The sequence below is a fragment of the Barbus barbus genome (genome assembly GCF_936440315.1).
Source record: "Barbus barbus genome assembly, chromosome: 13".
Classification (NCBI taxonomy): domain Eukaryota; kingdom Metazoa; phylum Chordata; class Actinopteri; order Cypriniformes; family Cyprinidae; genus Barbus; species Barbus barbus.
Window position 1 is genome coordinate 32,448,319 of NC_136741.1, and position 71,325 is coordinate 32,519,643.

The 71,325-nt window shown below is 38.7% G+C and overlaps 5 protein-coding genes across 20 annotated transcripts in view; all 5 read left to right on the plus strand.

Moving 5' to 3' along the window:
- Positions 1-3,266: 3,266 nt before the first annotated feature.
- Positions 3,267-10,703, plus strand: mtrf1 (mitochondrial translational release factor 1). Of its 2 annotated transcripts, none has more exons than XM_079431081.1 (9): positions 3,267-3,665; positions 5,393-5,481; positions 6,327-6,408; positions 7,423-7,530; positions 8,614-8,786; positions 8,867-8,984; positions 9,137-9,273; positions 9,420-9,518; positions 10,453-10,703. In XM_079431081.1, the coding sequence occupies exons 1-9, from the start codon at positions 3,365-3,367 to the stop codon at positions 10,552-10,554; spliced, it is 1,209 nt and encodes a 402-aa protein (XP_079287207.1). In that variant the 5' UTR covers positions 3,267-3,364; the 3' UTR covers positions 10,555-10,703. The 2 variants fall into 2 exon arrangements, with proteins under 2 accessions (XP_079287207.1, XP_079287208.1); XM_079431082.1 differs by having other exon boundaries at positions 10,449-10,698.
- A 2,384-nt stretch (positions 10,704-13,087) lies between these two features.
- On the plus strand, positions 13,088-31,871 carry LOC306878634 (uncharacterized protein). Of its 8 annotated transcripts, none has more exons than XM_079431083.1 (23): positions 13,088-13,170; positions 13,358-13,464; positions 14,307-14,363; positions 15,067-15,142; positions 15,235-15,294; positions 19,344-19,409; positions 20,414-20,449; positions 21,966-22,037; positions 22,122-22,199; positions 22,555-22,623; positions 23,510-23,566; positions 25,251-25,286; positions 25,375-25,422; positions 26,870-26,926; positions 26,998-27,087; positions 27,956-28,039; positions 28,115-28,192; positions 28,285-28,368; positions 29,770-29,853; positions 30,952-31,035; positions 31,111-31,219; positions 31,296-31,398; positions 31,524-31,871. In XM_079431083.1, exons 3-23 carry the CDS (start codon positions 14,342-14,344, stop codon positions 31,538-31,540), a joined length of 1,410 nt encoding a protein of 469 aa, XP_079287209.1. In that variant the 5' UTR covers positions 13,088-13,170; positions 13,358-13,464; positions 14,307-14,341; the 3' UTR covers positions 31,541-31,871. The 8 variants fall into 8 exon arrangements, with proteins under 8 accessions (XP_079287209.1, XP_079287211.1, XP_079287215.1 ...); XM_079431085.1 differs by having other exon boundaries at positions 13,120-13,170; positions 14,293-14,363; XM_079431086.1 differs by having other exon boundaries at positions 13,136-13,464; positions 14,293-14,363.
- Positions 31,872-33,274: 1,403 nt separating this feature from the next.
- Positions 33,275-52,183, plus strand: slain1b (SLAIN motif family, member 1b). Of its 4 annotated transcripts, none has more exons than XM_079431654.1 (8): positions 33,300-33,560; positions 35,426-35,562; positions 37,939-38,076; positions 39,676-39,822; positions 41,331-41,651; positions 42,854-42,979; positions 45,753-46,002; positions 51,169-52,183. In XM_079431654.1, the coding sequence occupies exons 1-8, from the start codon at positions 33,310-33,312 to the stop codon at positions 51,242-51,244; spliced, it is 1,446 nt and encodes a 481-aa protein (XP_079287780.1). In that variant the 5' UTR covers positions 33,300-33,309; the 3' UTR covers positions 51,245-52,183. The 4 variants fall into 4 exon arrangements, with proteins under 4 accessions (XP_079287782.1, XP_079287780.1, XP_079287781.1 ...); XM_079431655.1 differs by having other exon boundaries at positions 41,331-41,639; XM_079431656.1 differs by lacking the exon at positions 37,939-38,076 and having other exon boundaries at positions 33,275-33,560.
- Positions 52,184-53,845: 1,662 nt separating this feature from the next.
- LOC306879591 (WW domain-binding protein 4-like) lies at positions 53,846-60,691 on the plus strand. 3 transcript variants are annotated; one of them, XM_079432651.1, is made up of 10 exons: positions 53,846-53,945; positions 54,068-54,140; positions 54,228-54,290; positions 55,320-55,446; positions 55,516-55,680; positions 55,753-55,820; positions 56,845-56,920; positions 58,072-58,283; positions 58,380-58,579; positions 60,234-60,691. In XM_079432651.1, coding segments are annotated over exons 1-10 (1,188 nt in total). In that variant the 5' UTR covers positions 53,846-53,943; the 3' UTR covers positions 60,436-60,691. The 3 variants fall into 3 exon arrangements, with proteins under 3 accessions (XP_079288777.1, XP_079288779.1, XP_079288778.1); XM_079432653.1 differs by having other exon boundaries at positions 55,325-55,446; XM_079432652.1 differs by lacking the exon at positions 60,234-60,691 and adding an exon at positions 58,796-60,221.
- The window catches only part of LOC306879590 (F-box/LRR-repeat protein 3-like), a 12,942-nt gene continuing 1,975 nt past the window's right edge, over positions 60,359-71,325 (plus strand). The window contains exons 1-4 of one of the 3 annotated variants that reach the window (XM_079432650.1): positions 60,359-60,475; positions 64,873-65,245; positions 65,335-65,457; positions 68,173-68,344. In XM_079432650.1, coding sequence (XP_079288776.1) covers positions 64,874-65,245; positions 65,335-65,457; positions 68,173-68,344 — 667 coding nt within the window. In that variant the 5' untranslated portion in view covers positions 60,359-60,475; position 64,873. Of the gene's footprint in view, positions 60,476-60,736; positions 60,980-62,439; positions 62,678-64,872; positions 65,246-65,334; positions 65,458-68,172; positions 68,345-71,325 lie in introns of those variants that run through there. The other 2 variants (XM_079432649.1, XM_079432648.1) reach the window with 2 other exon arrangements.

Genomic DNA, 71,325 nt, shown 5'->3' on the forward strand with positions numbered 1-71,325 from the left:
GCAAGTCAAGGGAGTCGATTCGATTGAACCGAATCATTTAAACGATTGATTCATTCAGGATCGAATCAGCTTCATGTTGTTCAGAGACGCATCAGTGCTGAGGCTGTGCTTGGAATTATTAGTGTTGTAGAAATAGAGCAAAAACAGACAAGTCTCTTAATTAACTTCTTGTTTATTGAACTGTTGTAAAAAAAATAAAAATCAATATTACATTTGTAATCATGGTAATTTTTGGAGACCAAAACTGCGCTCATTGTGTGATATTGATTAACTATATGAAATGATATAAATATATACATTTTCTGTCCCCATGTCTTGAATTTGTGCTCATTCTGCATGTATTTTATTAGACTGAATCATGCAGGGAAAGAAGATGCACTAGTCTAGACGTCACGTGATGGAAGCATGCGCTCTAGGGGTGTTTGAAATCATTTTGCTAAATACTCGTTAATGTCAAATCACACATCGTTAAAACAACAATTCTGATATTATCTGAGACCGCTACTCATAGAGTCACAGGTGCTGAGAGCGAGACCTGCGTCTGCCGGACTGGTTTCTGGAGGTCGGTCTGGAGCTCCTCCAGCGTGAGTCTGAGTCCAGACGCCTCCTGCTGCTTCTGCTGGAGCTCCTGATGGAGGTGCGCTCGGCTCTCCTGCAGACACACGGCCGTCCGGTGCTCCGTCACACGGCTGCGGTACGAGCTGAACTCCGTCTGCTGAGAGCGCCGGTGCTGCTGCTGCTCCTCCGTCCAGCTCCTCAGCTCCAGGTTCTCCAGCAGGAGGCTGTGGATCTGTGCTTCCAGACGGAGTTGTTGTTTTTTGGTGTCTGGATTAGTGTTATGTTAGAGTCATTATTATACTCATACCTTTTGTTCTTTAATATTTTGAATTGCTATTAGCTTTATTTTTAGTTTTTCATTTAAATGTTAAGTTTTGACATTTTGTTGTATGCATTTGCCATTTTGATTTAATTTTAGTTTTGGATCTGTTTTTAGTTGTTTTAATACTACACTTGATTGCTTCTGTTGTCCTCTTTTGTAAATAGCTGTGGATAAAAGCATCTGATAAATGACTTAATAATAATAATAATAATGGGATAAAAAGTAATAATTATGAGATAAAATTACATGTTTAAAAGTAACTTATTACTTATGTCATCTCAGCTTTTTATGTCATAATTTCATCTTTTTACAGAATTACAACTTTTTTTTTGCACACAGTATACATTTATTTGAGAAAAATGCAAGTATTACATTAGGACCATGTGTTATTGTTTTATCTTGCCTAAATGTCTAAATTAATACAATAATAGCTACATCTGGAATATATCTGTCTAGAAAAATCTTAATACTGAACATGTTTTTGCATTATCACGGGTTATGTTTTGTTTTAAGGAAACATAAACAGGGCTTTATGAGGCGTATGTGCGCGCGCACCTGAAGCGTGTCGAGCTCGCGCTGCGCGTCCCCGAGCTGTGTCGCGCGCGCCGCTCCCTGCTGCAGAAGCTCCTGAAGCGCGTCACCGAGAGGAAAGTCCTGCTTTCTGAACAATAACCAGGTCTGTGAGCTCATTATGAGCCGATGCTTCATTATTTTAATGTCTGGAGGAGACATCAGTAAAGCCTCAAACGCTGCTGAGAAGCCAAAAAACGAGCTTAACTATTAGTTATCAAACATTTAATAAACATTTATAAACACAATTTTACACTGTGATCAGATGAGTTTACTCGTTATTTTTAATAAGTCCCAGCTGCTCTGTTTCCAGGGTCCTGGGGTAAAACACACGTTTTTGGGGCAGGTTCTCCTGATAAAATGCATTGCAGAGGCTAAATGCGCGTCAATACTGTTATTTTAGTATGAAATACTGTTATAGTTTTTATTTTAAAGTATATTGACACAGTTTTCCTGTTTAATACTGTATTTTGACACTCTGTATTGTTAAAAGTGCTACTGTATATAAATAAAGGTGACTTGACTTGTATTGATTTTCTTTAATTGTTTAAATGAATGTACAGATATAATATTTACATAGTCAAACCAAGAAATATGCTAATTTTGGATAGTTTTTCTAGTGGGTGCAGGATAGTTCATTTCTGTAAGAGAGGAGAGCTAAATAAAGTCATCTGTTACATATTATACACAATTCTCCATACAGTGAATTACCAGTAAACTTGATGATAAATTGACTTTGAGCTGATCATGTTTTGCTGAAGTGTTTTGTCTTTAATTGCTAATGTGCTGTTTTTCCTCCACAGACTGAACTAAATGAAGCACTGCTTGCTGATTGGTCGAGCTAAACTGGTTTTATCTAATTGTGTTCTTAAATTTAACAGCTGACAGCTATTCAACCCAATTCATTACATTCCTTTCTATCAAAGTTATCTGACATGATCAAGATCAATTATTTCTGACTCGGTTTAACTCATATTTAATAACCTCTGGTGATAATGTGAGTAATGTGCAGTAATCACAGATCAATACAGCAGCATCTCCTGATCAGGTTCATTAGTAGCCCTTTCCAGTAATCAATCATTGTTCTTGGAGAAGTGTGTGCAGGGTGATGTACTGAAGTAACACATTCCTGCAGTCATCAACACTGTTATATATCTGTGTTTGATCACGTTCTAGGGTTACTATTATGCATAAACACCTCATACAGCATTGATAGGAACATTGAGATAAAAGACCGAAAATATAACTATCAACGTATTTCTAAATTGTTCCTTTATAACATATATTATACAATTTTTTATATTAGTGCTACCAGTATTACAACATCAATATTGTAACTTATTTGTAACATTTGAACTTTTAATTAAAGGCAGTATTTTGTCATTGCAACATTTTACTGCAGTTTTCACAAACAACTGCAGCTGTATTTATATCATTATATTATATTATTATAGCCCTAAACTAACTGTTCCAGTCAATCACTGTGCATTCATATATAATACTACACACCTTAATCATCTCAAGGTGCAAACAGGAAATTAATTATTAAAATATTTCCACCAGGGGTCGCTGACCTTTTTTATTTATTAGAAACATTTATACGACACTAATTAATTAATTCAGTCTTCATACTTGTCAAATAAATGAAAACCCGACCCTGAAATCTCTAGAAAATGATCCAATTAAGGTCGTGACCCGGTAAAAATCACAAACGAATGTGATTGGTCCATCCTGAGCAGCGCTGAGTAAAGTAACAGGCGCTAAACATTACATTTGACCAACCAGAGACCACGCCGGTTGCTAAGCCCCGCCCACTACATCATTCTAGTTCCTGTTTTCTATGGCCATGCAGATCCGGTTATCATGAAGGAAATGATTTGTTAATCGATCCCAGTCTAGATTGATTGACAGCTGATGGCGGCTCTGATCCGGATCCTGCTGCGCTTGTCGCCGCGCGTTCACACTGTGAGAGTGCTCAGATCAAACGGACACAAAAGCGAGGATCTCCTGAAGAACGAGGCGGTTCAGAGACACATTAAACGCGTGATGGACGAGCAGAAGGCCCTCTCTAGTCGTTTAGAGAGCGGCCAGATGACTGAGTCTGACAGGAGAGACTTAAACCTGCGACTAGTTGAAGTGATGAAGGTGGTTAAGGCGTTTGAGAGAACTCAACTAGCGCTCGGAGAACTAGCAGAGATACAGACTCTCATCCACAGTGAGTGACTGACCTCTGGCTCCTCACTAACTCCTCACTAACTCCTCACTAACTCATGACTAACTCCTTACTAACTCCTTACTAACTCATGACTAACTCCTCACTAACTCATGACTAACTCCTCACTAACTCATGACTAACTCCTCACTAACTCATGACTAACTCCTCACTAACTCCTCACTAACTCATGACTAACTCCTTACTAACTCATGACTAACTCCTCACTAACTCCTCACTAACTCATGACTAACTCCTCACTAACTCATGACTAACTCCTCACTAACTCCTCACTAACTCATGACTAACTCCTCACTAACTCATGACTAACTCCTCACTAACTCATGACTAACTCCTCACTAACTCATGACTAACTCCTCACTAACTCATGACTAACTCATCACTAACTCATGACTAACTCCTCACTAACTCATGACTAACTCATCACTAACTCATGACTAACTCCTCACTAACTCATGACTAACTCATCACTAACTCATGACTAACTCCTCACTAACTCATGACTAACTCATCACTAACTCATGACTGAGAAAGACGCGAAGGGAAGGTGGATTTGTTGCTGGATGACGTTGTGGTGACGTCATCGCGTAATCGCGACGCAAAATTGTCACAACATCAAATCTCAGCAAAAAAATATATTTTGTGTTAATTTAGATTTGTTTGTAAAATAATATGCATAATATTAAAATATAAATAATTGTATTTTTAAATACATTGAATTATTGAACACAATTTGAATGATTACAATTGAAGTTTTTTTAATAGCTAGTAAACTAGTAAAACTACACATTCTCAACGATTATGCTTTAAGCAGTGTATTAGTAGTTAGTTAGTATGCTACACTCTAAGAAAAGTCTCTAAATATAAGACACAACAATCTATTATGTTAATATAATGTTAGTGTTGTTTTTTTAACTTAATTTTAAATTACGCATTATATTTCGGGTTACAGGGTTATAATGGATAATATCCTGGAAAATTACTAGCATCTTTTCCATTTTTCTTACAGACTGATCAACAATCACAGGTACAAGCTACTAACAAAGTGTATCATAAATGAACAATTATTATTATTAAATTAAACAATTGATGTGTGTGCTGCGAGGCGTCTTTGGTTTCCTCTTTTTGTGTGATTTGGATGGAAAATGTGTCTTTTTATCGTCTGAGTCACTTATCAAAAGCCAAATACATTTTAAAAATGGCTAAATTTGTTGCTTTTGGAAGAAACCGTTGCTAGGGTAGTCTGAAAAGTTGCTACATTTAGCAACAAAATGGCGAAGTTGGCAGCGCTGTTCAACTGTGTTCCTAATGTTTGTTCAGATTCACGGTAATAAACGAAAATAACTGTTAATGTTGCAAAATACTTCAGTTATGAAGCTACTGTAAATCAGCTTCAGCTTGGTGTATCAGAATTTCCAATATAGTTATGTTTTCTTATTTTTCATATTCATCCATACAGTATATTCCCCAGTTTAGTCTATTCTCTTAGAATTTAAGCACAATATATTCAGTTTGGGTTTTGTATTCATTTTCAATCTTTTCTTTGAATCATCTATAATAGGTACCACTTATGATTTATGATCATTGTTTTAATCAAATATAATTTCATATAAAGACATTATCTGTCTGCATCAAGCAGCGCTACAGAAGACGACGGTAAGCTGTAATTGATCCTATAATCGTGTGCAAATGTTCTTGATGTGTTACAGACACCGGAGCTGAAGACCAGCAGATGCTTTTGCTCCTGCGAGAGGAACATGAAGAGCTGAGCAGAAGAATAGAGAAGCAGAACAAGGAGGTTTGGACTGTTCCTCAGATTTACGTCTTAGGAGCTTGACTTGAAGTGTTACAGGAATAGTTCAGCCAGAAATGAAGATATCCTCACTCTCAGTTCATCTGAGATCAGGAGGAGTGTGTGTCTTCATCAGGTTTGTATAAATGTGTCTCTGCATCAGTGTCTCAGCAATGGATGCTCTGCAGTGAATGGGTGCCGTCAGAATGAGAGTCCAAACAGCTGATAAAAACACCACAATAATCCACACCACTCCAGTCCATCAGTTAACATCTGGAGAAGACAAAAGATGAAACTAATCCAGCATTAAGATGTTTTTAACTCAAATACCATAGAGTCCATAATAACTCTTCCTCCAGTGAAAAAGTGTTCCTGTCTGAATCAGGAGAGAAATCTGCAGATCAAGCAGCATTTACAAGACAAAACAGCTCTAAACAAATGTGTCTGGATTTTGATGTGAGAGACAACAGCAGATGCACTTTTTCTCTGGAGGAAGAGTTATGGATTATGAATTATAGTATTTGAGTTAAAACATCTTAATACTGGATGTGTTTCATCTTTTGTCTTCTCCAGATGTTAACTGATGGACTGGAGTGGTGTGGATTATTGTGGTGTTTTTATCAGCTGTTTGGACTCTCATTCTGACGGCACCCATTCACTGCAGAGCATCCATTGCTGAGACACTGATGCAGAGACACATTTCTACAAACCTGATGAAGAAACACACTCATCCTGATCTCGGATGAACTGAGGGTGAGGATATCTTTGGCACATTGTCATTTTTGGATGAACTTTAAGGAATTGTGACTGAAGAAGTGATAGAGTGTCCATGTTTTCTTTACTGTTCTCAGCTGATTGAGACGCTGGTTCCCGCTGATAATCTCGACAGCAGCAGCGTCATCCTGGAGGTGGCAGCAGGACGGACCACCGGAGGTTTGATCATCTTCTGATCAGACGCGAGTCGTTCTCTGACAGCGGTTTGATGCTTGTGTGTGTGTATGTGAGACATACGAGGACTTAAATTTGTATAATGACACGGGTATTACTGTAACGGGGCGAATGAGACGCGAGGATCCAAGTGCAAGCTTTTATTAATAAACAGGCGGGCGGATCAAACAATGGCAAACAGGTATGGTACGGGCAAGACACAGAGCAATCCTAGGGCTAGCGAGAGTCGACGATCAGCGAACAATATCCAACAGAGCAAGGCAGAGAGATGATCCAGGTATATGAGCAGTAGTCCAAGAGAGGTGCAAACAGAGCCCAAACGCCAAGGCAAAGGGTAAATCCAGGAAACACGGGCAAGAATCAAAACACTAGAAAAACACACAAGGCAAGACTAAGACAACAAAGAGGGTTCTGTATCGCAGCTAAAACTAGGAGAGTTATAAATGCAGAACAATACTGGAACTAAACAGAAAAACACAGAATGGCTCGGTAAGACAGCTAACACTACAGGAGTGATAAACGCAGAACAATACTCGGCAGAGAGGAAGAGGAAGTCCATGGTTTATGTAGGGTGTGTGATCAGTGCAATCAGCTGTGTGTCGTCAGTGCAATGGATGATGGGAAATGCAGTCCAGGGTAATGTATAACAGTCTGTGTGGTGTGAGAGACTATGTGAAGGAAGAGTGACCTCTGGTGGCGAGAGAATGAAAGTCCATGGACCTGTTTCATGACAATTAACAAGGAGAAGGTGATATAGGAGGACATTGCCCCATGTCCCCATTTTTCAAAACGCTTATAAATCATACAGAGTGAGCTTTTTGAGAAAGTAAAAATGCAGAAAGTTTCCTGTAAGGGGTAGGTTTAGGTGTAGGGTTGGTGTGGAAAATATGGTTCGTACAGTATAAAAACCATTACGCCTATGGAGAGTCCCTACAATTCAAATGAACGAACGTGTGTGTGTGTGTGTGTGTGTGTGTGTGTGTGTGTGTGTCGATGTAGGCGACATCTGCCAGCAGTTCACCAGAGAGATGTTTGACATGTACCAGGGCTTCGCCTCCTATAAACACTGGGACTTTGAGCTCTTCAATTACACTCCGGCAGATTACGGTAGGCTGCGTTACTAGGATTGGGTATCGTTTGAATTTTATCAATTCATATTCCGATTCTGATTCTGCTTATTGATTCCCAGTCTCGATTCCAATGTGGTTAAACAAAAACATAAGTCAAACATTTAGATATCAATCATATTTATTCTGTGTCTCTTTTTGCAAAACATTTAATTGCTGCTGAACACAATGAACAAAAATCAGCCGGCTGCAGAAAAACTGGACTCCATTAAGAGCTGATTATGTGCAAAATAGACCTGATTCTGGATAAACTGAGACTTTTTATTTATTTATTTTTTTCAAATGGAGGTTGTAGTTCTCTCACAATTCTGAAGAACAAATATTAGACAACTAAAACAAAATTCTGAATGGAATGATTTAGTGATTCTTGAGATTTTCTTTCATTACTGGATGAGTCAGTGTTTTTGAATCAATCTCATGATTCAAAGACAAATGTGACCCTGGAGCACAAAACCAGTCATAAGGGTCAGTTTTTTTAAAAAATTGAGGTTTATGCATCACCTGAAGCTGAATAAATAATATTTCCATTGATGTATGGTTTGTTATGATAGGACAATATTTGTCTGAGATACAACTATTAGAAAATCTGGAATCTGAGGGAGCAAAAAAATCTAAATATTGAGAAAATCTCCTTTAAAGTTGTTCAAATGAAGTTCTTAGCAATGCATATTACTAATCAAAAATGAAGTTTTAATATATTTACGGTAGGAAATGTACTAAATATCTTCATGGAACATGATCTTAATATCCTAATGATTTTTGTCATAAAAGAGAAATGTATAATTTTGATCCATACAATGTATTGTTATCTATTGCTACAGATATACCTGTGTTACTCATGACTGCTTTTGTGCTGCAGGGTCACATTTACATTTTTAACAGCCCCTTTTCGCCACCTAAAAAAAAAAGATGCACACACAGGAATTGAAATCTTAATTTTACACCAATATCCGATTCTGGAATTGGAATTGATTTTCGATTTCCAACCCTATGCGTTACCCATCATGCTCTCTGAGTCTGAGTGTGTGTTGCGCGTGGCTGATGGTGTGCTGTGGGTCATCAGGTGGTCTCCATCACGCGGCCGTGAGGATCTCCGGCGGCTCTGTGTACCGCTGGCTGAGGTTCGAGGGCGGCACGCACCGGGTCCAGAGGATTCCTGAAGTGGGTCTGTCGTCCCGCATGCAGCGCATTCACACGGGAACCACGACGGTCGTAGTGCTGCCGCAGCTGAGCCACGTCAGGACACGCTTCAGTGCTTAATAGCATTCTGTGTGTGTTTAGATCTGTGAGTCTTATGATGTTTATTACCTCCGCAGGTGGACATTAACATTGCAGCTAAAGACCTGCGCATAGACACGTTCAGATCGCGCGGCGCAGGAGGTCAGAGCGTCAACACCACTGACAGCGCTGTACGCGTGGTTCACCTGCCCACAGGTGCGTCTGAGCTGGTCTAATAGTGCTCCAGACATTCACTGAAGGTCTTGGTGGTTTGTTTTGTTTCTACATGAAAACAGCCTAAGATGCAGACATGGCATTAAATAAAAATATACTACTCCGACTGAGTGGATCATGGCTCTTGTTCTCAGGAACAGTAGCAGAATGCCAGCAGTCTCGCTCTCAGCTGCAGAACCGCAACACAGCGCTGCGTTTGCTCCGAGCTCGACTGTCCCAGAGCATCATGGGACGGCAGAGAGCGCAGACGCACGCCACACGCAGACAACAGGTGAGTTACCTGTCACATCACATCAAGATCATCAAACTAAATACAACAAACGACGCTTTACTGCGGTTGTAGAGTGTAGCACTGACGTTTAATACTTTCATGAACAGGTGTTATAATAACATCATATATGTGTTTGTGTCTCTCAGGTCGGCACTCGATCTCAGTCGGAGAGAATTCGCACGTATAACTTCAGTCAAGATCGTGTGACGGACCACAGGATCGGTTCTGTGACGCGTGACATCAAGGTAACGCTCTGAACCTATACATCTACTGTATCCTAAACCTCTACATGAACAATATTTGCTGTTAAACGTGTCACACCAATCTCCTCATGTCTTCTGCTTGATAGTTTAGAGTGTTTTATCTAGTAGAAGCTCTTCTAGTGTAATTGTACAAACAAATGTCTTTCTGCTGTCAAATCTGTACTGATTTTGATCAAGTAAGCGTCAGAATAACTGCAGTCATATCTCCAGATGAACTCTTACTGGACTGAAGCAGCTCAGCTTTACTTGATTCTCCATCAATCATTTTCTAGAAGAATCAGTGCGTCTCAAATCTGATCATCAGGATCTTCTGAGGAGTTTATTTCTTCATCTCTCAATCAGCATTGCATTATATATGTTTGGATCATTTCAGTCTCATCTTACTGAGACATATTACTGGAGATATAGAGCGACGACTGATATTTAGATCATTTAATGTCAGTATCTGCTGTACTGTTATAAACATCTCATTGATTTATATCACAAGCAGCAGTATTTCATCATAGAAATATCAGCATCTGCAGCAGATTCATAGTTTTGCTCAGTTTGAGTCTCTGAATAAAACGGAGCTGTTTTTCCTTCATATTCTCACTGTATCAGACTCTATGAGCCATAAAGCCTGATGAAGCAAATATGATATAAAACATAAATCATGTATCCAAGCTTTTAAAAAAATCTATTACTTGTTATTTCGTAGATGTCAAGGTTTACAGGTTTAAGTTGCTCAACAGCAAAATTCTCAACCAGTACATGTTTGACTGCTGCAGGCAGGGGGCGAACACATCTGTTCTGTTCCATTTCAGTCCATTAATACTGTGTGTGTGTGTGTGTGTGTGTGTGTCTGTGTGCGTCTGTGTGTGTGTGTGTCTGTGTCTGCGTCTGTGTGTGTGTGTGTGTGTGTGCGCGTGTGAGACAGGAGTTCATGAGGGGAGGCGAGGCTCTGGAGGAGGTGCTCAGGCTCCTGCAGGAGAATCATGAGAGAGAAGCTCTTCTGAAACTGGTGCAGAACATCAGCTGATCAACAGGAGAAACATTAGACTGAAGATGCTGTGAAACTACATCAGTGAGAAAATACTGACATGAGAATACTGAATAAATTTTGTGTCTTCATGACTGAGATGTTATGTACATATTTCCTGTCATTAAATTATATTTTATATACATATGATCAGCTTCATGTCTGAGTTTGTCTGAATCGATACAGTTGTTCCAGTAATGAAGGTCAAACACACAGCACAGCGTTTAAGAAGTGTGATGTTAAAAAATTTACATTTTTAATGACATTTTTTAAATTTCTATTTGTTTGGAAAAGTCACATCACATGTGAGTTTCTGCAGGTCTTAAAAAGTCTTAATTCCCACAAATTAAAACCGTAAAAGGCTCTTAAATTAGAGCAGAAAGCCTTCAATTCATAAAGTCACGCATTGCAAAGAATAAATATCTTCCTCTGTATTTTTGTATTCCAATAAAAATATATAAACATTTTTAAGTCAAGATACTTTTACTGGAGACGCAAATGTTGAATTTCTGAAAAACAACAAAATTAACCGAGTAAAACAAGATTAAATATCTGCGATTGAGGAATGAAACCCTGTTTTCCTTTGAATTAACTTGATTTTTCTGAACCCATTGGTAGATATTTGTTCTTGTTTTAATCATAAACTCAATTCATTTTTGATCAATTTCTCATTAAACAAGACTTCTTATTTGATGTATTTTTGCTTCTCCAGTTAAAGTATCTTTATTTAAGAATCTTTAGTGATTTGCACTGAAAAACAAGACGGAAATACTGAGGAAAATCAGAGAGTACAGTATCTAGTGTGTGATAGCAGAGATATTCAGGCCTTTTTTGTGTAAAAATGAATGAAAAATTATTGAAATCAGTTGGAAGTTGTGGTTTTCAAACTTTTACGTTAAGACAACATACTGATGTATTGTTTTCCCTTCAATTTAGTTCTTAAAGTTTCTTTACTTGGCCTTAAAAAGGTACTGGAGAGAGAGATGCAGTATTCAGTGGCTGATCTTTAAGGTTTTCAATAGTTGATTCCTAAAATTATTAGATTTTATCCCTCAATCCTCAATCTTAATGTGTTGAATATGAGTCTGTTTATTGTGCTCTTTTTATTGTGACATAAAACAGATCTTCAGTGTGATCCAGATGTTGACCAACAACTGACCAACAGACCTCAGCATGTTAGGTCAGGCCACACCTGCTCCACCACCATCACACTCAACACCGGCGTACCACAGGGCTGTGTGCTGAGCCCATTCCTCTACTCCCTCTACACCCATGACTGCAGGCCTGTGCATGGATCCAACTCCATCATCAAGTTTGCTGATGACACCACAGTGATTGGCCTCATCAGAGACAACGATGAGACTGCCTACAGGGAGGAGGTACAGCACCTGGCTGCATGGTGCGCTGACAATGGCCTGCTCCTCAACACCAGTAAGACAAAAGAGCTTATTGTGGACTTCAGGAAGAAGAAAAGTGGCACGCATGACCTCATCCATATTAACGGGATGGTTGTTGAACGTGTCTCCAGCTTCAAGTTCCTGGGAACCCACATCTCGGAGGACCTGACCTGGACCACCAACACATCCAGCCTAGTCAAGAAGGCTCACCAACGCCTCTTCTTCCTTAGGACACTGAAGAAGAACCACCTGTCTCCAGCCATCCTGGTGAACTTCTACCGGTGTGTGATAGAAAGCATCCTGACCAACTGTATCACAGTCTGGTATGGGAACTGCTCAGCTGCTGACCGCAAGGCACTACAGAGAGTGGTGAAAACCGCCCAACGCATCACAGGGACACCACTTCCTGCCATTGAGGACATCCAGAGAAAACGCTGTTTACGTCGAGCTCGCAGCATTCTTAAGGACTCCTCTCACCCTGACCATAGACTGTTTAACTTACTGCCCTCTGGGAGGCGCTTCAGGAGCCTCCGAACAAGGACAAGCAGACTCAGGAACAGCTTTTTCCCTACAGCTGTCTCCCTACTAAACTCTGCCCAATGATACCCCCCTCACACACCACTACAAACTCTCCTCCCCATCACTAAATTGGTTAAAAAAAATTTTTTTTAAACCCTACACACTGAGTACTACGTACTGGAAATTTTTATTTTCTATGCACTTTCAATATTCATTGCACTAGTGTTTATATATCTTAATGTATAGCTTATTCATATCCATTTGTAATTATATTCATAGTTTTTGCTCATAGTGTACATACATTTACTGCATAATCCATCTATATAGTATGTTCATATCACCCATCTGTATATCATACTGATAGTATTTAAAAATTGTAAATTATGTCCATAGTACTGCCTTATCTGTATATTCTGTACATATGTAACATATTGTAGGCACTGTATATCCTGTACCTCTGCTTATTGCACTTCTGGTTAGATGCTAACTGCATTTCGTTGCCCTGTACCTTACATGTACAATGACAATAAAGTTGAATCTAATCTAATCTAAAATGTAAAAAAAAAAAATGTTGAGAAAGAGAGAGTGAAGACTCGTCTGACTGACAGGGAATGTGCGAGGCGTTCCTCTGATCTATCTACTCTCCTGCAGATAAAGACACGCCTGGACTTGTGACAGGAACATTTCTGGAGAAAAACAGGTGAATAAACCGAGCGTGTGAATGTGAGGATGTGATTACAGAACTCAGTTAAACACAGCTTTTGATCAGAGTAACAGAAGACTGAAGGAGTGTGTGTTTCTGATCTGATCTGAGTGTGAGTTTTCATAATGAACTCATTAATAGGATAATAGGAGAGTGTGTGTTTGTGCTGAAACTGACCGTACAGGTTTGTGCTGCTGTGATGTGATCAAAGTCCTCACTGGCTCTGACACAGAACAGGGTGTGACACAGAGTGAGACTTTCACACACACTCCAGCGGCGACACACACACAGGTGAGTCCGAGCGCTCCGCTTTATGTCCATTTATTCAGACATTTATATGTGAAAGTATTAAATGGCACGTTTGCTTGTTTCCTAACTTTAATATCCAGAATGTTTATATCTTGTGTTTATATCATGAACTCATCTCATGGTCAGATTTAGCATCTGAAAGATGAAGAACACATATATATATGTGACCCTGCAGCACAAAAGCAGTCATCAGTAACACAGGTATATCTGTAGCAATAGCCAACAATACATTGTATGGATCAAAATTATACATTTCTCTTTTATGACAAAAATCATTATGATATTAAGATCATGTTCCATGAAGATATTTTGTACATTTCCTACCGTAAATATATCAAAACTTCATTTTTGATTAGTAATATGCATTGCTAAGAACTTCATTTGAACAACTTTAAAGGTGATTTTCTCAATAATTAGATTTTTTTGTCAGATTCCAGATTTTCAAATAGTTGTATCTCAGACAAATATTGTCCGATCATAACAAACCATACATCAATGGAACGCTTGCCATACATGAATTGACCCTTATGACAGGTTTGGTGGTCCTGTATATAATGTGTGTTAGACTGAGCAGGAGGATCGGTGGTAACGAGAAGCTGCTAATCAGCAGGGTGTGTAGTAATTGTTTCTGAAGGGGTGTTTGCTGGTAGATCAGGACGGGTAACTTCACGTCACACCCTGAGAAGCAGGGAAAAAGGGCTGGAGACTCGAGAACAAAACACTGTTGGCACCTGCTTTACTTCGACACGCAAACACCAGCGCATTGTGTGTGTGTCAGTCACATACTGTCCTTCATCTTCATAACCACAGACGCTTGATTTCAGAACACTGCCGTCCAGATTCACATCTATAACACAACATGAGCACACAGACCAAATCCGGTAAGATCTTATATTTACACAGACACAGATGAAACCTGTCAAAAACATGCCCTACATATACTTATTATTATTAAAATGAATAAATATTTTGTGCATTATAACATTATTTTCATGATATTTCCTCCTGAAATCTCATTACAGTAATGTGAAAAAAAAGTTATAGTACATGGTAAAATTAATTTTATTGCCTTTAATTTATGCTGATTTTGATAAATTTGCTGATTTTGACAAAAATCCCACATTGTAGTAATTAGACTTACCATTGATAATAATGGAAATTACAACTAAATGTGGGGAAAATGTGTTGAACAAAAAAAAATTGTGACATTGCATAAACGACTGATGTTCCTATTTAATTTTATTGTCTATGTTTTACCATGTTTTATATTATTTTAAAGATTTTTGATATCTTTAGATATTTATTGAATAGATATTCTCTTTGTATGTTATTTATTCTTCTCTTTTTATTGTGATGCTGTGCCAAGTGGCCTAAAGTTCCTCTTTTGGGGGATCAGTGAAGGAACAATGCTAATCCTAAAATAGGCATCGGTTCATTTCATAAATAATATGAAATCATTTATATTCTGCATATGTTGTGATGAGATTCACCCCCCCCCCACGCACACAGACACGTATAGGTGTGTGTACATGTACATGTGTGTGATGATGTTGTGTAAACATGTTTGAGTTGTGATGAACGCAGACAGCGGCAAGAAGAGAACTGTCCTGAAAGACAGCAGCTGGATCAGAAGAAGCCCAGAGGAGGACGAGCCTGTCGAGTACGACACACACACACACACACACACACACACACACACGTGATGTAGAAATTAAATGCTCCTAATGCTGGATATTGATGCTTCTGTTGCAGTTATGATCCTAACCCCGGTAAAGTCGTTCTGAATCAACGGAAATCAGGGGATGATGTCAGGTCAGAATCATATCATCTGCTGATTTTCATAATACAATTTTTTTACTGTCACTTTGCTACTATTTTCAGAACCGTGATGTCATTTTTCACAACTCTAGACTCAAAACGGTTATCACTTGTAACACAGGCAGTCTAATGTTCAAAACATTGCATTGTGCATTCACATCTTTAAAGAAATCTTGCACAATCATTGGTTAAAAAAAACAAAACAAATTTACTGTGAAATACCATTGAAACATAACTATAGATCACCCACACACAAGCAACCGATAGTTTCACTGTGTCATTGTTCGTACAATCATTAAATATTGTAGAGCAGAATAGGTGATACAGGTTTCATTATGGTACTACATGTACAGTAAATACATCTCTGTACAAGTACTGCAGCAGTAGAGAGAATACTACAGACACAGTGGAATCATTGAACAAAGTTTGTAATATATTGATGCAAAACACTACAGTACAATCACAACATAGGTTTATTTGAATCAAAGCAAAAATACAGTAATTAGCTATGAAATAGAAAAGAAAAGACAGTACTGTAAAACATCAAATGCAGTGTTCCTCAACTTGCTTGTACTGTAAGAAACAAAACAGGAGTGATTACTGTACTTCTACATTGTCATCAACTCTGTGTTGTGGATTTGGCCACAGGTTCTCATCTACATCACAATGGATGTTTTCATTAGCCAAACATCTTGGAAAAAACCTTCGGGCATGGCCAATCCAGGCCTGACACTGGTCTGCTGTGATGTCATTGCAGGCGTCATCCATGGCCTGGAGAAGAGTGACTTGTTCATGAGGGTGCCTATCATTAACCTTCCATCTCCATGCGGAGAACAATTCCTCAATCGGGTTAAGGAAGGGAGAGTATGGGGGTAAATACAGGGTGGTAAATTGTGCATGGGCCTGAAACCATGCTTGCACCACATGAGCATGATGGAACCTGACATTGTCCCACACAATGACATAGGTCACACCTTCAGCTCTACAAACCTGATCGAGCTCATCAAGAAAGGTGACAAGGAGAGCTGCATTATATGGTCCAATATGAGGTCTGCGTCCCACCACACCATCTTCTGATATAGCCGCACACATGGTAATGTTGGCCCCACGTTGTCCAGGTACTTGGATGGTTGCCCGCTGGCCAATGAAATTCCGACCTCTCCGCCTCTCAGAAGGGGTGCCTGTCCTCTACCACGTTCCCCCACACCTCTCAAACGAGGCCCACGACCACCTCTCAGAAGGGGTGCCTGTCCTCTACCACGTTCCCCCACACCTCTCAAACGAGGCCCACGACCACCTCTCAGAAGGGGCGCCTGTCCTCTACCACGTTCCCCCACACCTCTCAAACGAGGCCCACGACCACCTCTCAGAAGGGGCGCCTGTCCTCTACCACGTTCCCCCACACCTCTCAAACGAGGCCCACGACCACCTCTCAGAAGGGGCGCCTGTCCTCTACCACGTTCCCCCACACCTCTCAAACGAGGCCCACGACCACCTCTCAGAAGGGGCGCCTGTCCTCTACCACGTTCCTCCACTCCTCTCAAACGAGGCCCACGACCACCTCTCAGAAGGGGTACCTGTCCTCTACCACGTTCCTCCACTCCTCTCAAACGAGGCCCACGACCACCTCTCAGAAGGGGTGCCTGTCCTCTACCACTTTCCCTCACACCTCTCAAACGAGGCCCACGACCACCTCTCAAAAGGGGCGCCTGTCCTCTACCACGTTCCCCCACACCTCTCAAACGAGGCCCAAGACCACCTCTCAGAAGGGGCGCCTGTCCTCTACCACGTTCCCCCACTCCTCTCAAACGAGGCCCACGACCACCTCTCAGAAGGGGCGCCTGTCCTCTACCACGTTCCCCCGCACCTCTCAAACGAGGCCCACGACCACCTCTCAGAAGGGGCGCCTGTCCTCTACCACGTTCCCCCGCACCTCTCAAACGAGGCCCACGACCACCTCTCAGAAGGGGCGCCTGTCCTCTACCACGTTCCCCCGCACCTCTCAAACGAGGCCCACGACCACCTCTCAGAAGGGGCGCCTGTCCTCTACCACGTTCCCCCGCACCTCTCAAACGAGGCCCACGACCACCTCTCAGAAGGGGCGCCTGTCCTCTACCACGTTCCCCCGCTCCTCTCAAACGAAGCCCACGACCACCTCTCAGAAGGGGCGCCTGTCCTCTACCACGTTCCCCCCGCACCTCTCAAACGAGGCCCACGACCACCTCTCAGAAGGGGCGCCTGTCCTCTACCACGTTCCCCCGCACCTCTCAAACGAGGCCCACGACCACCTCTCAGAAGGGGCGCCTGTCCTCTACCACGTTCCCCCCGCACCTCTCAAACGAGGCCCACGACCACCTCTCAAAAGGGGCGCCTGTCCTCTACCACGTTCCCCCGCACCTCTCAAACGAGGCCCACGACCACCTCTCAGAAGGGGCGCCTGTCCTCTACCACGTTCCCCCGCACCTCTCAAACGAGGCCCACGACCACCTCTCAGAAGGGGCGCCTGTCCTCTACCACGTTCCCCCGCACCTCTCAAACGAGGCCCACGACCACCTCTCAGAAGGGGCGCCTGTCCTCTACCACGTTCCCCCGCTCCTCTCAAACGAAGCCCACGACCACCTCTCAGAAGGGGCGCCTGTCCTCTACCACGTTCCCCCACACCTCTCAAACGAGGCCCAAGACCACCTCTCAGAAGGGGCGCCTGTCCTCTACCACGTTCCCCCCGCTCCTCTCAAACGAGGCCCACGACCACCTCTCAGAAGGGGCGCCTGTCCTCTACCACGTTCCCCCGCACCTCTCAAACGAGGCCCACGACCACCTCTCAGAAGGGGCGCCTGTCCTCTACCACGTTCCCCCGCACCTCTCAAACGAGGCCCACGACCACCTCTCAAAAGGGGCGCCTGTCCTCTACCACGTTCCCCCACACCTCTCAAACGAGGCCCACGACCACCTCTCAGAAGGGGTGCCTGTCCTCTACCACGTTCCCCCACACCTCTCAAACGAGGCCCAAGACCACCTCTCAGAAGGGGCGCCTGTCCTCTACCACTTTCCCCCGCTCCTCTCAAACGAGGCCCACGACCACCTCTCAGAAGGGGCGCCTGTCCTCTACCACGTTCCCCCGCACCTCTCAAACGAGGCCCACGACCACCTCTCAGAAGGGGTGCCTGTCCTCTACCACGTTCCCCCACTCCTCTCAAACGAGGCCCAAGACCACCTCTCAGAAGGGGTGCCTGTCCCCTGCCATTCCTTTGACCAACAAATCTTCCTCGTATTCCTCCCACCACTGCTTGACCTCCATTGTGAACTGGATCACCTGCTGGTTCCATGTTACGTATCACTATGCTCTTGCAATTGGATCCCAATCAACTCTTTATATACTCATTCCACAATGTGCACTCAATCATCAGTAACGAGCTGGCAGAATTGGACAAGCAATTACAAGGGCCTGCATCTATACAGTGCAGTACTGTCAATACTGTAAATAGTCTGAAAAGGTGGTACAGTATTTGGGACCATAGACACAGTGTCTGATGAAGCATTATGATAAAATATTAGGCTACATCCATGGATATTGTAGTCTAATTGGCTCATGCTCCACACTAATTGGTGACAATGAATCTCATTACAGTATCTTGAAACTTTGATGATTTAAACATGGAAGATTGTTTGTCTGTTTCCATACAACTATGCATTAAGAGTAAAGCAACAGTTACTTATCATTTTGAGCAGTTGTATCAATTGATAGTTAGATCATTGTAAGGAAATGAATAGACACTCATTTGAAATGTAATGTGTGAATTGCCTTTTGAAATAGTAGTACTTTGTGTCATATTGAACCGGTGACTTCTGTTGAATGAACAAATGATCTAAGTTTTATGTGTATTGTATCCAAGCAATTGAGAAAAGGGTTAGAGTTTTGAAAAATGTTCATTGGTTGTGAGTTTTGTGTCTAGAGTTGTGAAAAATTACATCAAGGTTGTGAAAATAGTAGCAAAGTGATTGTAAAAAACTGTAAATCACATTCCTGTTCTGTGTGACTTCAGCAAACCTCTGGAGGCCGATCAAACCTCAGAGAACTCTGGGACGTCCATCAGCTCCTTAACCAAGAGGTGCCTCAAACACTATCAATATAACATTGTCTATATATATTTCTGCTGTATATACACTACCAGTCAAAAGTTTTTGAACAGTAAGATTTTTTATATTTTTTAAAGAAGTCTCTTCTGCTCACCAAACCTGCATTTATTTGATCCAAAGTACAGCAAAAGCAGTAATATTGTGAAATATTTTTACTATTTAAAACAGCTGTTTTCTATGTGAATATGTGTTAAACTGTAATTTATTTCTGTGATCTGCAGCTGTATTTTCAGCATCATTACTCCAGTCTTCAGTGTCACATGATCTTCAGAAATCATTCAAATATTCTGATATGCTGCTCAAGAAACAGTTTTTATTATTATTATTATTATGTTGAAAACAGCTGAGTAGAACTTTTTCAGGATTTTTTGATGAATAGAAAGTTCAGAGGAACAGCAGAAATCTTTTGTGACATTATAAATGTCTTTATCATCACTTTTGATCAATTTAAAGCATCCTTGCTAAATAAAGGTATTAATTTCTATAATCCCCCCCCCAAATATTTTTTTTAACTGACTCAAAGCTTTTGAGTGGTATAGTGTATAATTTTAACAAAGCTTTTTATTTCAGATAAACGCTGATCTTTGGATCTTTGTATTCTTCAAAGAATCCTGAAAAAATGTACTCAACTGTTTTAAATATTGATAATAATGATAATAATCAGAAATGTTTGTTGAGCAGTAAATCAGTATATTATTATGATTTCTGAAGGATCATGTGACACTGAAGACTGGAGTAATGATGCTGAAAATACAGCTGCACATCACAGAAATAAATTACAGTTTAAAACATATTCACATAGAAAACAGATATTTTAAATAGTAAAAATATTTCACAATATTACTGCTTTTGCTGTACTTTGGATCAAATAAATGCAGGCTTTGGTGAGCAGAAGAGACTTCTTTAAAAAACATTTAACTGTTCAAAAACGTTTGACTGGTAATGTATGATGTTGAATGATTTCTGTTTCTTGTAGATTTGGTGGCAGTCAGGAGCTGCTCAACAAAACCAGGTTGGTTTATGCTGGTTTATGTTTGTTTGTGTTGGCTTGTTTTGGCTTGTGTTGGCTTGTGTTGGTTTTTATTGGCTTGTGTTGGTTTGTGTTGGCTTGTTTTGGTTTTTATTGGCTTGTGTTGGCTTGTGTTGGTTTGTGTTGGCTTGTGTTGGTTTGTGTTGGTTTGTGTTGGCTTGTGTTGGCTTGTGTTGGTTTGTGTTGGCTTGTGTTGGTTTGTGTTGGCTTGTTTTGGTTTGTGTTGGCTTGTGTTGGTTTGTGTTGGCTTGTGTTGGTTTTTATTGGCTTGTGTTGGTTTGTGTTGGCTTGTGTTGGTTTTTATTGGCTTGTGTTGGCTTGTGTTGGTTTGTGTTGGCTTGTGTTGGTTTGTGTTGGCTTGTGTTGGCTTGTGTTGGCTTGTGTTGGTTTTTATTGGCTTGTGTTGGTTTGTGTTGGCTTGTGTTGGTTTTTATTGGCTTGTGTTGGCTTGTGTTGGTTTGTGTTGGCTTGTGTTGGTTTGTGTTGGCTTGTGTTGGTTTGTGTTGGCTTGTGTTGGCTTGTGTTGGTTTGTGTTGGCTTGTGTTGGTTTGTGTTGGCTTGTTTTGGTTTGTGTTGGCTTGTGTTGGTTTGTGTTGGCTTGTGTTGGTTTGTGTTGGCTTGTGTTGGTTTGTGTTGGCTTGTTTTGGTTTGTGTTGGCTTGTGTTGGTTTGTGTTGGCTTGTGTTGGTTTATGCTGGTTTATGTTTGTTTGTGTTGGCTTGTTTTGGCTTGTGTTGGCTTGTGTTGGCTTGTGTTGGTTTTTATTGGCTTGTGTTGGTTTGTGTTGGCTTGTTTTGGCTTGTGTTGGTTTGTGTTGGCTTGTGTTGGTTTTTATTGGCTTGTGTTGGCTTGTGTTGGTTTGTGTTGGCTTGTGTTGGTTTGTGTTGGCTTGTGTTGGTTTGTGTTGGCTTGTGTTGGCTTGTGTTGGTTTGTGTTGGCTTGTTTTGGTTTGTGTTGGCTTGTGTTGGTTTGTGTTGGCTTGTGTTGGTTTGTGTTGGCTTGTGTTGGTTTGTGTTGGCTTGTTTTGGTTTGTGTTGGCTTGTGTTGGTTTGTGTTGGCTTGTGTTGGTTTGTGTTGGCTTGTGTTGGTTTGTGTTGGCTTGTGTTGGCTTGTGTTGGTTTGTGTTGGCTTGTGTTGGTTTGTGCTGGTTTGTGTTGGCTTGTGTTGGTTTGTGTTGGCTTGTGTTGGTTTGTGTTGTTTTTTGTTGGCTTGTGTTGGTTTGTGTTGGCTTGTGTTGGCTTGTGTTCGTTTGTGTTGGTTTGTGTTGGCTTGTGTTGGTTTGTGTTGTTTTGTTGTTGGCTTGTGTTGGTTTGTGTTGGTTTTTGTTGGCTTGTGTTGGCTTGTGTTGGTTTGTGTTGGCTTGTGTTCGTTTGTGTTGGTTTGTGTTGGCTTGTGTTGGTTTGTGTTGGCTTGTGTTGGTTTGTGTTGGTTTGTGTTGGCTTGTGTTGGCTTCTGTCTGGTGATTCTCAGTGGTCTGACTCTTCTGTCGTCCGCAGCAGCAGCAGCAGCATGAACACTAAGAGCGGAGCCGTCTCCATCGCATCGCCCTCCAAACCTCCGCTCCCTGTCAAGTGAGAGCCGCTGCTGCACACAGAACACACGGAGGTTTAGTGTGTTTAGCCAGTCTGTTAAGTGTGTGATTCGCTCTGTTGCAGGAATCCGGCACTCAAGACTCCCAACAGCTCCAGCTTCACTGCGAGGGTGTTCTCCGGAGCAAACACCAGCAGCAAACCGTGAGTGAACTAGACTAGAGCACTGCTAAGGGTTCACTTTCAGAATCATTTACTCACCCTCCGCTTCTTCCAAACCTGTATCCAAACCTGTATCAGAGCACAAACGAAGATATTTAAAAAAATGTGCACCATTGACTTCCGTAGTATTTTTTTTCCTACTATGGAAGTCAATGGTGCTCATCAACTGTTTGGATATCAGTATTTTCAGTGTTGGGAAGGTTACTTTGGAAATGTAATGGGTTACAGGTTACAAGTTACCCTATTTAAAAAGTAATAAGTAGTGTAACTATTTCAATTACTTTATTAAAGTAGTGTAACTGATAACATTTGATTAATTTTCTAAATTTTTGTGCAGGTCGAGTCCTGTTAAACGAACCTTTGGTGAGAAGCTTCCAGAGGTCACAGCATCTCAAAACACTAACGGGTGAGTCGAGTGTGTTCTGGCATTCACCACAGGCTTATTATACTCAACTTCATTTCAAACCATTAAACATTTCTTTACTTAAAATAAATACTAACTGAAATAAAATATAAAAACTTTTTGTTTAAAGGCAACATTTATCATTTCAATTTAGTTTATCTTTATGTACTAAAATAACTAAAACTGAAATAAAAATTACTAAAAAACTATATAGACATATATAGAAAACACTGCTAAAAATGACAAAAACACACAACATAAAACAAAATTAAATAGAAAAAAAACTATGTAGACATACGTATAAGTATAACTACTAAAATTATATATACAGTCAGGTCCATATATATTTATGTGTGTGTGTGTGTGTGTATGTATATATATATATATATATATATATATATATATATATATATATATATAATGTACCTATATAACTACTTAAAATGACAAAAACATGCAACATAAAACAGTTACAGAAAATGCAAAAATAAAAATGAAAATGCAAAAATAAAAATAAAAAAATTCAAAATATTAATAAAAATATCATATTAATCTCAGTGATACTAAAATGCCTGTTTCAGCAGCTGAACCATTTTGAGCTTAAATATTTATCTTTCAGTAATTTAACAACAAATTTAAATTTTTCTGATGTCAGTTACTGATCACATGACATTCACATAAACAAATAAAATATTCAGTCTTTTTTAGTAAACGTTATACTTTGTTTTTATTTTATAATATGTTTAATTTATTTTCATATGAATGATTAGTTTTCCATCAACTGCAGTATCACACATGATCTCACTGAAGGAGCGTTCCAGTTTCATGTAAAGTTTCAGTTTGATTTCAGTTTTTGGTTGGTTTTGTATTTTGTTGATGTTTTTAACAGAATCGATAAGACCAGCAGCAGCGGAGCGGCTCCATCGACTCCTCCGTCGTCTGTGACGTGAGTCTGTTTAATATATACACACACAATTCAATATATAATAATATGTAATATATACACACACAATTCAATATATAATAATATGTAATATATACACACACAATTCAATATATAATAATATGTAATATATACACACACAATTCAATATATAATAATATGTAATATATACACACACAATTCAATATATAATAATATGTAATATATACACACACAATTCAATATATAATAATATGTAATATATACACACACAATTCAATATATAATAATATGTAATATATACACACACACAATTCAATATATAATAATATATAATATATACACACACAATTCAAAGGCCCTTTTCTCCCTCCTTAAAAATTTCACAACACCCCCAGATTCACTTCCTCTTCACCTGTACTCCTCTGATTTCTATAATACTATAGTATCATTTTTCTCTTCAAAAATCGACACATTCACCATCAACTGATGTCCACTTCTGTTCTGAATTCACCTGTCCCAGTTTTATTCGCCCCTTCTCATGTGCTCTCAGTATTTACCTTACCCTCAGTAAATGAAATTTCCAAACTCATTCAGAAATCCAAATCTTCAGCCTGTAGATTGGACCTCCTTCCTACTGCTCTTGCAAAGGCTACCTTGTCCTCTCTGACCTCTTTCATCACAGATATCATTCACTCTTCCCTTACTACTGGAATTGTTCCTTCTTCTCTCAAAACAGCTCAATTCTCAACCAGATGTCCCAACAACCTTAATAATTTTCGTCCTATTTCAAATCTTCCATTCATCTCCAAAATTCTTGAAAAAATAGTTGCTGCTCAACTCCATACCCATCTTTCCTGCAATAATTTATATGAACAATTCCAGTCTGGTTTTCGTCCCCTCTACAGCACAGAAACAGCACTCCTTAAAATCACTAACGACCTCCTTCTAGCGGCTGACTCTGGGTTACTATCCTTGTTTCTTCTACTTGATTCTTCTACTTTCACCTTCGAAACATCAACCGTTTACGTCCATCCCTCACGCTTCACTCCACAGCCATTCTTGTTCATAGTCTAGTCACCTGTTGTTTAGACCATTGTAATTCCCTTTTGTTTGGCCTCCCGCATAAAACCCTCCATAAGTTACAACTGGTTCAAAACTCAGCTGCCCGTATTCTTACTTGCACCCCCTCTATCCATCACATCACACCCAACAGCTTCATTGGCTCCCCATTACTTACTGTATTAACTACAAAATACTTCTCCTCACATTTAAAGCCATTCATAATCTTGCACGTCCATATCTTCTTGACCTTCTCCATATTGCCAGACCCGCTCGCACTCTCAGATCCTCATCTCTCTGTTCTCCAGTCCATCTTGTCTGCTCCCCAGCTTAGGAACTCACTCCCTTCTGACCTTCGTAACATTGACTCTTTCTCACATTTTAAATCCAAACGTAGAAACCATCTGTTCAGCATAGCTTACATAGCCTTTGATCACAACTGCATTGTGTTTTTAATTGTATTGTGTCTTATTGTCTTTATTGTTTTTGTCTTGTTAATGATGTACGGTGACCTTGAGTGTCAAGAAAGGCTCCTATAAATAAGATGCATTATTATTATTATTATTAATGTGTAACTCTGATCTTCAGTCGGAGGAAAGCTGGAGTGTCTAATATCATCTGTGTGTGTTTTATTGATGTCTCACAGCGTCTCACAGTCACCAGCTCCTTCAGCCACATCCACGTAAGTCCTGTTCAGTCCAAACAAGATCTGAACCACGAGCTCCTCACGTTCTGCTTTAGATGAAGATGTGTTTTTATTGATTTCACAGCGGTGTGAAGAGTCCAGTGATCCAGCCCGCCGTGAAGAGCCCAAGCAGGTGAGATTCATCAGCAGACGTCATCAATCTCCATCATCTGTAGGGTTGGGTATTGATTCCAATGCTGCTGAAAAAAACAATAGAACCATCCCAGAAATGTCTGATGGTATCCACTACAAATACCATTACAAACCATCAACTTTTAACCATTAAAACCATTCAAAAATAGTTCTCTGTAGTGTGTTTTGGGACATATTCCATAAGGATTTATTGGTTTTAACAAGCCACCAATAGAAGGTGACCAGTAGAAACCCACAGCAGTTTCCATTAAAACCAATACAAGTCCCATTATAACCAGTAAAACCATTACAAATTTTGTGATGGTGTCTATTGTTTGTTTCAGCAGGAGAATTCCTAGTTTCGATTCCAATAAGATAAAAAATCCAACATAAAAAAAGAAGTCAAACATTTATTCTGTGTCTTTTTACAAAGCATTCTGTTGCAGCTGAATAACACGAGCAAAACCCAGCAGCCCAGAACACTTACAAGAGGAACTGTTGCCTATGCTTTTAACACAAATACCAACTGGACTAATATAAATTTCAAATATTAAAGTGTTAAAAACAAGTAAACAGTCAGTAATAAAATATGAACAAACAAATCAATTAGCAACAGCATAAATAAATACAACTGAACAATTTCAGGTACAGAAACTACTTAAAAGTTTAAAAACACTGCATTGTTTTCTTTTCATAAATAAAATATAGATTAATTAATTCAAGTTATTAAAGATATTCAGTCACGATTGGTGAATGGTTTTCTTTTGTTCTTTGATTAACATTAATGATAGCTGCACACGTTTATTTAACACAGAACACGCAGATCTAAAAATACTGTAATACTGTGATTTCTTTCTCATGTTTACGTTCACTTAAGACAAAAAACGGCTGTTTACTTAAATCATTTTAAATCACATTAAAACGCATGAATCGTTAAGCAGAATCGAAATGCGCGCGTCTTGGTTCTGGGAAATCTGGAACTGGTTAGTAAGTAAAATAGTATTTATATAGCACTTTTAAAGTGCTTTACACAGTATAAGAACACAATCATTGAAAATGCATTCATGAAGAGCTATACACAATATGCCAAGCCGTTTAATGCTTTATGTCAATAACAAAATCTTAAAATCAATCCTAAAATAAACGGTTAACCAAAGCAAAGAAGCTAAAACAGGTGTAACAGGATGAAATAACTTTGTTCGTGTCAGTAATCTGGCTGCAGCATTCTGCACTAATTGTAAACGCGATAAATTACGATGATTCAAAGAAGAAAACAAGGCGTTATAATAGTCAAGACGGGAAGAAATAAAAGCATGAATGAGCTTCTCTGTATCCTTAAAATTAAAAAACCGTCTCACCTTAGAAATATTTCTTAACTGACGAAAACTGAACCAGCTTCTTGGACCCGTTTTTCGAGACCCAACCCTAATTTTGGTCTTTGTTCTCAGGAGTGAAAGTGTGTCCGTCTCTACGCTGGTGTCCAAGTCCTCAACACCGTCGGCTCAGTAAGTGACTTTACACCAACGCTCTTCTGAATGTCACGTCATGATCTCTGATTCATCTGTTCATGAAACAGAACCGTCATCACAAACACCAAAACATCCTCCTCGATGCTGGAAGAGACTCCAAAACCTGCAGAGAAACCCTCGGTGGACCTGAAGCTCAGGTGAAGAACATTCACAGCAATAGTTCAGTCAAACATGAACGTGCGGAAAATGTGTTCACCCTCAGTTCATCTGAGATCAGGATGAGTGTGTTTCTTCATCAGGTTTGTAGAAATGTGTCTCTGCATCAGTGTCTCAGCAATGGATGCTCTGCAGTGAATGGGTGCCGTCAGAATGAGAGTCCAAACAGCTGATAAAAACATCCCAATAATCCACACCACTCCAGTCCATCAGTTAACATCTGGAGAAGACAAAAGATGAAACACATCCAGCATTAAGATGTTTTTAACTAAAATACCATAGCGTCCATAATCCATAATAACGCTTCCTCCAGAGAAAAAGTGCATCTCCTGTTGTCTCTCACATCAAAATCATATTTGATTTTACAAAAACATATTTGTTTAGAGCTCTTTTGGACTGTAAATAGTGCTTGATCTGCAGATTTCTCTCCTGATTCAGACCAGAACACTTTTTCTCTGGAGGAAGAGTTATTATGGACTCTATGGTATTTGAGTTAAAAACATCTTAATGCAGGATTAGTTTCAGTTTTTGTCTTCTCCAGATGTTAACTGATGGACTGGAGTGGTGTGGATTATTGTGATGTTTTTATCAGCTGTTTGGACTCTCATTCTGACGGCACCCATTCACTGCAGAGCATCCATTGCTGAGACACTGATGCAGAGACACATTTCTACAAACCTGATGAAGAAACAAACTCATTCTAATCTTTTCTTCTCAACTGCACACTCAAAAGTGGAAGCTGAGAGAAGTCTGTGGATTCATTGGAAGATCCAGTTATGATATTTTGATTAAACAGATGTTCATTTCACGCTGACTTTAACACATGTGATCGTGTTCATTCTTATGCAGTGACTTCAGTTATTCTTCGACTCGCTCTCCATCGTCTCCATCGTCTGTGACTCAGAACACACGCTACAGCTATCAGACCCCCAGGTAACGCTGTCAGATCCTTCACTCTCGTTTACTGGAGAACTCCAGGACACTCATTCATGATGTGTTTTCCATCAGCGCTCCACTGGATGATCTTGCTGACACTTTATTGCCGACCCGGTCTGGAAGCGTTCAGTCACAACCTGTCAGATCACAGTAAGATCGTTTGAGCTCAGATCATACTCTCTAGACACGATGATAACTCACAGTCAGATCATGTTGATGCACATGTGTTCTCTTTCTATCAGAACACAAGTCAAGACTGTTTATTCAGAGACTCCCGCTGCATCACCGACTCTGCGCTCGCCTCTGCAGACACTGGAGTCCAGCAGGTCAGATTCACTCATTCAGGGCCAGTGTTGGGGAAAAGTTACTTGTAAAATAATGCGTTACAATACTGCATTACTCCATTAAATTTTTTTCACTTTTTTTCATGGAAAGTAATGCATTGTGTTACTTTTTGTCACCTTGGATGGTCTTGCTTATTTATTTTTAATAATGAAAAATGCAAAAGTTATATTTTTGGCAAGCATAAGGACCCTTTCACACCAAATTGTAAATGAATAAGCCTCAGTCTGAAGGAAGGGTCTCTGCACTTACTCCTGATTTCTCTCAACATGGCAACACCAGAGCTGTCAGTCAATACATGAGAAACAAAGGAACTGCTGTTACTTATTTGAAAAGATATTTCATTGTAATTATAAAAGTAATGTATTACTAGTTACTTAAAAAAGTAATCTGATTACATATGTTATTTGTAATGTGTTACCCCCAACACTGTGTTGATGCACATCAGAGGTGGACAGTAACCAAGTACATTTACTAGAGTATTGTACTTTTTGAGGATCTGTACTTTACTTGAGTATTATTTTTTCTGGAAACTTATGACTTTAACTTCACTACATCTGAAAGACAAGTATTGTACTTTTCACTCCACTACATTTCTATCAAGGTGCTCGAAGTAGAAAGTTGTTACTATGTAGCAGCTTTAAAAGTCAGTGGGTGATTTATTTATTTATTTTTTTAGAAAATAAGATTTTTTGACAGCATATCAGTAATCACTCATCAGGTTACGTAAAGTGATTTCCCAGCATTTTTTAAACACTGACCAGTTGCAAATGTGATATGTATTTGGAACGATTCAATAATAAGACGTTAATATTGTGGTATTAGACACAATATTGTCTGATTTTGCTAAATTGTGTAAACGGAAATATTACCTATAAAACCACAGACGAACTGTTGTGCATCTCTGAACAAAACACAATAGGTGTTGGACTTGAAGCAGCACTGCAGACCGTTCTGTGTGTGACGTCAACGTATGACGTGAGAGTGATGATCTCTAATAAATCTGGCTGTTTTGCTTTTGTTGTTAAAGCAGTGTTGCTGTTGTAAAGTTATACAGCGACAGTTGTGTTGCTGGGTTTTAAAGCAGGTCTGATTTTTTTAATCAGTCTGTATTTACAGCATTTTCACTGTCCACTCATTTCAAATGTGGATGAATACATAGATGTGTGCACACACTGAGCCGTGTGAGATCACTACCATCCTGCTTTTGTAGGGGTTGGTAGTGGTGTTAAAAAAATTCTCACTTGTTTTATTTCTATAAGTTTTTAAGTAAAAGTCTTTCCCTTGTAATGGAGTAATATTTGACCAGCAGTATCTGTACTTTCACTCGAGTAATGGAGTTGTGTGCTTTGTGCACATGTGAACATCTGTTCTCTTTCTATCAGAACACAAGTCAAGACTGTTTATTCAGAGACTCCCGCTGCATCACCGACTCTGCGCTCGCCTCTGCAGACACTGGAGTCCAGCAGGTCAGATTCACTCATTCAGGGCCAGTGTTGGGGAAAAGTTACTTTTTATTTTTTGAAGTAATGCATTTCAATATTGTGTTACTCCATAAAAAATTAACTACATTTAGTCATTTAGCAGACACTTTTATCCAAATGAGGACAATGGAAGCAATCAAAATCAACAAAAGAGCGTTGATATGCAAGTGCTGCACTAGTCTCAGTTAGATTAATGCAGCACACTTAGCAAGGTTTTTTTTTTTTAACAGATAGAATAGAAAAAGAATAGAGCAAGCTAGTGTTAGAGGCCTTTTTTGCTTTTGTTAATTGTATAATAAATAAAAAGAAAACAAATAGAATACAAAAACATTAGAAAAGCTAGTGTTAGTTTTTTATGTTTTTTTAAGAAAACAAGCAGTTAGTAAATGATGAGAGTGCAAGTCTAAAAGGGGCAAGATTTTTAAAGAATAGAATTAGAATAGAGAGTGCTAGAGTTAGAGGATCAAATAAAGATGGAAGAGATGTGTTTTAGCCGATTCTTGAAGATGGCTAAGGACTCAGCTGCTGGGATTGAGTTGTGCAGGAGGGAACAGTTAATGTAAAAGTCTGTGAAAGTGATTTTGGGATGAACAATAAAGCGACGTTCACTTGCAGAACACAAGCTTCTAGAGGCAGAGACGTCTGAAGTAATGAATTTAGGTAAAGGGGTGCAGAGCCAGTGGTGGTTTTGTAGACAAACATTAATGCCTTGAATTTAATGCGAGCAGCTATTGGTAGCCAGTGCAGATTGATGAACAGAGGTGTGACGTGCATTCTTTTTGACTCATTAAAAATGTATAAATTTTTAATAACAAAAAATCCAAAAGTTTTTAAATGAATAAGCCTCAGGCTGAAGGAAGAGACTATGCACCTCACTCCTGATTTCTCTCAACATGGCAACACCAGAGCTGTCAGTAAATACATGAGAAACAAACATGCGCTACTTATTTGAAAAAGTAACTTAATTAAAAAGTAATGCATTACTTTACTAGTTATTTAAAAAGTAATCTGATTACATAACTTATTTGTAATGTGTGTTGCCCCCAGCACTGTGTTGATGCACATCTGTTCTCTTTCTATCAGAACACAAGTCAAGACTGTTTATTCAGAGACTCCCGCTGCATCACCGACTCTGCGCTCGCCTCTGCAGACACTGGAGTCCAGCAGGTCAGATTCACTCATTCAGGAAGTTCAGGGCCTTATTATTTTATCTAGTGTACTGTAAGCGGATGTCTTGTGCAGGAATGTCAGCAGTCGGGATGTTTGTACGGTCTGTGGGAAACCCATCGCTGGATCAGAGAGGATGATTCTGGAAGATCTGAAGATCATCAGCCACACGTCCTGCTTCAAGGTAAAACATCTCTCAATGTGAATCTGATGCTCAGAGCTGAACTCTGTAGTGACGTGTGTGTGTGTGTGTTTGTCAGTGTGCAGTGTGTCGCTGTGATCTCGGCGGGCTGGAGGCGGGGAAGTCTCTATGGGTTTATCGGGAGCGAGTGAACTGCACAAACTGCTACAGTAAAATGAGAGGTAATGCACTTCTTCATCACAGGAGCATCATAACACATTCAAAATCACCTCTAACTATCATGTAATCTGAAATACTTCATATAGACTATCATACATGTTGAATGTGTTGATTTCATTTGTTTCAGGTCAGTGGTATATTTGAGATGGACGGGGATCAATCTACACGGAGACACTGAATATTAATAAAGACAATAATTCAACACAACTGATCTTATAAATTACAGTTGATTAAGATGTAAAATGGCATAAGGATGTGAGGCATGCTTTATATTATATTCATGAGGAAAATGTTTACAGTATTTATATGGTAATGCTTTTGTGAGATTATTAATGGGCAACGCTTTGATAATTCATGAGAATATATATTCAAATATGCAAATGCAATCTATTCTTTTAATTTCATTTGAGTGTAACTGATATTAATGTTCAACTGAAAACATATGCACATAATAAAACTATATTCTGATTCTGACGAGTTCTGTTTTAATACAATTCATTAGATAGATAGGTGTGTGTGTGTGTGTGTGTTTGTTTGAGTGTGTGTGTGTGTGTGTGTGTGTGTGTGTGATTGTGTAAGAATATAAGTGAGCAGGAAACCGCGTACCCAGATTCGGCGTTTTGACGAATGTCAAATTTGTACTCGTCTGACCATAGAACATTTTTCCACTTTGAAACAGTCCATTTTAAATAAGCCTTGGCCCACAGGACACGACAGCGCTTCTGGACCATATTCACATATGGCTTCCTTTTTGCATGATAGAGCTTTAGTTGGCATCTGCAGATGGCACAGCGGATTGTGTTTACCGACAGTGGTTTCTGGAAGTATTCCTGGGCCCATTCAGTAATGTCAATGACAGCATCATGCCAATGAGTGATGCAGTGTCTGAGGGCCCGAAGACCACGGGCATCCAACAAAGATCTTCGGCCTTGTCCCTTACACACAGAGATTTCTCCAGTTTCTATTAATCTTTTAATGATGTTATGCACTGTAGATGATGAGGTTTGCAAAGCCTTTGCAATTTGATGTTGAGGAACGTTGTTTTTAAAGTATTCCACAATCTTTTTACGCACTCTTTCACAGATTGGAGAGCCTCTACACATCTTTACTTCTGAGAGACTCTGCCTCTCTAAGACATCCCTTTTATAGCTAATCATGTTACAGACCTGATGTCAATTAACTTCATTAGTTGCTAGATGTTCTCCCAGCTGAATCTTTTCAAAATTTCTTGCTTTTTCAGCCCTTTGTTGTCCCCGTGCCAACTTGTTTGAGACCTGTAGCAGGCATCAAATTTGAAATGAGCTCATTTAGTGGATAAAAGTGTAACATTTCTCCGTTTAAACATTTGTTATGTTATCTATGTTCTATTGTGAATAAAATATTGGCTCATGTGATTTGAAAGTCTTTTAGTTTTCATTTTATTTCAATTTTAAAAAAATCCCATGGCACTTCTAGTAAAGAGTAGGGGTGTCTTGGCCAAATTGCCGCCTCTGGCTCTTGTCATTATGGCATCCTAATAATCCCTATCCATTTGATTGGTTCTATATCTCTCACCTGTAGCTGGTGTGTGGTGAGCACTGGCGTCGTTGCATCATCGTTGCAGACTGTGGCTGCCATCGCATCATCCAGGTGGAGAGCCGGAGAGCCCCCCCCCCCCTCCCCACATGATTGTAAAGCGCTTTGGGTGTACAGCAATACACAATAAAGCACTATATAAATGCATCATTCATTACGCCAATGGTGAGTCCCTACAATAGCTGACCAGACGTGTGTGTGTGTGTGTGTGTGTTGGGTGGAGAGACTGTGACAGTCTCGTCTCTCATTGGCTGAGCGTCTTTGTGCTCCTCGGTAATCTCCGGCGGGTGAGTGTGTGTGTCGGTGCGCGGATGGAGGCGGCGGTGCTGGAGCGGCGGATGATGGCGGATGCTCGCGCTGAGCTGCAGGTGCAGAAGCTGCAGGAGCTCGTGAGGAGACTGGAGCGGCAGAACGAGCAGCTGCGGAGCTCCCGCTGCATCCCGCCGGATCCGTTCCCGTATTTCCAGCCGCATTCCGCCGCCGAGGACGAGGATGAAGATGAGGATGATGAAGAGGAGCCGCGCGCGCTCCTGGACGAGCTGACGCTGCTGGACCTGCAGAGCGCGAGCGGAGAATCCGACGAGACCTGGTGAGAATCCATTGTGTTCTTATGAGTCCGGATTCACATGATCCGGATCAGTACACATCCTGCTGTGTGATTCAGTGCTGAAACCAGATAGATTTATATCCAAAGTTACGAATTAAACTTGTGCGCAAAATTGGAATATCGCATAAACATTTGCGAATAAAGCATGGTTTCCATCCAGTGCGTCGAAGAGAACAAAATCGTCATTTCCTGATTAACTTGCGCTAAATACCATGAAGAAAAAGAAATGAGCTGCAGTATAGTAGAAGGCACTGTATATAATAATGTTTGTTCAATAAATGACGAGCTTCAGAGCTTGCAGACGAAACGCGGTCATGTTATCTTATTTTCAGAGTCTGCTGTTTAGGGAGTTAATTATAACGAAGCACTTTAATGAGACTTTGCTCGAGACAAAACTAGCATTTCAGATGCTGTGCATTGAGATCAGTCTGTTGATTAGTCAGTTTAATGCCGTCCCATCGCAAAATCACATCTTTTTTGATGCGCATTAAGGAATTTATTCAGTAAAAGTGTTTCCATCGTAGTTTATGCGCATGTTTTCTTACCGGAAAACAAATGTATCCTACACATACACATAAGTATTTTTAGAATATATGCACATTGGCATTTCCATACAGTGTTTTTCTATGCGATATTCCAAAAAATGGGCATAAAAATAGGTGGATGGAATTGGAGTGTAACAGTTGTCTCTCTCTCTCTCTCTCTCTCACACACACACACACACACACACACTCACTCACTCATTCACTGCCCTAGATAGTCAACAGCATGAGGAGCAGTGAAGATGACAGGTGAACCAGATTCAGAGCCCAATTCACTTTAAAACACACACACACACACACACACACACACATGTTGGGTTTCCATGTTTTATGGGGACATCCCATAGGCGCAATGGTTTTTATACTGTACAATCTGTATGTGCTATTGCCCTACACCAACCCTACACCTAAACTTAGCCCTCACAGGAAACATGCTGCAGTTTTTGATTTTCAAAAAACTTTATGCTGTATGATTTATAAGCTTGTTTCCTCATGGGGACCAAAAAATGTCCCCACAAGATTAAGATTTACTGGTATTACTATCCTTGTGGGGACATTTGGTCCCCAGGACGTGATGAATACCAGGTGCACACACACACACACACACACACACACACACACACACACAGAGTCTGGTCAGCTATCCTTGTAGGGACTCTCCATAGGTGTAATGGTTTTTATTCTGTACAAACTGTATTTTTTATTGCCCTACACCTAAACCTACCCCTTACAGGAAACTTGATGAAACCCAGTGACTTCAGATTCATTCATGTTACAGAACAGAAAAATAAATGTTTTAGAAAACTCACTATTAATCGAAATATTCCGTTTGATTATCTGGATATCTGTAAAATGCATCGCAGAGCGAACATATGAAGCATAAAACGGATCTGAACACAACACCAATAAATCAACAGCAGTAACACTAGTCAGATGAAATGCACAAAGCAGTGCACTTTATTTAGCACGAACAGAACGGCGTAATTAACGGTTGTGTTTGGATGGAAGTGCTGTGAATCACATCCAGCTCCAGATCATCAGGGTTTGCTGATGGTCCATCAACAGAAGAGCTGGTCTTCACGCTTGAGAAGCGATCAGTCTTTGTTTTGTATTCAGAATAATTCACTGCGAGGTGAAAACAGGAGCTAAACTGAGAAACTGAGTAATTAGGAAGCCGATTAAGTGTCTGTCTTATTTACGATGCGTCATGGGTCAGTCATGAAAGCCAAATCTTGTGACTGAAGATTAGTGTCTTCTAAAAGGACTCTGTCACAGAAGCTGATTCTCGCTCTGCTCTCTCCTCAGGCTCTACGTGTCTCCCAGGTCTCATCTGCGGTCCGGCGCCGGTCTGGACGCTCTGAGATGGACTCGACACGTTCTGGATCAGCATCGGCCCGAGCTGGACACCAGCCGACACTCGCTCGGCCAAAGACAGGAGTCCGGTACGTCAAACCAGACCAGAACTGTGTGAAAACACCTGATATTCCATCAGAATATGTTCAGTGACTTTCATCATCAGTCCCTCTTATTCATCAGCCATCTTCATAATGAGACAAACTTTCAACATACAGTATATAATAAGATTACGCTTGTGGATCACGTGACTTTAAAGGGTCAGTTTGTCTAAAAGAGCAGATATTTCATCATTCGCTCACCCTCATGTCACTCTAAACCCATAAGACTTCTGTTCATCTTCAGAACACAAATGAAGATATTTATAATATGTGACCCTGGACCACAAAACCAGTCATAAGGGTCAAATTTTTGAAATTGAGATTTATGCATCATCTAGAGGCTGAATAAATCAGCTTTCCATTGATGTGTGGTTTGTTAGGAGAGGAATCTGGAATCTGAGGCTGCAAAAAAATCTAAATATACCTGTGCTACTTATGACTGCTTTTGTGCTGCAGGGTCACATATTGTTTTGTGCATTGAAAGTTCATGCAACCAAATCACTTTTTTCATAACGCATCCCAAAGTGCTTTACAAAACAATTATCACAGCCATACATGGCCAGATAAAACTGGACTAAAATAAAAGCCTCTCCAGAGTCTGACTCAAAACCAGCGTGTGAAAGTGAGTCTTAAGGTTTAAAAACATCCCAGGTTCAGATTAAGCATGTCTAATTATTTGAATGCATAAAAACAACGTAACTTCTCACCATTTATTTTTACAATAGCCCTATGAAAGGTTTAGTTTTTCCAGAGATTCTGTGCTGTGTAGTTAAATTAAACTTTTGTTTTGACGGGCTGCTATAAGGAACTTGAAGTTTCTGTGTGTGTATGATACATCAGTAGTTTTACTCAAATGAAAGGGTAAAATGCTCATGAAGTGACTCTCAGAGCAGTTCTGGAGATGTTGTTCATGTGTTTATGTCCTCATTTAATGATGCAACAGATGCTGAAATGCTTCACTAAATGAACGTCTGCACCATTCATTCACACAGAGACACAGAACATGCAGGATTCATATTTAAATAGTCTTTTTGCAGCTTAATATTTACAGATACTAGTCCATTTAGTGATGTGATTTAGGTGTGACCTATTTTGATTAATTCATCCAAACTTTGACAAATTCCGTGCCATTCCACATTATTCAGTAAATTCAATTTTTATGACTTGATTCCGTGATTCTGTCTGCATTGAGGGAGAGTAAATGATGGCAAATTGATGATTTTTTTGGTGTACTGTCCCTTTAAATACACCTGCTACACACTGTAAAAATAACAGTAATATTAATGGTTATAGACTGTAAAAATGCTACAGTAACAAACTATTAATTGGTTGGCAGTAATTTCCTTTAATGTATTCAGTTAAAATCTGGGATAAATGTAACAGAACATTTCATGTGATTTTACAGTAAAATATGGTTACATTTTTAGTAATTCAATTTTTAAAGTAATATACACTGTTAAAGTTAAAGTCTTATAATTTACAGTAAAAACGTAAAATGACATTGAAAATTGACGAATTTAAGTATTTCATTAGGTTGGTATTTTACTGCAGCTGCTGGTATTTGACCTTAGTTTTGACAGATTGTATTTCAGTGCATGTCTGTATGAATGATGCTGTTCAGGGTCAGTTTGTGATGACGAGGTCAGGAGCGGTCAGTGACGAGGATATGAGGACTAATGTAAGGATGCGGCCGGATATAAACACAGGAGCTCAGAATAAGCAGCGTCTTATTAACGCTGCTTCAGCTAGTCTAGTGTGTGACTAGTGTTCAATCAGCTGGGGGCGGAGCCGTCATGAATATGTAAATGAGAGAGTGTGACGGACAGCTCTGACTCTGCGACGCTTGTAATGCGGTCAGGATTTAGTCGTAAGCTCATTACTCGGCTAAATAAACCCTGTGTCACATTCACAAAGACACCCGAGCTAGTCACAGCGTTAACCCCTTACTAACCAGTGCTGATGCTGCTATATTTGGCCTGTAGGAGTGCGTTAGATGAGCGTAACCATAGCAACTGTGTTTACATGAAAGGAGCCCTAAGTGTAGTGTATGATTACTGAACAGCAGATTCATCACTAGTGTGCATGAACATATTCAGCTGGAATATTGTGTTTGAGAATGGATAGATGAGCGTTTGATTCATGTTCATCAATATCAGGACAGACTCAAGGCTCATAGATTGTTTATGTGTGTGTGTGTATATATATATATATATGTGTGTGTGTGTGTGTGTGTGTGTATATATACTGTATATGTGTACACACACACACACACACAGACACTCTCTCTCTCTCTCTCACACACACACACACACACACACACACACAGCAGCGGTCGGTGATGTTGTTCATCTCTGTCTCCTTCAGTCAGTAGATGGAGGTCAGGCTTCTCCTCTCCTGTTTTTCCTCGTGCTCGTGTCGTTGGAGTTTCTCCTCTCTGCACCTCCTCTCCCTCCTCCAAACCCTGTACTCCCCTTCCCAGCAGCACCTCCTGTGAGAGAGCAGGTAACACACACACACACACACACGCAGACACACACACACACACACACACACGCAGACACACACACACAGACACACACACACAGACACACACACACACACACACACACACACACACACAGACACACACACACACACACACAGACACAGACACACACACACACACACACACACACAGACACACGCAGACACACACACACACACACAGACCCACACACACACACACACGCAGACACACACACACACACACACACACAGACACACGCCAGACACACATACACTCTCACTCACTCACTGAATGTTGACCATTTTATTCACTTTTAAATTAATTAAATTCACTCAAAATGAATTTCACTTGCAGTACACTTGAGTGTAGTAGTATATGAAAGATGGGTTCAAGTGTACTACAAGAGGTAACTAAATAGATCAGTCTGTGTCCATCAGACTCTGTGTGATTAATATGAAATCTGTGAAATCTTCTCCTTCATCCTTCTCCTCAATCTGACAGAACTCACATATTCCTCCGGAAGGTCCATCTTTGCTCAAACTCTCTCAGTTTGAATTTGACTAAAACAGAAATCTTACTTGTCAGGCCCCCAACTTTAACAAAAAACATAACAAATGCCCCTAGATTTGACCTTGAAGCTACATCAATTATTCCATCTGCCACAGTCAAAAACTTAGATATCATTCTTGACTCTTCAGTAAACCTAGATGCTTGTATTAGTAAACTCTCCAAAGCTGCCAAACTCTGTTCCTTCATCAGCCCAAAAGATGCTGAATTACCAGTACATGCATTTATCACATCTCACTCGATTACTGGAACGCTGTTTTTTCTGGATTACCAGTACGCTCCATCTCCCGTCTGCAATATATCCAAAACTCTGAATAAAATTACTTTAGATATTATGTCTTGTTTCCTGAAAAAAGTATCCAAATTTAGTTAGTTTTTGCTTAAAACAAGCAAAAATATCTGCCAATGGGGTAAGAAAATTAATTTTGTTTAGCCTTTGAATTAAGATTGTTTTTCTTAACCCAGTGGCAGATATGTTTTCTTTTTCTTTTTAGTTTTAGAACTAAACAAAATTGGGATAATATTGTCAGAAAACAAGACAAAATATCTAAAGTTGTTTTACTTGTCAAGTAAATGCATCCTGATTCAAGAATTTTTAGATATTTATACTAGTAAACAAGACAAAAATACTAAAGAAGAAAATGATTTTTTACAGTGATCTATTATAGCCCTAAACTGTGGAACTCATTGTGCTTGGCTATAACCACACTGCACGAATTTAAGTCTAAACTCATATGTTCAACCAATACTACCGTCATAATATGTGTTTGTTTGTTTTCGTGTGTGTGTGATTGTGATTCTGCATTATTACTGTGGTATGCAACTGTAATCGCACGTTCAGGACTAATGTCTAATGTCCATCTATGCTTTTGTCATCATTGTGAAGCGTCCTTGTGCTTGGGAAAGGTGCTATATTAATTAAACTTATTATTATTACTATTATTATTGTCACTCAGCCAGTCGCAGTAAGTCCTGCTGACGTCACATGATCAGGTCTTGTGTTGATGTGTGTTTGTGATGTTGGTCAGGTCACAGCGTGAGGCGCAGTGTGTTCGTTCAGCCGTCGCTGGACAGTGATGTGAGCGCGCCTGAGCCAGAAGAAGACAGCGTTTCTCTGGGTTATAAGCTGCAGGACCTCATGGATGTCCAGGTGATGGCCCGACTGCAGGAGGAGAGTGAGTGTGAAGATCCACAGTATATACAGAAACATAAGGCCATTAAACACATTTATTCATTTTAATAATATTATAACAATAAAACATGATTGAAATGTTACCCTAGTGAAAAATAAATATACTTACATGTATTTGAAATACATTTATTTCATGCTAAGTATATTAAAAATACATTTTCATATTTATGTACTTAATAAAATGTCCTGCAGTTGTACTTTAAGTATACTAAACCGGTATACTTAAAGTCTGCTAAATTGGAACAACTAATTTTGTACTTTAATTGTGCAGAAGTAGTGCTAAAGTCCAATTAAAGTCTACTATTGCAAGTATATGTAAGGTGCACTTTAAATATTTAGAATTTGAAGACCGATATTATTCAAAGATCATGCAATCCTCATCAAAAGTGACATTAAAACACATTTTAGACTTAATATTAAGAAATGTGCATTGTGCACAAGTAGTACGCCAAATAAAGTTTAATAATAATTTTTATATCAGTAGGTCTCCAGTTATCTGTCAGTAAATATGTTAATAGAATTGAACTGTACTTAGTATGAAATAAATGTATTTTAAATATATGACTTTTTTACTAGGGTATGCATATAAAATATTATGCCTATTTAAATATTACATTCTGATAAATAAAGGCATTTATGAAGTCGTCATTATTGGCATTAATGTTTCCATGAAGATCCATTAACATCCATACAACTAAAGGCTCTTTATATTGAAAAAAGGTTTGTTGTTTATCTAGCCTATTATTAAAATGTTCTTCACATTAAGAAAACATGGTTCTTTTAGGGACTGATCGCTGAAAGGTTCTTTGCGGAACCAAAACTGGTTCTTCAGAAATCCTGTTTTATCCTTTCTTTTAAAGAGTGAATACATCATTAGCTGTGTTTCCATCCACCTATTTTTATGCATGTTTTAAGATATTGCATAAATTCTAGAAATGTGCATGAAAATGTGCTCAAATGAGACTTTCATTTTAATTTTTTATATTTTGTGCCAGTTTCCCAGAAAGTGACGATTGTGTTCTTTTGAAAACGGTGCTTTGTTTGCAAATGTTTTATTCGAAATTATAATTTTGTGCATAACTTAAATTCACAACTTTAAATGGCAACAAAGCTATGGTCAGTGTTGGGAGTAACTCATTACATGTAACGCATGTTACGTAATCAGATTACTTTTTTCAAATAACTAGTAAAGATATACATTACTTTTAAATATACAGTGAAATATCCGAGTTACTTTTTCAAGTAACACCAGTTATTTTGTTTTGCCATTTATTTACTGAGGCTTATTCATTTACATTTTGGTGTGAAAAGAGCCCTTAAATTTGCCAAAAAATGTTACATTTGTTTTTTGTTATTAAAAAACAAATAAGCAAGCCCTGCCCTATTATTTATTCAGCTTTGATGATGCATAAATCTCAGTTTTGACAAATTGACCCTTATGACTGGTTTTGTGGTCCAGGGTCACAAATGTGATGGGTGTTTCTCCGTCAGGTTTACGTCAGGAGTATGCCTCCACCTCCACCTCCTCCTCTTCTGTGAACCGCCGCAGCGCCAGCTTCTCCTTCCAGTTCAGTCAGCGTGGAGATTCACACCTGGACGAGGAGGAGGACGAGGAGGAAGATGATGATGAAGACTACGGTCAGTTACCACCACCGCAGCCGCGTCTGAGTCGAGCCGGACCGCTGCAGCGCAGTCTGCCGCATTCGCACACCTTCAGCAGCATCAGGGACTGGACGCAGACGCAGACGCAGACGCCAGTGCACTGCAGAGACACACAGCCCGGCCTCAGGAGCAGCTCAGGTCAGATCATGTGTGATTACACTGATTTACTGAAGCAGAGACTGTGTCTCAGTGTGAAGGAAATGATGAAACTACATCACGACTGCAGCTCAGTATGCAAACTAATGCAAAAAACACCAATCACAGTCCAGTATACACACATGATGTCATCATTTTCAGCTGTGCGTTCTAATGATATACACTATTGAACAAAAGTTTGGGGTCAGAAAGATTTTTTTTTTAAAGAAATTAATATTTTTATTTCGTAAGGATGTATTAATTTGATCAAAAGTGTCAGTGAAGACATTTATAATGTTACAAAAGATTTGGAATAAATGCTGTTCTTTTGAGCTTTCTATTCATCTGTGAATCCTGAGAAATAAAATGCATCACGGTTTCCACAAAATATTCAACTGTGTTCAACATTGATAATAATCAGAAATGTTTGTTGATCAGTAAATCAGTATATTATTATGATTTCTGAAGATCATGTGACACTGAAGACTGGAGTAATGATGCTGGAAATACAGCTGCAGATCACAGAAATACATTACAGTTTAACACATATTCACATAGAAAACAGCTGCTTTACATTATAATAATATTTCAAATTTTTTGCTGTATTTTTTATCAAATAAATGCAGCCTTTGTGAGCAGAAGAGACTTTATAAAAGAAATTCAGCAACCCCGAACTTTTGAAAGTTAGTGTAAGTCAATGGGAGATTTATAGTGTGATATATTCTTTATGAATGTGAATCTGAGGTTGTGTTGATCTGGAGCTGATGGCTGTTGAAAGTGTTTTTACCCATAAACCCCAGACTGATCTAAGCACTGATCTCTATTAAAGCTGATTCTCTTGTGTTTCTGTTACTGTTGTACATCCTGTGTGTGTGTGTGTGTGTGTGTGTGTGTGTGTGTGTAATCCTCTGGCATCAACTGCGGAAATCAGTTGAAAATGAGAGTAAGTTGATCAACTTTAATGTTTTATTAAGGAATATGTGATACATTAATGATCGTTTGTGCTGATGTGTCCGGATGGGCTGATGGGAAAAACTCACTGATATTCAGAGGTGAATGATTGAGTCTCTAAGCGTCTTTATATAACACACACACACACACACACACACACACAGCCGTGTCTCAATCCTCTTAAAGCACATCAGATGTAATTGGGCTTTAATCCGATGTGAAGATGTTGTATGAATGTGTTTATCTGTCATGCGTGTGATCTGCAGATAAGCTGAGGAGGAGTATGCCGAACCTGCTGGTGTCTGCGGCTCTGAGTCCGGTGTCGCCGGTGTCCATGAGGAACAGCCAGAGCTTCGACTCGCCCGGTGCTCTGACCCGTCTCCAGAGCTGCAGTACGTCTCCAGAGCATCAATCTGATCCGAAATCACCCACTATACCAGGGTTCCTCTAATCTTACCCTGGAGGGACAATCCACTGCAGAGTTTAGCTCCAACCCTGATCAAACTCACCTGTCTGGGATTTTCTAATGATCCTGGAGACATTGATCAGCATGTTCAAGTGTGTTTGATCAGGATTACAGCTAAACTCAGCAGGAGAGTGGATCTCGTGGGCCAGATTTGAGGATCCCTGCACTATACCCTCAAATACGGCACTATTCAGGGTTCCCACGGGTCAGAGGATTTCTAGAATATCATGGAATTTAAACAGGTCTACCCCAGGCATTGAAAGTCAGGGAATTTTATATAATTTTTGGACAAGTCATGGAATATCATGATATGTTTTATTAAAGTGCCCCTATTATGAGTTATAAAAGGTTCATATTTTGGTTTGGGAGTCCCCAACAACAGTTAGACGTGCATGCAAGGTCAAAAAAAACTTTTATTTTCTTATAATATGCATTTATTTTGTACCTTATTTGCTCAATGACTCCCAAACGATTCGCTCAACAATTCATTTTTCCAAACCCCTCCTCTGCGTGACGCTAATCTGCAGTGATTGGTCGATTTGTGTTTATGCTGACGTCAGCATGAAACGGCTTGGGATTGTTTTATAAACGACTCGTTTCAATGATTCAGAGTCGACTCTTTCTTTTGAGAGACAATAACTTTATACACGGCACCCTTTCAGAGTTAAAACTCTGCAGGATGTTTGCATTCACTAGAGCTGTTACACACTGCATGAAAGATCATCTTCAAAAATACATAATACGGGCACTTTAACTAAAAAAATCTTAAATCAAGAAGGATTTTCTAGACAAGTAAAAATTATTGTCTTGTTTTCAGAAAAAACAAGTTAAAATTAAATGTTTTTTTGTTTTGTTTTCTTTTGCTTGAAACAAGCAAAATAATCTGGCAATGGTGTAAGCACAATATTCTTGTTTTCTGTTTGGAATAACATTGTTTTGCTTGTTCTAAGCAAAAACTCACTTAATTCTGACTAGTTTTTTCTGAAAACAAGACAATAATTTGTACTTGTCTAGAAAATCCTTCTTGATTTAAGAATTTTTAGATATTTTGGCTGGAAACAAGACAACAAATCTAAGTAAGAAAAGCATTTTTTGCAGTGCAGGGATTTTTGTTTGTCGCTTTAAATTTTAGTTTCCATTTATCAAAATGTAATTTTTCTATACCGTATTTTTTTAGTGCATTGTTTCACGCGCTTTTCCTATTTTCTGCACCATTTTATTCCCTTCCCGCCCATCATCAGGCAATCACTTAAGTCAAATGCAGTCAGCAGGCTGTATATGTTAACTAAGGCCAACATGCCAGGAATTTACATTTCAAGAGCTTTGGCTACAAAATGACCAGTCAGGGAATTTGACATTTGGCCTTGAGTAGGAACCCTGAATATAAGTGGTGTTCGAAACCATAGAGGACTCATTCAATCCCATAATGCACCACAAAAACGAGTGTACAACCGATGTACACTCAACGGCTAGAGAATACCCATAATGCCCTGTGACAGTCGCGCACCGAATAAATTCCCGCGTTTCAGCAAAAGATGGCGTCCACAGCTGAATCATCCATCCATTAATTTGACAAAGCGCTCGTCCACGGCGTATACAGCGTAATACAACACAGGTACAAATTTCAATGTAAATTGATTATTAAGGCGAGACCCTGTTTTTCATGCATCTGTAAATTTCTAAATTTGTGGCTTTTCGTGAGGTATTTTTTTCAGACTAATGCAAATAAAACATCCAAAATACACCTTTAAGTGTTTCTTTTATAGCACTTTATCTATTTCTATCTGTAGATTTCAATTACAATACATATCTTTAAACGCTGTTTTCTCAAAATGAGATTTTTCTCCTTACAGTTTTATTACTATCTATATGTCTGTGAAATCCAGACTTAAGTCTCAAAATCTAATTATGAGATAACAAGCATCACAGCTTGATTTCAACCATTAATTTCACTATGATTTCAATCTTTCACATGGTTTTGCTGATATCAAGGTTACATTTTCACAGAATGTTCTTTACCTTATTAAGGATGATTTTATATAGAAAACAGTAAATCACACAAAAAAAGACTTTAGCTGGGTTTTCACAGCCAGGGTCATATATTTGTTCATATATAATTTGCCTGGTTCTATATAACATTTTGTTTTTTTTAAAAGAAATGCAAAAATTGTGTTTTCTGGCATGTTTTTTTATGGAGTGATAAAAAGAGATCAAAAGCTGCCGTGTTCAAATGATGATTAAACTGCAGGCACAAACTAAGCTAAAGCGGCAGTCCTTCCGGTGCACCAAAGCTACGAATTAAACTTGTGCGCAAAATTGGAATATCGCATAAACATTTGCGAATAAAGCATGGTTTCCATCCAGTGCGTCGAAGAGAACAAAATCGTCATTTCCTGATTAACTTGCGCTAAATACCATGAAGAAAAAGAAATGAGCTGCAGTATAGTAGAAGGCACTGTATATAATAATGTTTGTACAATAAATGACGAGCTTCAGAGCTTGCAGACGAAACGCGGTCATGTTATCTTATTTTCAGAGTCTGCTGTTTAGGGAGTTAATTATAACGAAGCACTTTAATGAGACTTTGCTCGAGACAAAACTAGCATTTCAGATGCTGTGCATTGAGATCAGTCTGTTGATTAGTCCAGTTTAATGCTGTATTCAACAATGCGATGTCCTTGTGTTTTGTGTTTGTGTAGTTCCTGCTCCGGCGCAGCTGCAGAACCGGGTCCAGAGTGTGGGGAACTTCTCGACCCGTCAGCCGCTCAAAGCCACAGCGTACGTCAGTCCCACCGTCAAGGGCCCGTCGCCCATCACCTCCTCCGTCAGCTTACAGAGTCTGTCGGTCAGCGGGATCCCTAAAGCAGCAGCGGCGGCATCACGCAGCGGTCTTCCTCGGCCCTCGTCCTTCATCAGCCCTCGAGGCAAACTCACCGCTCCGGTGCGCAGGTAAACGCTTCAGATCCTCAAAGCTGCTTTCATATTCAACTCCAGACTCATTCGGATTAAAACCTAAAATTAGTAGGTTATGAAAAATTCAGGGTGAGATCCTGAAGAATTTAGATCTGCTGACCTAGAAGCAGCGGATTGAGCGAGTAAAGCAGCCGCTGGCAGGAAAAACGCATTAATGTGTGCTTTTAGGATGAAGCTCAACAACCGTAAACTGATTACAACCGTATTACACTGCTGTTCAGAGCTTTGAGATCAGGAAGATTTTTAGAAGATTCTTCTGATCATCAATGCTGCATATATTTGATTAAAAATATAGAAAAAAACTAATATTATTAAATATTTTTGCAATTTAAAATAATGGTTTTATATGTTAATATACTTTAAAATGTAATTTATTTCTGTGATCTGCAGCTGTATTTTCAGCATCATTACTCCAGTCTTCAGTGTCACATGATCTTCAGAAATCATAATAATATACTGATTTATTATTAATGTTTGGAACCTGTAATACTTTTTTCAGGATTCTTTGATGAATAACAAGTTAAAAAGAACAGCATTTATTCAAAATAGAAATCTTTTGTAACAATATACACCACCGGTCAAAAATGTGGTGTTGGTAAAAAAAATTTTTGTATTTTTTTATAATTGATTACTTTTTTTAATGAGTAACGCCAGTTCCTGTGTTTGAGTGACAGCTCTGGTGTTGAGAGAAATCAGGAGTAAGTGCAGAGTGTTGTGTGTGAACATGATCTTACTGTAGATCTAGACTAAATATCATCATGATCTTACTGTAGATCTAGACTAAATATCATCATGATCTTACTGTAGTTCTAGACTAAATATCATCATGATCTTACTGTAGTTCTAGACTAAATATCAACATGATCTTACTGTAGTTCTAGACTAAATATCAACATGATCTTACTGTAGATCTAGACTAAATATCAACATGATCTTACTGTAGTTCTAGACTAAATATCATCATGATCTTACTGTAGATCTAGACTAAATATCAACATGATCTTACTGTAGATCTAGACTAAATATCAACATGATCTTACTGTAGATCTAGACTAAATATCATCATGATCTTACTGTAGATCTAGACTAAATATCAACATGATCTTACTGTAGTTCTAGACTAAATATCATCATGATCTTACTGTAGTTCTAGACTAAATATCAACATGATCTTACTGTAGTTCTAGACTAAATATCAACATGATCTTACTGTAGATCTAGACTAAATATCATCATGATCTTACTGTAGTTCTAGACTAAATATCATCATGATCTTACTGTAGTTCTAGACTAAATATCTACATGATCTTACTGTAGTTCTAGACTAAATATCAACATGATCTTACTGTAGATCTAGACTAAATATCAACATGATCTTACTGTAGTTCTAGACTAAATATCATCATGATCTTACTGTAGATCTAGACTAAATATCAACATGATCTTACTGTAGATCTAGACTAAATATCAACATGATCTTACTGTAGTTCTAGACTAAATATCTACATGATCTTACTGTAGTTCTAGACTAAATATCTACATGCTCTTACTGTAGATCTAGACTAAATATCATCATGATCTTACTGTAGTTCTAGACTAAATATCAACATGATCTTACTGTAGTTCTAGACTAAATATCTACATGATCTTACTGTAGTTCTAGACTAAATATCAACATGATCTTACTGTAGTTCTAGACTAAATATCTACATGATCTTACTGTAGTTCTAGACTAAATATCAACATGATCTTACTGTAGTTCTAGACTAAATATCTACATGATCTTACTGTAGTTCTAGACTAAATATCTACATGCTCTTACTGTAGATCTAGACTAAATATCATCATGATCTTACTGTAGTTCTAGACTAAATATCAACATGATCTTACTGTAGATCTAGACTAAATATCAACATGATCTTACTGTAGTTCTAGACTAAATATCATCATGATCTTACTGTAGTTCTAGACTAAATATCAACATGATCTTACTGTAGTTCTAGACTAAATATCAACATGATCTTACTGTAGATCTAGACTAAATATCATCATGATCTTACTGTAGTTCTAGACTAAATATCAACATGATCTTACTGTAGATCTAGACTAAATATCATCATGATCTTACTGTAGTTCTAGACTAAATATCTACATGATCTTACTGTAGTTCTAGACTAAATATCTACATGATCTTACTGTAGTTCTAGACTAAATATCAACATGATCTTACTGTAGTTCTAGACTAAATATCTACATGATCTTACTGTAGTTCTAGACTAAATATCTACATGCTCTTACTGTAGATCTAGACTAAATATCATCATGATCTTACTGTAGTTCTAGACTAAATATCAACATGATCTTACTGTAGATCTAGACTAAATATCAACATGATCTTACTGTAGTTCTAGACTAAATATCATCATGATCTTACTGTAGTTCTAGACTAAATATCAACATGATCTTACTGTAGTTCTAGACTAAATATCAACATGATCTTACTGTAGTTCTAGACTAAATATCAACATGATCTTACTGTAGTTCTAGACTAAATATCTACATGATCTTACTGTAGTTCTAGACTAAATATCAACATGATCTTACTGTAGATCTAGACTAAATATCTACATGATCTTACTGTAGTTCTAGACTAAATATCTACATGCTCTTACTGTAGTTCTAGACTAAATATCAACATGATCTTACTGTAGATCTAGACTAAATATCATCATGATCTTACTGTAGTTCTAGACTAAATATCAACATGATCTTACTGTAGTTCTAGACTAAATATCATCATGATCTTACTGTAGTTCTAGACTAAATATCAACATGATCTTACTGTAGTTCTAGACTAAATATCAACATGATCTTACTGTAGTTCTAGACTAAATATCAACATGATCTTACTGTAGTTCTAGACTAAATATCTACATGATCTTACTGTAGTTCTAGACTAAATATCAACATGATCTTACTGTAGATCTAGACTAAATATCTACATGATCTTACTGTAGTTCTAGACTAAATATCTACATGCTCTTACTGTAGTTCTAGACTAAATATCAACATGATCTTACTGTAGATCTAGACTAAATATCATCATGATCTTACTGTAGTTCTAGACTAAATATCAACATGATCTTACTGTAGTTCTAGACTAAATATCATCATGATCTTACTGTAGTTCTAGACTAAATATCAACATGATCTTACTGTAGTTCTAGACTAAATATCTACATGATCTTACTGTAGTTCTAGACTAAATATCAACATGATCTTACTGTAGTTCTAGACTAAATATCAACATGATCTTACTGTAGTTCTAGACTAAATATCAACATGATCTTACTGTAGTTCTAGACTAAATATCATCATGATCTTACTGTAGTTCTAGACTAAATATCAACATGATCTTACTGTAGTTCTAGACTAAATATCTACATGATCTTACTGTAGTTCTAGACTAAATATCAACATGATCTTACTGTAGTTCTAGACTAAATATCTACATGATCTTACTGTAGTTCTAGACTAAATATCTACATGCTCTTACTGTAGATCTAGACTAAATATCATCATGATCTTACTGTAGTTCTAGACTAAATATCAACATGATCTTACTGTAGATCTAGACTAAATATCAACATGATCTTACTGTAGTTCTAGACTAAATATCATCATGATCTTACTGTAGTTCTAGACTAAATATCAACATGATCTTACTGTAGTTCTAGACTAAATATCAACATGATCTTACTGTAGATCTAGACTAAATATCATCATGATCTTACTGTAGTTCTAGACTAAATATCAACATGATCTTACTGTAGATCTAGACTAAATATCATCATGATCTTACTGTAGTTCTAGACTAAATATCATCATGATCTTACTGTAGATCTAGACTAAATATCTACATGATCTTACTGTAGTTCTAGACTAAATATCAACATGATCTTACTGTAGTTCTAGACTAAATATCTACATGATCTTACTGTAGTTCTAGACTAAATATCTACATGATCTTACTGTAGTTCTAGACTAAATATCAACATGATCTTACTGTAGTTCTAGACTAAATATCTACATGCTCTTACTGTAGTTCTAGACTAAATATCAACATGATCTTACTGTAGTTCCAGACTAAATATCATCATGATCTTACTGTAGTTCTAGACTAAATATCTACATGATCTTACTGTAGTTCTAGACTAAATATCAGCATGATCTTACTGTAGTTCTAGACTAAATATCAACATGATCTTACTGTAGTTCTAGACTAAATATCTACATGATCTTACTGTAGTTCTAGACTAAATATCTACATGATCTTACTGTAGTTCTAGACTAAATATCTACATGCTCTTACTGTAGTTCTAGACTAAATATCTACATGATCTTACTGTAGTTCTAGACTAAATATCTACATGCTCTTACTGTAGTTCTAGACTAAATATCAACATGATCTTACTGTAGTTCTAGACTAAATATCGACATGATCTTACTGTAGTTCTAGACTAAATATCTACATGATCTTACTGTAGTTCTAGACTAAATATCAACATGTATTTACTCATCTCACCTGCACTAAAACACATTCAGTGTTCCTCACAATCAATAAAAACAGTCAAATGAGATGTTTAATAAGACAAATATTATTTATGTATTTAATCCCATTTTATTGTCTTTGCTACTAACCTTCCATGATTCACTTCAATCATATTAATAATCAAAAATGACGTGTTTGATTGTAGTTATTGCTGAATAGTGCTGAACTTTCTTCTCCTGCGTCATATTCTTCATGTGATTAGTTTGAGCGGCGCCCTCTACTGTACAGACCTGAATCTACATTTCCTTCAGTCTGAGCCGGATTCACTTCACTTTTGGTGTGAAAGGGCTTTACATTTGGACAAGAAGACTTTTTATATTAAAAACAAACAAGCCCTGCCCAGATTTACAAAGTGACTCATAACTAATGTAACGCATTACTTTCCATAAAAAGTAACTAAGCAATATTAATAGTTGTTTTTTTAGGGAGTAACGCAATATTGTAACACTTTTAAAAGTAAGTTCCCCAGCAGTGTTTGTTACTGTATAATGCTTTATTGTGAGGAGTTGTTGATTGCTGTATTGCTGTAGTTTGCTGCCGGCGCCGAAGAGCCTGGCGACGCTGAGCGCGCTGAGGGACGGGAGCTGGCGGGACGGATGTTACTGACGATTAGGGACGGGTCCGGAGCGTCCCGCTGGACGGGCCGCTCGTTTTCTCACCAAGTGCTCTTGAGGAGGCTTCCAGAGCAAACGCAGCTCTGTATGCAAACACACTGAGGATCTGAGAGATCACACATGCTGCTAAATCAGGGGCTCCTCGTCCCTGCGCTGAAGCAATCGGGCTGAAATAAACCACTTCAAACGGTTTCAAGTTGGAGTGCACTCTTAAAAATAAAGGTGCTTACGGTTCTTCACAGCGATGCCATAGAAGAACCATTTTTGGTTCCACAAAGAACCATCTCTTTATAATCTGAAGAACCTGCTTTCTCCACAAAGAAGCTTTAGTGAAGCAGAAAGGTTCTTCAGATGTTAAAGGTTCTTCATGGAACCATTTAGACAAAAAAGGTTCTTCTATGGCATCGTGAAGCTCCTTAATTTTTAAGCATTTATGATTAAATTTTTATGTTTTAAAAAGTTTTAACCAAAATTCAACAGGTTTTTAACTATTTACAGGTGCGTAAGAGTTTAATGTGAATATGTTTATATGATTAATAGTGCTTTTTAACTTCTCTTAATCACTGATCTGTACGGACCAATTATTGCACCATTTGTAAACGTATTTGACTTGAATGTTTTGATTAGAATTGTTCTTGAATTAATTTGATGTTGCACTTTCCCTGTTAATGTTTATTTTATCGTTTATTATTTCTTGATGATTTTCCGAGGCACTGTAGATGTAGCACTGTATTTATTTAGCTCTTTAAAAGTTATCTTCTCATCTTGTTTCCTTAATTTATTGTGTAAAATACATTTAAAAGAGCGTTCTTCATGTTTGCACATTGTTTTGTAAATGCATCACAGTTTCCTTCTGTAATATTTCTGTATGACTGATATTTTAACGAGTGTGTCTGTATTTAAAGTCCAAATAAAGTTTTGTTTGTTTTTTATGATCGTGTGCTGCTGATATTTTCATGTCTGTTCTGGGAATCCAAACATTAGACTCTGCTTTAGTCATATTTGCTCCGAAGTGTTGAACTGAAAGCTGAAAGGTTTGTTTAAACTGCTCTCTACTGTACACCTAAAGTCATATTTACATTTCCTTCAGCCTGAGGCTCATTCTTTTCACTTTTTCACATTTTTTATATTAAAAACAAAGAAGCAAGTCCAGCCCAGATGAGAAAAAGTAACACAAAAGTAAAGTAAGACATGTATTAAGACAAGATTGAGATGACCGAATCATGAAGTTAATTTGATGATTATTGTTATTGATTATTATTAATAATACGGAGTGGAGAAGGGGTAGGATTAAATAAGCTTATGCTTCTTTCTACTCCTTTTCGGACATGAATAAGCTAAAATTGTGTTGTAAAGTCTCAAATCAAAAACAAACATTACTTTCCATAAAAAAGTAACTCTTCCCAACACGGTCTAGTCTAGACTACTAACCACTACTAATCAACAGTGTTGTTTTAGTCATTTTAATACTATTATCATTTATATTCATATTTTGAATCAGTTTTTAATTTTTGTTTTCATTTGATTTCAACACATTTTGTGTGTTTTTGTCATTTTTAATAGTTTTTGTTTTCAGCTAGCTGAAATAAAACGTTTTTAATATTTAATTTCAGTTGACGTTTATTTTATTTGAAGTAATAATATTTTTTTCTGGTTTAGTTTTTAGTTGTAGTTAGCTGTGTTAATTAACCCATGTGCTGCTGGTTGCCTGGATCTATTCAGGATGATCTGGATCTATGAGTCTCTTCTGCTGATGTTTTCACTGTAGATTGAGTTTAGCACACATTTAAAACATTTATTTGATCTGACTCAGGGCCTTTATGATTTATTATTTAACACACCTGAAGTAGGACTGACGATCACCTCATGTTTTAATAAGATTTAATCTTATTACAGTGAATCTTCAGAACATATATAAATATACTGCTGAAAATGCCTCCGTGCTGAAATACAGTCAGTGTCTGTAACAGTTATTTCTGTCATATTCCTGTGGTTCTACATCTATAATAACTCCACAGATTGAACTTCATGCCTTGACTTCATTTCTATTCTCTTATTTCCTTTCTTCCATCTCTGACTTGAATTTCCTGACTGCAGACTAATTTCTGTTTTCTAAAAAAGTCAATTATACGTGTCAATTATGCAGTGAATGTCGATTTATTTAATCAATTTGAGTATAATTACTGAAGGTTAAAGGTCAGCCCACTTTACCTGAATCCCACTTTATCTAACACATTCAGCCAAAGTGGGCCAGCAATATTTCAACACCTTACAAGAAATATAACACATTTTTAAACATTTTGTTCTTTGCATTTTATTCCCTGTTAACCATGGAAACTAAACCAGCAATCAAACTTGCATGTCCCACCCTAACGTGATTAACCATGAACATTAATAACTTTAAATATGAGTTATCTTGATAATGTTGGAAAAACACAGCTTCCTATACCTGGAATCGAACCCGGGCCGCCTGGGAGAAAACCAGGACTCCTAATCGCTACACTATATGGGAGTCCTGATACAGTTTTAACGTTGTTTATAATTACTGAGCGATCTTTTACTATCGTATGTTTGTCGCGCCATAAGTGACGTCATTTCGAAGCGCCAGCAGTGAGCACTCATCAGTGAGCAAGTAGATGTCACTAAAACATTTACCTACATTTATAGGATTTGAAGTTTTCATCCTTCAAAATGTGAGTAATCACGAGCATTTTAATCAGACGTTTAGAGAAGTCGCGCAGCTGTACGTTAATGCAGTCGCGATCGCGGTGTAAATATAATAATTAATCTTTGTTTGTTTGTGTTTGTAATTAAGGGCTGATTACTGGAAATCCCAGCCGAGGAAGTTCTGTCAGTACTGCAAATGCTGGATCGCGGATAATAAACCCGTGAGTGAATCCAGCTATATATATATATATATATTACAGATATTTAATAAATGCAGTATATTCATAAACAGGATGTTTTTCTCGCAGAGTGTCGAGTTCCACGAGAGAGGAAAGAATCACAAAGAAAATGTTGCGGCCAAAATCGCAGACGTGAGTAAAACACGACCTGCTGTGCTCAGAATACAACACTAGTGCAGTGCACACTGCGTACTGCACACTTCACAGTGCGTACTGCAGTCTAGTTTGAGTCTGTTCTCTCTGCTTCTGTTGTATATTACTGTACTCACTATGCACATGTATGCTTCAAATGCACTGATGATCTTCTAGATGTGCAGCACAGTACAGCTCCGCCATCCCAGAATGCACTGGACTACATCTTCCACTTCCAGTGGCAAGGAATGAAGAAGAATCATCTTTTTTTATTTTTTTTATTTGTTTAATGTCATCATGATATCAGAATATACTATTCTTACTTTTTATGGAATATTGCTGTTTATTTTATTTTACATTTTTCATATCTTTATTGCCAAAAAATGAAACCTAACGAGAATCTGTGAATATTATAAATGATTTGTCTGTGCACATCTGCTCTTGTAATGAATTAAGAAGCCTTTTTGCTCTGATAGACGCCACATCACAATTAGAAAGTAAGAAAATAAAAATAGCAGAAAATAATAATAAAAAAATATTTATTTGTATGATAATATCTGGATTCCACTCACACACGATACGATGAGTACGTGGCACAATAAAGCAGCAAAATATATTTAATATTATTCAGTGTGTATCGCACCGTATCCAAACAGTGAACGAGTCAGTGTCACATGACCTCGTTATGTTTCATTTCATGAGTCATCATCTCAGAAATATCATTATTTTGCTTTTTATTTAAATTTTATGCAAAAAACTTTTCTTGCCATTTCAAGGAGATGTTCTTTAAACTGATTGATTTGAGCTCCTGCTCATTCATTCACTGCAGATGGAAGCTCCAGTGCTTTGCATTATGGGATACGGTGTGTGTGTGTGTTGTTGGATGCAGTGGGTGTGATCTGTAGTAAACAGCATGTTGGCCGCTGCTGCTGTCCGAGCTGCGTGTGTGTGAAGATAAGAGTGTGTGTGTGAGAGATGCTCTCTGGTTGGCCGGCAGAGCTCATGTGATCTCGTCAATGTTCATGATAGATTAGGAAGAAAAGTCTGGCGAAGGCCAAGCAGGAGCAGAAGATGTCGAAGCAGTTCGTAGCGATGGAGGAAGCGGCTCTGAAGGCGTATGAGGAGGATCTGAAGAGGCTGGCGGGTCAATCGTCAGGTGTGTGTGTGTGTGTGTGTGTGAGAGAGAGAGATAATGCTGCTCCTCACGGTTCTTCTGTCTCTACAGGTGAGAGTGTAGCTCCGTCAGAAGCTCCTGCTAAAACACAGAAAAAACCCAAGAAAATGAAAGCGAGCGTCCCATCACAGAGCAGTGGTGGCAACCGGACAGACATCTGGGTGAGAGGAAACACAAACGACGGCCTGGAGTATTTCTACAACACCAACACTGGAGGTGAGCTGATGTTTGAGACGCACACACGTGTCCAGCCGTGTTCCTCATCACTCACTGTGTGTTTGATCTCAGAGTCTCGGTGGGAGAAACCGGACGGGTTTGTGGACGAGAGCTCGTCATCGGCCGCTGGACAAATGCAGGTAAAACCGCCCGTCTGTGACTCTGTGAGTCTGTCTGCGAGTCTGTCTGTGACTCTGTGAGTTTGTCTGCGAGTCTGTCTGTGAGTCTGTCTGCGAGTCTGTCTGTGACTCTGTGAGTTTGTCTGCGAGTCTGTCTGTGAGTCTGTCTGCGAGTCTGTCTGTGACTCTGTGAGTCTGTCTGTGACTCTGTGAGTCTGTCTGTGACTCTGTGAGTCTGTCTGTGAGTCTGTCTGTGAGTCTGTCTGTGACTCTGTGAGTCTGTCTGCGAGTCTGTCTGTGACTCTGTCTGTGACTCTGTGAGTCTGTCTGCGAGTCTGTCTGTGACTCTGTGACTCTGTGAGTCTGTCTGTGAGTCTGTCTGTGACTCTGTGAGTTTGTCTGCGAGTCTGTCTGTGAGTCTGTCTGCGAGTCTGTCTGTGACTCTGTGAGTCTGTCTGCGAGTCTGTCTGTGAGTCTGTCTGTGACTCTGTGAGTCTGTCTGCGAGTCTGTCTGTGACTCTGTGAGTCTGTGATTCTGCAAGCCTCTCTGTGACTCTGCGAGTCTGATTCTGTGAGTCTGTCTGAGACTCTGCAACCCTATCTGCCTTTCTGCGAGTCTATCTGTGAGTCTGTCTGCCTTTCTTTAAGTCTATCTGCGAGTCCGAGTCTGTCTGTGAGTCTGTGAGCCTGTCTGCCTTTTTGTAAGTCTATCTGCGACTCTGAGTCTGTCTGCGAGTCTGAGTCTGTCTGTGAGTCTGCGAGCCTGTCTGCCTTTCTGCGAGTCTGTCTGCGAGTCTGAGTCTGTCTGCGAGTCTGAGTCTGTCTGTGAGTCTGCGAGCCTGTCTGCCTTTCTGTGAGTCTGTCTGTGAGTCTGAGTCTGTCTGTGAGTCTGCGAGCCTGTCTGCCTTTCTGTGAGTCTGTCTGCGAGTCTGAGTCTGTCTGTGAGTCTGTCTGTGAGTCTGCGAGCCTGTCTGCCTTTCTGCGAGTCTGTCTGTGAGTCTCAGGTTCACGTGTTCAGATCTGACGTCATGTTTGCGTGCTGCAGGATCTGTCAGGCGGTGCTTGGATAGAGGCTGTGAGTCCTGATGGATATATGTACTATTACAACACTGAGACGGGCGGTGAGAAAACATACAAACATCTGAACACATTCCGCTTCACATCATCATCTCTCAAGGTTTTTTTTCTCCATTCTGTCACCGATGGAGTTTTGGTTCCTTGCCGCGGTCACCTCTGGCTTGCTTAGTTGGGGACACTTCATTTCCAGCGATATCATCGACCTGATTGCAAAGACACTATTTAAACTGAACTGAGCTGGATGATGACATCACTGAAGTCAATAATGAAATGCCTTTAATTGAAAATCTTTCTTTTTTAATCTTTTCATTTTACATTATTGACACACTATTTTCCTTTTTTGATATTGTGCAGTTGCTTTGACACAATTTACATTGTTAAAAGTGCTATATAAATAAAGGTGACTTGACTTGACATCATCACTGTATGCATTAGAATGCATAACCCTATAAAGTGTACTGTAAATGATCAGCATGATCAAACTTTGATGTCAAACCTGTATAACATGTCTTCTGTCGTCTGATTGAGAGGTTAGAGTGTTTTATCCAGTAAAAGCTCTTCTAGTGTAATTGTACAAGCGTTCAGCTTCAGCGGCTGTTTCTCGTGTCAAATCTGTACTGATTTTATCAAGTAAGCGTCAGAATAACTGCAGTAATATCTCCAGATGAACTCTTACTGGACTGAAGCAGCTCAGCTTTACTTGATTCTCCATCAATCATTTTCTAGAAGAATCAGTGCGTCTCAAATCTGATCATCAGGATCTTCTGAGGAGTTTATTTCTTCATCTCTCAATCAGCATTGCATTATATATGTTTGGATCATTTCAGTCTCATCTTACTGAGACATATTACTGGAGATATAGAGCGACGACTGATATTTAGATCATTTAATGTCAGTATCTGCTGTACTGTTATAAACATCTCATTGATTTACATCACAAGCAGCAGTATTTCATCATAGAAATATCAGCATCTGCAGCAAATTCATAGTTTTGAGTTTTTTCCTCCATATTCTCACTGTATCAGACTCTATGAGCCATGATGGATTAAGTATGTTGATACAAAACATAAAAATATATATTTTTTAAATTGTAAATGTTCCATATTGTGTTCCATTTCTAAACATTATATTTTCCTGACTGTTATTTCATGTGTCAGGCTTTTCTTTCTAAACCTGTTTGTCTCATCCTGAGCAGAATCCAGTTGGGAGAAACCGGATGATTTCAGTTCAGAGGAAGTTGCTCCTCCTGGTGTTGATTCTCCTCGTGAGGAGGTGCGAGCAGCAGAAGATCCGTCTCCTCCTCAGTCTGAGTCTGTGTCTGGAGCTGTAGACACGTCCGGCCCTCCTAAAGACACACCAGAACCAGACCAAACCACACAAACCAGCGCCCCGAAGATCAGTTTCAGAGTGAGACGTTCACACTCGCGTATGTCATAAACACTCGCTGTACAACATCATAAACACTCACAGAACAACACGTCCGTGTGTTTAATCTCCACACAGAAGAGAAAAGAAGAGCTGCTCCAAACATCAGCGGACGATGGAGGAGAGAGGAGCTCAGATGATGGAGGAAACGGTGAGGAGAAACGGGAAGATTCAGCCGTGATTGATGCAGTGAAAGTGGTCGAGACGCCTGTGAAGAGACCCAGAAAGACCAATCCATACGGAGCCTGGGAAAAAATCCAGCCACAGGAGGATCCATAGTAAGACACACGTGATCTTATGATTTAAACTCATCTGACGCTGCTCAGATCACCGCAGTGTGTTATTGACAACAAACCTGTTGAGTTTTTCTAAAGCTATTTGTGGTAATATTCAGTTCAATATTCAATCATAATTGACACATTTGTGTTTGATTGTAGTTATTATTGAATAGTGCTGATCTTTCTTCTCCTGCGTCATATTCTTCATGTGATTAGTTTGAGCGGCGCCCTCTACTGTACAGACCTGAATCTACATTTCCTTCAGTCTGAGCCGGATTCACTTCACTTTTGGTGTGAAAGGACTTTACATTTGGACAAGAAGACTTTTTATATTAAAAACAAACAAGCCCTGCCCAGATTTAAAAAGTAACTCAAAACTAACGTATCGCATTACTTTCCATAAAAAGTAATATAATTCGTTACTTTTTTAGGGAGTAATGCAATATTGTAATGAATTACTTTTAAAAGTAATGTTCCCCAACACTGGTAATATTAATAAATGATTATAAAATGAATTAATTTAATACATTTTAAGTCAGGCATTAAATGTAAATATCTATTTTCATAAATATCTAAATGCATGTTATTGATCTTATAGTGAATAATTTCATCGGTTTAATTTTAATTTTTTTTTGGACTTCATAATTTTTAATCAAAATGTCAAAACTGGATGTTCCAGTGAAACGACAGACGTATTCTAATCGTTTAGTCTGGTTAAACTCCGCCTCCTTGTTACAATCCAATGCAAACTCTCATTCAGAGCCACGCCTACATCTCAATATCCAATCAACAACCAGTGCCTAGAACTGAGTTCCATCCATTTAACCAGGCAAGTTAATTAAAAACAAGTTATTATTTTCAATAACAGCCTGGCACGAGAATTAATATCTCCTGAGAAACATACATTACAATACATAAAACACATAAAAAAAGAAGAAAATCTGTTAAAACATTCACAAGTCAAGGTCAGAGCACTTACTAGTAATTTTAAAAATGTATACTGGAATATTTATATGTATATATAAATGGATATTTAAGAAAAATGTTATGTTTATATATTAAATATTTATATATAATATAAATTATATGAATATAAATATATACAAAATATATGCTGTATGTATGTGTTAATATATACCTAATAAATATATACAACACACACACATTATGTAAACACAAACTTTTATTTTGTATGCGATTACTCGTTTTGAAGATAATATTCAGGTAATAAGCCCAACAGAGCTTTTTGATTTCCCTTCTTGTATGCAATGTCTAATTCAAAAGAGAGTATAATTTGCAATAATGCGTTCTGTAGGGTGCGATAGATAATAATACATTTCTTCACAATGTGGAAGAAAAGATGTTGCTACTTATGTTTCCTTGCGACTTTAAACATTAGATTTTTAAGGATATTGGAGTGTTTGCTATTGTCCTTCTGCATTATTGACCCACTATTTTCTTATTTGATACTGTAAAGCTGCTTTGACACAATCTGTATTATTAAAAGCACTATATAAATAAAGCTGACTTGACATTTATCAGTGGGTTTGTTCTATAATTCACACGTCGTCATGTTCAGTGAAATCCTGAAGCACCAGAGCTGTCTCTATCACTGCATCCAGCTCCTGATGTCCGTGTGTGTTCTGCTCTGCAGCGAGAAGGTGGATCTGCAGCTGCCGCAGATAGAAAGCATCGCTCAGACTCCCGCCGACGTCCCTCCGGAGCCCAGGGCCAGATTCAAGGAGCGCACCATCACGTCCCTGGGACCTGAGAGCAGCGCCGGAGCCACCTTCAAGAAGAGGAAGCCCGAGAACGGCAAATCCAGGAGTCTCCGGCAGAGAGAAACAGACGAGTAGAAGCTCTCCACGGGACTGTAGGACAGAGACCAGTCTTCAGGTCTTGCTTTAGAAGTGTTTTATATATTACTGGCAGGGGACGCTTTAACTGCCTTCACCTGCTTCTTTGTGAAGATTTCCATGCATCAGTTTTGTTTCGAGTGTGTTTTACAATATTTGTGATGAAAATGTTGTCATGAAGAATAAAAGCCATAGTTTAACACTGAATCTGGACTTTCGCTGCTCATCTCAAATCACATTAAAACATGTTTACAGTAAAACTGCATCAGTTTCTTCACTGTGTTTAGTCTCCTGTAATGTTCTTGACGCTCTGAGAAGGGTTATAAGCCTCATATCAACATGATTCAGAGCGGATGATGATGTTGGCGTGTCATGAATGTTTCTGTGAGCGTCTGATAGGCTCAGTGCCTCGATGATAGCCGCTCTCCACACCCACATCAACGATCCACAGAACGCCTGTCACAGCATTACAAGCCAAACAGAGTTCATCATCATCGCTAAACTAAAACAATACGACTTCAGCTGACAAACTGACTACTGTCTGGTATGTAGGCCACATGTCACGAGTGTTTTCTGTTGTTTTATTGGCTGAATGTCCCGTGAGATGATCTGTCATTGGTTCAGTTGAAATCATCTGTTCTCATAGAAACTATGAATGATATTTTGTCAGCAGAAATAGTTTATAACATTGCAACAAAAAGTGTTTAACAGTGTTGCTGGAAATAGATGAAGCATTATCACTACCCCGATGCATCGCCTCTCTCCTAAACTAATATACTGGGATTTTCTCCCCTTTTTATTTACTTTATATATTTATCCTTTCTTCCCTTTTATTTACGTATCTTGTCCTGCACATGATCTTTAAATGTGGCTTTAATTCTTTCATGGATACTCTAGAATAATTTACTTTGAATGTCAAATAGGTTTTGTCTTATAAATGTACTATAGAGGGGAAGGGTTATATTAAAGAATAAAGCTGAAATAGACACAAAAAATGACAACTGTAACATTTCAACACACTCAAAAAGGTATTCACACACAATAAAATAACTACTATAAGCTATTATTTGAGATGAGTTAAAATGTGAGAGCAAACTAAGGTTAAAGAGATGTATTTTGAGCTTACTCATCAATACTATCCAGTTAAAACCTTTATTGGGTCAAAACTCAAATTAAGCAAGAATTTTCACTTTTGAGAAGCGATATAAAAATGTTTACTTTCTATGCAACTTAATTACCCCACTTTTCTTTCTTTCAAAAAGATATTAAAATCTACCTCCAATAACAAAATGGCAACTAAAACTTTAAATGTACGCACACTTTATGGTGTTTTTGTATTATTTTTATTTAATAATTTATGTTTTGTAGGAAAGATTGTTATGTTTATTCTTATGTGATCTGCTTATTTTGTGTATTCTTTTTTCTCTCTCTCTTGAATTTTAATTGCTTTGTATTGTTTGACCATCCTTGAATCCCTGGCCTTTTCTCTTTTATGACAAAAATCATTAGGATATTAAGATCATGTTCCATGAAGATATTTAGTAAATTTCCTACCGTAAATATATCAAAACTTCATTTTTGATTAGTAATATGCATTGCTAAGAACTTCATTTGAACAACTTTAAAGGAGATTTTCTCAATATTTAGATTTTTTTGCTCCCTCAGATTCCAGATTTTCTAATAGTTGTATCTCAGACAAATATTGTCCTATCCTAACAAACCATACATCAATGGAAAGATTATTTATTCAGCTTTCAGATGATGTAGAAACCTCAATTTTGACGCTTATGACTGGTTTTGTGCTCCAGGGTCACGTTTGTATTTCCTAAGCAAGTAAAGAATAATAATAGTGAAGTACACTAGTACGCGGTTCCGAGTATATACTACACGTGCAGTGTGTGTGAGTGAGGGATACTCTCACCTCTGCCGGCAGCATACGGAACTGCACTCCCTCCGCATTACCCAGAATGCACCGCTCGCTCTAAGCACAACACATCGCCATTTTCCGCGAAAGGGCGCTTCTCCGCGGAGCAACTGGGTCATAAGACAGACGGGAAACACTCGAAGCGACCGATCCCTAACCCGACCGATCCGAGCTCGTGGATCCGCCCGCCGACATCGCGTCGACCGAGAGCCAATGATCGCGTTCGGTTGGGCCGCTCGGATGAAGTATTGGACCGCGGGCCCAGGCTGAGGCGACACCGAACACTAGCGAAGCAACACCGGCAGCACTACGACACAGGTACCGTTCCCGCAGAACCGACAGCCACCGGAGGCACTCCGCTCTGGATAGACGAGACTAAATAAGCCCAAGTAACGTTAGTGTGATTAAGCGCTGCTAAACCCGTCGAGATCAGCTGGACTGACAGACATGCTAAAGATGGCCCGGATTCTGCTTCAGTTCAGATCGAACCGTCTCTGTCGTCATTTCCCGCCTCAGCTCGTGTCTGCAGATGTTTAGCGGAGTGCTCGCGCTGCTCTGAGGCTGTCAGCCACGTGACCACAACAATCACGTGACTCCTGCACTCTAGTCTTATCGGATATTAATAGTCAAATTAGAGCTATAACAAATAATTATTTGCGTGTTTTTCTCTAATTAATTGTGATTAATCGCATATTATATTTGTTAGGGCTGGGTAAAAAATGATTTCCCAATTTTAATCGATTCTCATTTTTACTAAACATTATTAATTGTTAAATCCCAAGGATTGATTAGTTTAGCTTGTTTTCAGTCAAAGCACAGATCATCCAATAAATCACACTTTTGATGGGAAACAGTCTCAGATTTTTTAATTCTGTTCATTTTATTAAACAATAAATGCCGTTGTTTAATGGCGAGACGGATCGCAGTAATGAGTTTATATCAATCAATTCTGAGAAAAAAGCCAGTGGCGGAAACGGGCTTCCATATAACATCACATTTACCTCCGAAATAACATATTTGTGTCCATAAACTCGTTAGTCTGCTACAAAAATTAACTCTAGGGAGGTGCATTTTTCTAAATATATGCACCAAATAACATTATATTTTTGCTGTTCTTCAATGTTTGAATAAATCCCTCAAGTTTTTATAACAGTCGCCACTTAAATGTTTATATAAAAAAATAATAGGAGTAGAAATAATACGTAATTGCAACTTTATTATTATAAAACGTCATTGAGTATAATTGAAGTGGTTGTATACAAAGTTAATTTTAACCTTCAATATTATAGTAATTATAGTAATGTAGTACCCGCTGACTCTCTGTATATTTGACAGCATTAGATGAGGTTTTTCCCTGTACTGTACTGTACTGTACCTGGTATATATGCTAAATAATCCATATCGAGTCTCAAGCTGAGAATGAGAATCAAATCGTCAAATTTGTGTCAAAACCCAGCCCTGGTATTTATATTGTCTTTATTCCACATTGAATCTCCAAATGAATGTAGGAACAACATAAAGAGGAAATAATGTGTTTAAAGTATGCAGGTTGGTTCCTCATTAATATTAATGTCTGTACGGTGTTGTTCTCATGCAGAGCTGGTGCTTGATTCATTGATGGAGTCAGGCGGGCGTTTTCTTCTCTTTCATGTTTATTTAATTCATGCTCCAGTGTGTTTGTGGCCGTTGCTGTTAATCATCAAGTGTTTTCAGATGAATAAGACGATCTCTGAACATCACAGCGGATCTGGTTTAATCACAGGTAGTTAAAGACGGAAGAATTGAGCAAAATAAACTGGAAAAACTGGGACTGGCTCCTGAGAAATACAGCTGCGTTTATGTATGGCTGCGTTCTCTAGAACACACTAACACTTCATTTACTACCATTGCACTGACATACTATCCCACAATGCAATGTGCTGCATCATCTGAAGTTGAATAAATAATCTCTCCATTGATGTATGGTTTGTTATGATAGGACAATATTTGTCTGAGATACAACTATTAGAAAATCTGGAATCTGAGGGAGCAAAAAAATCTAAATATTGAGAAAATCTCCTTTAAAGTTGTTCAAATGAAGTTCTTAGCAATGCATATTACTAATCAGAAATGAAGTTTTGATATATTTATGGTAGGAAATGTACTAAATATCTTCATGGAGCATGATCTTAATATCCTAATGATTTTTGTCATAAAAGAGAAAAGTATAATTTTGATCCATACAATGTATTGTTGGCTATTGCTACAGATATACCTGTGTTACTCATGACTGCTTTTGTGCTGCAGGGTACTAATTTATATATAATACAAATTTATATGAATATAAATATTTTCAAAACATATACTGTATGTGTGAGTATTACATATATTATGTAAACAAAAAGGTTTATTTTGGATGTTATTAATCGCGATTAATCATTTGACAGCACTACAAACGAGCAAACTCTAGTATGCAGTGTGTAGTGAACTAGTATTGATTTCTGTGCATAACCCCTCTGAATGTGTGTCTTCAGAATGAAAAGGGGCCAGAAGGGAGGTGATAATGTGGAGGAGGGCGGCGGAACGGTGTCAGGGCCGGGCCCCGGGGCCCCTGAGCTCTGTAAGCGGCTCCGGTGGGGCGACTCTGAGGACGGGGCGGTGGACTGGACGCAGCTGCCCGAGGAGATCCTGCTGCACATCTTCCAGTACCTACCTCTGCTGGACCGGGCCTTCGCCTCGCAGGTGTGCCGCGGCTGGAACCAGGCCTTCCACATGCCCGAGCTCTGGAGGTGCTTCGAGTTTGAGCTCAATCAGCCCGCCAGCTCCTACCTGAAGGCCACGCACCCCGACCTCATCAAGCAGATCATCAAGCGCCACTCCAACCACCTGCAGTACGTCAGCTTCAAGGTGAGACCACCGACACAGGTGCTCTGTCACTGCGGCTCGATCTGGGGGACGCGTGTTCTTGACGTGTGTGTGTGTGTGTGTGTGTTCAGGTGGACAGCAGCACTGAATCTGCAGAAGCAGCGTGTGACATCCTCTCTCAGCTGGTCAACTGCTCTCTGAAGACGCTCGGGCTGATCTCCACCGCACGACCCTCCTTCATGGAACTGCCCAAAGTACGTGTCACACAGACACACACACACACAGACAGACACAGACAGACACACACACACACGTAGGGCTGTGATGGTGGCAGATTATTACCACCGTGGTGGTAATTGACCAACTACCACTGGTGGCACAGTTTCGTGATATTAATTTTATATATATATATATATATATATATATCAGAATGAGCTTTATTGCCAGGTATGTTTACACATACAAGGAATTTGTTATAGTGACAGCAGCTCCACAGAAAGACAGAACAAAAAACACAGATAATACAAATAGAGCAAGTAAATATGGAATAATATACAAATTGACAGTTGTATGTACAGGTGTAATACAATAGACCGTTTTCTATGTATATTATGTGCAAATTTGAAATGTAAACTAAGAATGTGTGTTAGATAAGTAAGTGTATAAGTGTATAATAGTGTTGTGTGTTCCACGTTTATTTATTGAGTGTTCATGAGATGGATTGCCTGAGGGAAGAAACTGTTCCTGTGTCTGGTCGTTCTGCTGCTCAGAGCTCTGTAGCGTCGTCCAGACGGTAACAGTTCAAAGAGGGAGTGTGCTGCTTGAAAGTTTGTGAACCCTTTAGAGTTTTCTATATTTCTGCATAAATATGACCCAAAACATCATCAGATTTTCGCACAAGTCCTGAAAGTAGAACCCAATCAAACAAATGAGAAAAAAAATGTATTCAGGAAAATGGTCCAATATTGCGTAGCTGTGAGTGGCAAAAGTATGTGAATCTCTAGGATTAGCAGTTAATTTAAAGGTGAAATTATTGTCCATCTGTGCAGAGGTGTTTTCAGTCAGTGCAATGATTATCAAATATCAGTACGGGACCTGTTTTTTTCAAAGAACAGGGATCTATCAAAGTCTGATCATGTTTGTGGAAGTGAATCATTTCACGAACAGGAGATTACTGAGGACCTTGGAAAAAGAGTTGATGTTGCTCATCAGGCTACAAAACCATTTCTAAAGAGTTTGAACTCCACAAATCCACAGTTAGACAGATTGTGTACAAATGGAGGAAATTCAAGACCACTGTTACCTTCCTGAGAAGTGGTCGACCTACAAAGATCACTCCAAAGCAGAACGAGTAATAGTCTGCGAGGCTGCAGAAGTTCCCAGGGTAACTTCTAAGCAACTAAAGGCCTTTCTCACATTGGCTAATGATAATGTTCATGATCTATAATCTATCAGGAGAACACTGAGCAAGCAGGGTGTGCATGGCAGAGCTGCAAGAGGAAAGACACTGTTCTACAAAAAGAAAATTGCTTGCTAAAGATCATGTGAACAAGCCGGAGGGCTACTGGAGAAAGGTTTAATGGATGGATGAAACCAAAATAGAACTTATTGGTTTAAATGAGAAGCTATTATGTTCAGAGAAAAGAACACACTGCATTCCAGCTTAAGACTCTTCTCCCATCTGTGACACATGGTGGTGCTAGTATCATGGCTTGGGCCTGTCTGCTGCATCTGGTCCAGGACAATGATGGAACAATGAATTCTGAATTATACCAGCAAATTCTCAAGGAAAATGTCAGGACATCTGTTTAAGAACAGAGTCTCAAGAGAACGTGGGTCATGCAGCAAGACAACAACCCCAAGCACACAAGTCATTCTACCAAAGAATGGTTAAAGAAGAACAAAGTTAATGTTTTGGAATGGCTGAGTCAAAGTCCAGACCTTAATCCAATTAAAATGTTGTGGAAGGACCTAAGCTAGCAGTTCATAGGAGAAACCCACCAACATCAGAGTTTAAGTGGAATGGGCTAAAACCCATGTTATTGTGCAGGACTGGGGCCAGTTGCATAAAAAGTTTAGACTAGTCTTAGAAGTTAGTCATCTATTTTTTATTTTTTTTTAAGAATGGTCATAATTATTTTATTTAGTTACATAAAAACAAATATTAGTGTAAGTTGAATCCAAAAAGTAAGACTGATTACCCCTTGGCTAACTGCTAGCTGGTCAGATTAGTTTTTAAGACACTGTCTTAACTTAAAGACTAAGTTTATGCAGCTGGCCCCTGATCAGCATTTACAAGGAACTTTACCTTCAGTGATGGCGGTAAAAGGGGGTCACACCAGATACTGAAAGCAAAGGTTCACATACTTTTGCAGCGCACAGATATGTAACACTGGATCATTTTTCTCAAATAATAAATGACAAAGAAAATATTTTTCATTTACCGCTGTCTCGTTTGTATTTGGCCAGTTTGGCGAAAGCCTCCCCAATAAACACCTGACGAGCCGAGCGTTTGCGATCACGTGAACTTGAAGACAGTCTTGTACAAACGTGGATGGGTGACATGAATGGAAACGATTCCAGATCGGCGATGTAGTATTTGGTTTCTAAACAAGGTCCATCGCTCAACACTGAATACATTTGCTTAATGCAGAATAAATTGTATTGGAAACGCTGTGTATAGTGTTTGAGGTAATTTGTGAATTAGCATAGACTTAGTCTAAATAAAACAATTTGCAACTGTTACTATTATTACACTTGTGTACAAAACTTTATTATGCTTGTTATAGAGTGTGTGACGTCACGTGCACTACCGCCGGTGGCAATAGACATCCACGGTGGTGACGCGGTTGTCACGGCGACCGTCACAGCCCTACACACACACACACACACACACACTCTCTCTCAGTGCTCTGAATGGAGTTGTCCATCTCTCAGGTCTAGAATCGGCTGTTGTTTTGTCTCCTCAGTCTCACTTCATCTCGGCGCTGACGGTGGTGTTCGTGAACTCGAAGTCTCTGTCATCCCTGAAGATCGACGACACGCCGGTGGACGACCCGTCGCTCAAAGTGCTGGTGGCTAATAACAGCGACACGCTGAAGCTGCTGAAGATGAGCAGCTGCCCGCACGTGTCTCCTGCAGGTCAGAGCCAACATCCACCAGATCCAAACACAAAAATCACTTTCATGGCATGTTTCATACTGAACGAACAAAGTTTATTTGAATATTTGAGAATATTCAAGAAACTGGCAGAATACCGGAAGTGGTGCATTCCACAAACGAGAGTAGGCTGCATGATATATTAAACCCATTTGAAAACCATAATAAACCATAATGCTATTGTGAATTCACAAACGCTACAAATCATTTAAATAAACATATTTTAGGTTTAATATGTGCCTTAATTATTTACATGCGTGTAGGTTACGTGTGTGTGTCTCAGAGAGCGGCTCCGTTCAGAGTAAACGCTGCTCCGCACAAACTGTTATTTACATGTGGAGCGTCTCAAACTCATCGCTGCATGTTGTTGTGAGTTTGGGTTTATTATAATGTTCATCTGAGAATGCAATGTGCTCCATTTCATCAGATTTGTAAGATAAATTATTTATAAACCTATGCAAACACAGAATACATCAATATCTTTCTCAATATGCTAACTGTTCATCGCAATTTCAAAATAAAAGCTCAAACCCTCTGAGTTACACGTTTTGATGTCCACATAATAAATATTGTTTAATCAATATTAAACAAGGATTAGATCCGATTAAAACAGTCGTCAGGCCGTTGGCGCCCTCTGCAGGCCTTTGTTATAATGCGTAATGTACATTAGCTCTATTGTTTTTAATAAATTCTTTAACACAATTTGATTATTTGCTTTTCATACATTATTTGAACTAATTATTGTCTCATTACTATTATGTATGTAGTTTAAGTATTTTTAAAAGTTATTGTTCACTTAGGTCTATTTTTATTACCACAAAAAAATGTAATTATAATTGTCCGATTACTTGATTAATCGTCAGAATAATCGACAGATATAAAATAATGGTTAGTGACAGCCCTAGTCTCTAACTAATGGCAAATTGTTGAGTCAGTTTGTTCAAATGGACGCTTTGAACTGGAAACAAATCAATGAAAATGAACTATATTATCATCCAGCGATTTATATTAATAGTTTGAGTTATAGTACATCCAACTTTAACTTGTTGCATACATACAGAACAATCACCAAAAGCAATACTATATATCAAATATCAACTGTGTGATTGTTCATATCATTTCAAAATATAAACTATATGATCGTCCAGGTCTAATCTGCGAATTGTGACTACAGGACATGAAGTCATTAAGACTTAAAGTTGCTTTTAAACAATTTGTATTGTAAAATGTGCTTTTTAAATAATTATGAATCAGCTTGTCGAAAGCTCCACCTTTTGATGCTGATGTTTGAATCCGATGCTATTACAACAGTGAGTTTGTAGGGATCGTAATGTGCCTAATTAACACTGTTAATGGCTCAGAGTGATTAATGTGAGTTATCAAAGCTGTGCTTTAGCAGGAAATGCATGCTTACAAATCAGCAAAAGATGAACAACATTATCAGTGTCTGAGTTAAACTAGACCTCTGCATGTGTGTAATATAGCACAGCTTTATACATTTCTGAAAATACACTCTTAACATCACTCAGTCAAGCATTATAATATAATATTATGATAATCAAGTATTATATAATGATTAATTTAAATTAAAACTTGGAAACCATGTATGAATGCATTAGTAATTTTAACTGAATTTAGGACTGGTGGTGCTGCTTAAGATATTGTTGGTCATTCAGTGTTTTTGTAAAAAAAAGGAGTAAAAAAATAAAAATAATACTATGAATTCTACTACTAAGAACAATATAAAATGCACCAAGGATTAGGGATGCATCGATCCGATACTCAGTATCGGTATCGGCTCCGATACGGTCATTTTCTGCGGATCGGGTATCGGTCAGACGAGACCGATCCAAATCCGATATTGTGCGTATACTATTCTGTTATTGTTGAGCCCCACGAAAGGCACAAAAACATTAGAAAGCACCATAAAGGTTTCGTGCACTATATTTCAAGTGTTCTGAAGCTGTTCCACAGTTTAATCTGAGGTACAGATGAATATTTAAATCTTTAAAGTCAAGTTCAGGTGAACTCTCCTCTCCGCCGCAGCTGTCTTCAGCGTTCAAACTGCGTGTCGCGTTCGGTTACTACAGACAAACTCTCTTCAAGAGCGCAGTTTCTGAGGTTTAAAACTGTTCAAAGAAAAGGCTTGATAAGCTTACGCACAGATTTAATACACTACGCATCAATATCTCTTCCCTTTGTACTTTGAGCGTTTCTATGTGGACTCAGAGGGCTGCGCTGTGACTCCGTGTCGCTTCAAGCGCATCATTCAGAGCACGGGATGCTCATAAGCGCTTTCTGCTGCTCTATATTGGAGCCTTACTTATTATATACTTTTGCGCAATGAAAGACTATTAACAGTCTTTCTTGTTCTGTCCTATCTATCATATGTTGCTGCCTTCATTACTGTGCTATAGATTTAAAAGAAAAAAATGGTATCGTTGCATCCCTGCTAAGGATTATTGAGCTGCCATCTTGTCAGTGAAGCACGGTTCTGTGATCAGTAGTAAATCTCCAGAGAAACTCTAAATATGAAACCCAGGAGATCCCTATAGCACTCGCTGAATAAACAGAAGATTTAACCGCTTTCGCAGATTAGACCTGGACGATCATATAGTTCATATTTTGAAATGATATAAACAATCACACAGTTGATATTTGATATATAGTATTGCTTTTGGTGATTGTTCTGTATGTATGCAACAAGTTAAAGTTGGATGTACTATAACTCAAACTATTAATATAAATCGCTGGACAATAATATAGTTCATTTTCATTGATTTGTTTCCAGTTCAAAGCGTCCATTTGAACAAACTGACTCAACAATTTGCCATTAGTTAGAGACTAGGGCTGTCACTAACCATTATTTTATATCTGTCGATTATTCTGACGATTAATCAAGTAATCGGACAATTATAATTACATTTTTTTGTGGTAAAAATAATATATATAAAAATAGACCT

What these genes read in the sequence shown, in the direction of transcription:
- LOC306879591 (XM_079432651.1), top strand. An exon ending in TTGCGGCCAAAATCGCAGAC is followed by an intron (nt 54,291 to 55,319) that starts GTGAGTAAAACA and finishes TGTTCATGATAG; the next exon opens with ATTAGGAAGAAAAGTCTGGC. An exon ending in TTACAACACTGAGACGGGCG is followed by an intron (nt 56,921 to 58,071) that starts GTGAGAAAACAT and finishes CATCCTGAGCAG; the next exon opens with AATCCAGTTGGGAGAAACCG.
- slain1b (XM_079431654.1), top strand. Translation starts at nt 33,310, where the DNA reads ATGATGGCGGATGCTCGCGCTGAGCTGCAGGTGCAGAAGCTGCAGGAG. An exon ending in CAGCTCAGGTCAGATCATGT is followed by an intron (nt 41,652 to 42,853) that starts GTGATTACACTG and finishes TGTGATCTGCAG; the next exon opens with ATAAGCTGAGGAGGAGTATG. An exon ending in CTCACCGCTCCGGTGCGCAG is followed by an intron (nt 46,003 to 51,168) that starts GTAAACGCTTCA and finishes GTATTGCTGTAG; the next exon opens with TTTGCTGCCGGCGCCGAAGA.
- LOC306878634 (XM_079431083.1), top strand. Translation starts at nt 14,342, where the DNA reads ATGAGCACACAGACCAAATCCG. An exon ending in AAACCTCCGCTCCCTGTCAA is followed by an intron (nt 22,038 to 22,121) that starts GTGAGAGCCGCT and finishes GCTCTGTTGCAG; the next exon opens with GAATCCGGCACTCAAGACTC. An exon ending in CAGACACTGGAGTCCAGCAG is followed by an intron (nt 29,854 to 30,951) that starts GTCAGATTCACT and finishes TCTTTCTATCAG; the next exon opens with AACACAAGTCAAGACTGTTT.
- mtrf1 (XM_079431081.1), top strand. Translation starts at nt 3,365, where the DNA reads ATGGCGGCTCTGATCCGGATCCTGCTGCGCTTGTCGCCGCGCGTTCAC. An exon ending in GATACAGACTCTCATCCACA is followed by an intron (nt 3,666 to 5,392) that starts GTGAGTGACTGA and finishes GATGTGTTACAG; the next exon opens with ACACCGGAGCTGAAGACCAG. An exon ending in TTACACTCCGGCAGATTACG is followed by an intron (nt 7,531 to 8,613) that starts GTAGGCTGCGTT and finishes GTGGGTCATCAG; the next exon opens with GTGGTCTCCATCACGCGGCC.